Source organism: Desmodus rotundus, chromosome 2 (assembly GCF_022682495.2).
Source record: "Desmodus rotundus isolate HL8 chromosome 2, HLdesRot8A.1, whole genome shotgun sequence".
NCBI classification, from domain to species: domain Eukaryota; kingdom Metazoa; phylum Chordata; class Mammalia; order Chiroptera; family Phyllostomidae; genus Desmodus; species Desmodus rotundus.
The window spans coordinates 55,912,525-55,984,388 of NC_071388.1; the positions used below are offsets into that span (position 1 = coordinate 55,912,525).

General features: G+C 44.1%; 2 protein-coding genes across 2 annotated transcripts; one reads left to right on the top strand and one right to left on the bottom strand.

Moving 5' to 3' along the window:
• Window positions 1-12,275: 12,275 nt before the first annotated feature.
• Window positions 12,276-29,782, bottom strand: ZIC4 (Zic family member 4). Its single transcript, XM_024556312.3, is given in 8 exon segments — window positions 12,276-13,582; window positions 15,538-15,856; window positions 20,350-20,967; window positions 26,919-27,003; window positions 29,363-29,501; window positions 29,503-29,690; window positions 29,692-29,725; window positions 29,727-29,782. Coding segments are annotated over 8 exon segments (1,440 nt in total). The 3' UTR covers window positions 12,276-13,581.
• A 3,960-nt stretch (window positions 29,783-33,742) lies between these two features.
• ZIC1 (Zic family member 1) lies at window positions 33,743-38,355 on the top strand. The gene is made up of 3 exons (XM_024556288.4): window positions 33,743-35,434; window positions 36,862-37,025; window positions 37,701-38,355. The coding sequence occupies exons 1-3, from the start codon at window positions 34,453-34,455 to the stop codon at window positions 37,896-37,898; spliced, it is 1,344 nt and encodes a 447-aa protein (XP_024412056.1). The 5' UTR covers window positions 33,743-34,452; the 3' UTR covers window positions 37,899-38,355.
• Window positions 38,356-71,864: the final 33,509 nt, after the last annotated feature.

The following is a 71,864-nucleotide window of genomic DNA, read 5'->3' on the forward strand; positions in this document are numbered from 1 at the left end:
CTCCTTCGGGCAGCCCCTTCCCACCATCATAAATACCACTATGTCCCAAAGGATGCAAGGCTAAGGGAAGCAAAATGTCTGGTGGACCGGGAGTGGAGGGGGAGTAATGTACCAACATGGGTTGATAAAATTTGCAAGAGAGCTAATAAAATTACCTAATCTGCTGGTGGAGACATTGACATTACAACTTCCTGGACTCTTTGCCCTTTGTTTAGAATAACATGGTACCAAAGCCCCAGCTCACTTTTACCGTGGCTGGGGATGAATGTCAAAGATGTGCATTTGTTCCATGTGATTTCCTATTTGAATCTTAAGTCAAAGCTGATCGTTTGACCTCTGTGGATTGAACTAAATTCATCACCTATAATTTTATTTAAAAGCCCTATGGTTATCAATCATAATGAGAGCATGGGGAGCCAATATTTTTCAGGAAAATGTGTCAGCCTCACCAACGCCAGGCACTTATACCATCCTTTTCTGTCCAGGGCTAAGCAGGCACATACCTGGATTTCCCTCTGAGGATCCAGGGTCACTGCAGCGCCCAATCAATGGGTGGTGGCATTTTGGAAAACGAGTTCTTTCCTTGCCTAGGACTAGAGCTGGGTAAGATGATGCCCATCCCCTGATTTAGGCCAAGTCTAAATGAGCCCTCTGCCTTTGGACTAAAGAGGCAGAGGACATAAAATTCCACCTTTTGGACATAAAATTCCAAAACGTGAAATCCTGAGAGCTGCTCAGCCTTCTTCTTGACAGCGCTACTGTAAATCATGTTGAAATTACAGTGTATCTCAGCTGCACCTCTGTCAGAGTATCCACATTATTGCCTGAGAGAAAAATAAATGTAACAGCAGACTCATTAAAAAATTTAAGAAAGGTAAAATTTTCCAATGATATTTTAAACCCAACTCGACATTAATTCTTAAAACTAAGACAATTTCCTGGTTGAAGTCGATTTGTTCTTGTACCTGAAGCAGGTGATGTTTCTACAGAGACATCTGAATGACAGCAGGAGTGAAGGACAAATCTAATAAAGCCTAATAAAGCATGAGCGTCAAAATGTCATTAAACTTACAAAGATGAGACTCAAAATCACCAAAAAGGTAAATGTCTTCATTAGTCTGATCTCCAAAGACTGTCGAACATTTCATTAATTTATAATTTATGATTGTTTGACAAATATTGAAAAGTATGTAAATATGAGCAGGATAATGTCTTTTCTGCGGGAGATGAGGAAATGACCCAAACTGTACGTGCCTGCAAGATTACACACAGGACCCAGCTCTCTGTTATCAAACTGTGCCGCCCCTTTAGCCAACATATTGTGCAAGTGACAAGTGAAATAGTGCAGATAAACCAATGGTTTAAAACGTAATAAAGACAACAGCCATTTGCATTTTTTACATTTTATTACAAAGGTAATTTACTATGACACATTTCTGAATGTAATTTATGAAAACATGTTAAAGCAATTACATCATGTGTACAGCCCTCAGAGCTACAAAAATCAGATAAATAATAATATTATAGATCTTTAGAGAGTTTCGGTATTGAAAACATATAATAAAGAGAATCCTTTATTTCAAAAATGGATTGTACACAATAAAACAATGGAATTAAAATTTTAAATTAACAATAAAATCTTAAACAATAGCAAGCAAATGAATAATATTTTTTGTTGGAATTGCAAAATTAATTATTTATAATTACAATTTTTTTCCTCCTGAAGTCAATGTTAGGTACGAAGTATTAAAGGCTTCTTGGGAGGAAGATACAAGAAGAATGAATGTGTGTTTTGTCCTTCAAAACTTCTGGTTTCATTCCTTTTCTCCATGTCTCCTTCCTAAAGCACAGGACTGCACCAGCCTTGCAAAGTAAAAGAGAAATCCATTATCAGAAAGTCAATATTGCCTGAATGTATTATTCTTCAAGCATGTTTCTACACTAGCCTGCCAAGAGTTACCAAAATGGGAGAAAATTCCATGGGGAAAGAAGGAGAAAAGTTCACATAATAGGGCATGATATAAAAAAAGAGAGACATATGATTTCTCCTCCCATTTCCCCTGATGTTAATTTCTTTTATAATAACTTCATAAAGTATGATTAGATTAGACTCTTTAATTCAGCCTGCAACTATTCTTATCAACTCTCGGGGTGGACAAGAACTTTCCTTCTGTATTTATAGGTGCAATGCTTTGCAACTGCTTTGGCTTTAAAAGTCTATCATAAGGCATTCATGAAAAAAAAAAAAAAATGAAAAAAAAAAATGAAAAAAAAAATAAAAAAAAATAAGGCATTCATGAAATGGGCCCTTCTCCTACCTGTGAGGACACAACCTGGGTTTATTCCACAACCTGAAACTACCTGAAAGGACTTCTGTATGTTTGCTTGAAAGATCTTTTAGGGAGTGTTCAGACTTACAGACACAACTCCCCTCCCATCCCTATTAAATTTCTCCTGCCTATGAAAAAAGACCTTCAGCAGAATTCAAATCCGAATTTGTGGGCCACAGGGTGCATACAATAATTGCCCTGACATCTTCTCTCTCAGTTTGAGGTCCTAGTAGCCCCCAATAACTGGTCCCCAAAACTCCTCACTCTCCCCCAGTTCAAACACCCAACACCCCAAGTTGGATGCAGAGGTTCTGGGGCCTTTGAATTGAGCCCATAGAGTCTCTAGTCCAGCTACCAATAGTAGGTCATCGCAAACGTGGCCAACTTTCCCAGAGCAGTGGGCAAGTGAGCCCCGGACACAGTGACCAGTACTTCCGAAGTCCCTGCCCAAGAATCTTTGTTCAACCCTGCCTTCTGCTAGACACTTGGTGTCACAACCGACCTAAGGGTTGACACTCCTACCACTTTCCACGAAGCTAGCGCGGCTGCTCTCCCGCTAAAGGCCCCTCAGGTCAGCATTACTGGCTGACAAACAGGCAGTTCTCTGGGCTTTAGCTTCGGGGCTGATGGCTAACCCCTATCCAACCCCTTCGGCGGTGTGGGTCTCTCTTCCCCCCTGCTTTAGAGCAGATTCTCACTTTAACGCCAGGAATCGCCTCCACCACCGATCCCTACCCCAGAGAAGGCTAGGGCTTAGTGCTACTAGCCCCTGGCACTAGCCGGGCCTCAGCGTCTCCCGTTGCCTCCAGCGTTGGACTGGGCCAAGGAGGCGGGCTGTGAGTTAGTTTTAACCAGGGTTAAGTCAGTCCTCGGCTCCAGCCTTTGTCTCTGTTGGAATGTTTAGGGGCTGCATATGCTTTTGTGTTACAAACAGCAAGCAGGGTCCCCAGGAGTCCCTGACCCCGTGCCTTGCTGGGAAAACGGTTTCCCTGGACAACTGTGGCTGAGCCGGCCTCCAGGCGGTGGTCTAGCGCAGGCACGCTGCCATGCACCCCCACGGCAGTGCAGACACCAAGCGTCTCCCGCACTTAAAAGAAAGTTGGGAAAGAGAGAGGAAGAGAGGGGAAAACGAAAGAGAGAGAGAAGGAGGGAAGGAGGGAAGGAAGGAGAATGAGAAAGGTGCACTTGTACTGATGGTAAACTACCTAAACTCGTGGACTAGATGAAAGGGGAAATAAGAAAGAGCGGATTAATTAAAAGAGGGGAGGAGACTAAAAATAATACCTGCTGATGGATCAATTTCAATGGAAAAATAATCTAATAAATGAAACAATGAAAAAGTGCTGCACTGTTTCCTGTTAAGCTCTCCATACGTGGCCCTGTTTATATCTGCAAAGCTATGTTTTGATGACTTACAGTATATGCAAAACAAACTTTCCCGCGGTATTTTTTTCATTCTTCTCTGCTTGTCAAGCTTGTCTTTCCAAACAGTCAGATGAATTGAAAAAGAAGGCAAAAGAGAGGAGGAAAAAAGACTCCACTAGCATCACCACCCAAGAAATGATAAATAGCATCGCATAGCTAATCGCTGGAGGGCGCGTTTACCAATTCATAATCATTTATTCTTGGTGATGTATGGCTCTTACTCTTAAATCTGAAAAGCTTCTATTTGAAGGTATAAATAGCTTTTTTTTTTTCCTGCAGTAAACCTTCCTGCGTTAGCAGTGATTGATCTCATGTACAATTCGTCCCAGAGTGCTATTTTACAGGGGGAACACTAGCTTTTGGAGATTAACTGGGGAGTCTGTTACATATTAATGAAGCTGGGAGATATACTAACGTTTTGGTAATTTAGTTATTTGTGTCTATAGCTATCGTTGTTATTTTCTTTTAGACCCCTGCGGTTGTCATCCATCGAATTAAAAAGTGGTCCTTAGAATTATTTTTTTTTCCACTGGCAACTAAATGCCATTTAATGTGAAAAACAAATGTTGACTTCTCTCTTGAAGGAAGTGTGTTTCTTGGCAAGACATCAAAGTGTTTAAACTGTATTAGTGAGTTATGTTAGTTTTCTTACCCAGAACCTGCACTAAAGTAATAACTAACAGAAGAAAAAAGAAGTCTTAGACTGCCTCTATCTTAGAAAAAAATTACTTGATCTTCTAGGAGAAGAAAAGAAATTTAAAACTCTAAGATAAAAGTGTTTCTAGCAAGAAGTCCCCCCAAACATGATAATTAATATCCCACCAAATGAGACATCAAAGTCATTAATGCCTGTGTGTTCTTGGAGAATTTGAATGGATTGCAATCCTGAATACAAGCCACATTCTGCAAAGAGGTTGCTTCATAGCCCCGGATAAAATGGCACTAATTCTGTTTTCTTGTGGTATTTTTATTTTCTTCTTGAAATGCTTTGGCTCCCCACAAAGGATCTGAGGGATTGTCTGCTTGTCTGCAGACAGGAAGCCTCTCCAGATACCCCTCCTAATTCCCCAGGTGCTATGGAGGATGCAGGACCAATGTCGCTCCAGTGGTGGAGTGAGGAGAGGAGAAAAGCAGTCTTGAAATGCTGTTTTTAGAGAAGAGTGAGCATCAGCATCTGCTTTGTGTAAAAAAACGAGTGTATCACCCATTTCTAGTCCCACAGAACCCCAAACTGCCTGCTGAGTTCTGGAAAGGCCAGGAAGTGGAATAACACCCTGGAGAGACACATCTGCCCCTAGGTCCTGACCACATGGATCTTAGTCCCCTGGTGCTTCTGATAGCCTACCCCATGCCGGGTCCTACTCCCCTCCCCCAAACAGGAGTCCCTGGTACAGTTTCCTCCCACAGCCGTTTACCACCCTCCTCACAGAAGCCTGGGTCTGGATATCCATACTGGGGCCTCCTAGCCCTGTGTCTGCTGTGAGGGCAGCTTCAAGAAGCAACAAACTTTCCAGAGCCACGAAACACTGAAGCGTGATGGCGCCAGTTGGCTGGGGCGTGCCCCCTTTGTTTTGGGGGGGGCGATTTATGTTCTTTATAAATATGTGGTGGAAAAATAGAAAGAGCCTTGAAAACGTTGTTACAATGAAAAAGGGACAAATTAGAAGACATTTTCTGTGATCAAAGGCGGGAGGCAGAGCGCGCATGGGCATTCACAAAGCTTGACTTATTCACTCCCCTCTTTTGCAAGCCAGGGCAACAAGCGTGTCCCCCATTGACAAGGCACCCTATTCAGACTGCAGGTGCGAAGTGGGCCGGCGCGCTCGGCCACATTATGTCAAGGTTGTTGGAGATTAGTGTTCGGCCTTAATAACTAAAGCGCTTGATTTACATTGGAAAAAAAAGCCCCCTCAGCCGTGAAAACAAAATCGTTGAAAGCGTGATCATTGCGAGGGCGGCCGATATCCTAATACTGGCATTGTTCTCAGCTGGGCCCAGAGGCACCAGGCCTGCAGCAGGCCTCCTGCAGGCCTCCAGCGCAAGGACAAGGCCTGGGTTGCTGGCGGGGACCAGATCCCTAATCACCCACACACCCTGACCAGATTCTCAAAGAAAAGGTGATGGCTGGAAGTTTTACTGGGGCCTAACAAAGATAGAGGGGAGTCTTTCCTGAGAGTCCACATCTGGGATCCCAGACTTGGCAAAGCCTGGGATAGAAGAATTATGAAGGATCCAGACCCTCAGATAGGCCCAATGGTCTAGTGTCTTGGGGCTGGAGTGGCTCCAGCATTACTTTTCCTAGAGAGATTTGAAGTGTCCTGGGCAAGAACAAATTTACCCAGAGGTGATGGTTATTTGAGGGTAACTGGAGAGCTGAAGAAACATACAAAGCACCATGACACACCCACTGACTTGGGTTTCCTTGCCTCCAAGGAGGCGATCATGTTCGGACAAAATCTCTTGCTTCAAGAGGAGCCCATTTCAGAAAAGTTGCAGAACTATTTGTAGTCCCTGCCTTGCTTTCTCTGCACGTTCCCTGGTTTGTTTTTTGTTTTTTGTTTTTTGTTTTCCCAAGGTTGGAGGGAGGTCTACCTTGGCCTTGGTTCTGCTTCCCTCTGTGTGGGTATTTGAGGGCAGATTCCATTCCCCATAAACTATCCATGTCTTCCAGACAACATTCCTCCCCCCATGAGAAAAGATCCAGAGGATGAGAGATCTATAGTTGGGACGTAAAAACAGGCATATCAGTATGGATGTGAATCTATTCTAACTTGCAATATCTTTTGTGGAAGTTGAGCTACTTATGGCAATTTCTGTAAGATCTGTCCTAGAAGAAAAGGTTCAATGGGGACAAGGTGAGAAAGCTGTTAACTATTGTCTGGCCCTGAAAAGGTCCTAAGTCAACCCTTGGGAGATGACCTGTCAGAGGAAGGTATAAAGGCTTTATTCATGCCGTTGCTGCAATGTTCCCAGCTCTCACAAAAGTGTTTATATGATTCAATTTTCTTACCTCTTTTCTTAATTAAAAAGCTGAACCATTAGAATAGCACCTGCATCCTGTCCTGACAGTGCCTGCATACTAATTCCAGAGCCTTTACAATCAGTAATTATAACATAAAATCAGAGATTGAATAAAACAGGATTTTGCTTCCAAAGCCCTGCTAATCCCCTTTTAAAAGGGCCTGGTGAAATAATTCAAAACAGTATCCGGAAGTTGGATTACTGCTCCTTTCCCCCCCATCTTTTTACAATGAAATGATATTTCACACTTAAAGGAAGCTCTCTTTTTCCACAAGTTTTTATATTTTAATAAGAAAGTTAGCAGGGTTCTTTTGTCTTGTTTTGTTTTGTCTAATAGAAAGAATTTGACTATGGACTCTTTGCTTACTAAATGCAGTGGCAGAAAATGTAGGGGAAAATTTTATGGTATGCTTGAAACATATTTTCTCAGGTGAAAGTGAGTATAGTGTGATTCAGAATTGCTTATGTACATCATGTATCAGGTCACTCTCCTTGTTTCAGAGGAAATAAATAAGCAAAGCTTTCAGGGACAAACGCCTATTTTTTATAAATTAAAATATGCATATTTCAGGCAAAATACTTTTCACCGAGATGCTGGGTGTATTTTTTTTAACCCTTAATGAACACATTGATGAGCACAAAAGTAGAAGCCTCCACTTACACCTTCACTGAGGCTTTGCAGTGGCCCAAGCCAGGGACCTAGAGCTGTCTGCAGTTTCTTCTCAGTTCTGGCAAAGAATACTATCCTCATCTGGCTCATCTGATCTTGCATGGACCAGTCAGCAGTCACGGACAAGAAAAAACTACATCATTCTTCTGATATTCTGTATAAATCAACTGATAATATTCTTTTTCTTCCCCTGTCCTTCTTTTTGCCATTATTCTACAACTTTGCAGTACAATCAAAACCATGGAATTTTTCCTTCTGCAGACATTTTTCAAGCCTGCTGATTCACTGAGGTACAGAACCATGCACATCCCTCTTCTTGAGTTGAATTAATCAATGTTCTTGTCCTGTTTGTTGCCTCATACAGAGTCTACATTGTCTCTAAGGAAGCCAAAAATGCAGAACAAATTTCAAATCATCTTCTCTGGCCATATTTACATTTGATGAATTTTCACCCTGAGGTAACTTTTTTTCTTCATCTTTTTTTTTTCTATGCAGCTGTTTTGGATGTTTGCAAAGCCATTGGAAGATTCAGAGGCAACCCCAAAGCTCCCCTAAACTGTCCATTGAGTTTCTCTTCTTCTTGCATAGTTTTGGGATTCAAACTTGATAAACTTCCTAAAAATTAAATTCTCAAGCTTTTTCCTCATTGAAGATATTTCTGTAAAAAGGCAAGGTTGCCCCAAAGCCCAGACATAAAGTTGATGACAAATGAAACACGTTATTGTGGGATCCTCAGCCACTTGGTGACTAAGATGTTATTAATTTTCCCAGAATAAGGATTCAGTATCAGAAAACTATTACTATGAAACAGGTGCTGATGCCATCCTGGGAAGAATGTGCTTTTTATGTCACTTTTGCCCAAATGCTCTGTAGTTGATCAACCACCAACCCTCCTCCATACCTGGGTCTCGAAAAGCCCAACACTGGATTCACACTAACCATAGAAAATTATAATAAAAATAAACCAACACCTGTGCTGACCAAGCCATTCTATTTACTGTAGTGCTAGTCATGGGGTGGGAGTTGGGGGAACATGAAAATAACCAGGTTTCTCTACCTTCTTTCTGTACCCCAAAACACTTGATTCCCTCCGCTTTTTTCTTGAACTTTTAAAAAATAAATTGTCTCTGCTTCGGTGCCCTGCTGCACAGAGACCTGAAACTCTCCCAGAACATAAACTCACGAGGCTTCAGGACCCTCAGCCAGTCTCTGGGCTCCCTGGAGAAACACCCTGTTACAGAGCTGGAGGTCCCTGACAATGCCACATTTTCTACAAAGGCCTGAAGATCTTATTCAGGAAGACGGTAGGACACATGTCTACAAGATGGAATCATGTAAATAATGACAACAACAACAACAGCAAGCACTTGACATGTAGATTCTAAATGCTTCAAGGGTTATCTTATTTAACCCTCAAACAAACTTTTAAATTCTATTTCACTAGATAAGAAAACAAGCACGGGAATGTTTCACACTTATCCTGGGGCACAGAGTCATAGGTGGACAAGCCTGAGAAACTGGCCTCTAGCCAACGTCTTCCCACCATGCCAGCCTGCAGTTCTACCTGGAACTCTCTTATTCGAAGTAAGAAAGAGGAGAGGCCCAGCAGAAATCATTAGCAGGCTGAGATTTCCCCCAACCGCCCTCGGTGCTGCCGCTGCGGTGTGGGAGGTGTGTAACTTCCCCAGAGGACAAGGGAATTTGTCTCTGGGGTAAGGCTAGCCAGGGGCACTTGAGAACCAGTGAATTCAACCCTCTCCCAAAGGTTGTACCGTTCAAATCTCTGCCAAAAGCAATGGTTCAAAGAAGTCTGCGCTCTCCTGGCTGCAGGGGCGCTGAGGTGTCCCAGAGCACTTTCTTCTCCTTTCCCCCCTTATGCCTTGATGCCACCATCCCAGCTCTGACTAGAAAGGTTCGAAGGCAGACCTGTGCATCTCCAAGACCCGCACGGAGGCCCGGCAACTGCCTCCCCGCAGACTCTCTGTTCACCCCACTTCGGGAAACGGTCGGGGCCGCCACTCCCGGTCGCCCAGGCGGCCCTGGGCTGTGCTGGGCGGGATGGAGAGGGGAAGGTGGAAGGACTGGGATGTATCTCCCGGCGCGGCCCTGGGACTGGAGGCAGCCGGGCCGCGAAGCAAAGAGCCGAGTGGGAAGAGCCCTGGCCGGGAATCCCTACTTGCTCCCCACCACACCGATTCTGTCTGGGAAAGGGCCTCAGAGAGCGCGCTCTTGCAGAGGCCAAGTCGAGGACACCCGTGCAACTGGGGATACCCCCTCCAACTTGTTCCGCGGCCAGAGGAGGGGTCCCTTCAGCGACAGAGACCGAAGGGGGCGCTGACCCCAGCACTAATGTCCGGTGACCTCCTCCCTCGTGGCTCCCACCGACCCGAGGTGTCACGGCGGCCCCAGGGGCCTTCCCCTCGAGGCCGCTTTTTTCACACCCGCACGTCGCTCTTTCTCCTTTGCGCACTGGAGTCCCTCCCCCAACCTTGTCTTCAGCACCGCGGGCTTGGCGCTAGGAGCTGGGTCTCCAAGGTCCTCTAAAAGGACACCCAGCATTCCGACCCCGAAGTGGCCATCCTTGCCCGGAGCGCGGCGGAGCCCGCAGCCAGGCCGGCGGGAATGGACTTCTCACCAGTTGAACAGGGGCCCGCGGGCGCCCGGCTCCGCGCCTGCGCAGTGGGAGCGGGGAGCCAGGGTAGTAGGGGCCTCGAGGCTCCCTGGCCGCGGGGAGGTGGCGGAACCCGTTAGTGATTCTGGTGGTTCCGGAAAACCTGAGACCGTTTCTCCAACGGCAGGGTCAGAAAAGAGGGCCCCTGCCCCAGATGCTAAACCCCACTGAGGATCCCAATCAGAATCCAGGACAGGGTCGTGAGGGCTGTGGCTACACAGTGGGAGGGCTGGCCCTTCGCGGTTCTCTGGACGTCAGCTACTCCCCAATCCCCGAGCGAGTGGGGACCAGCCGGGACCCCGCAGCCAACCGTGCACGCCCCGCGTACCCCTCCGGGGATTAGGCAGGGATTGGAGCCAGCCTGCCTGTGTTTTTCTTTCCTTGTTTTTATTCCCGCCAACTGCTAGGCTTTTCTCCGGAAAGGCAGAGGTAGTTGGCGAGAGGGTGCCCTGGGAGGCAGCCTTTCCCGGAGGTCACTGAGAGCATTTTACCTTTTCTCTTTTCTGTAATGGAGATCGGCTGATGAGTGCCAATGGCACCGGGGTGAAAGTGGGGGTGAGAGAGGTCTACTCCGCGATGTCCACTTTGGTGGGACTCTCTGGCTTTCTGTCCTGGACAATTGGGCTTCGGAGATGTCCCTGTGACGCCGTGAGGGAAGGCAGGGAAGAGGACTGGACGCTGTGGGAGGGCCCCCCAATCTCCCCGGATGATGAAGCAATAGCAAGGCACTCAGATTCAAGAGACGAAGAAAAACATCACATTCTTTATTTCCAAAGAAAATAGCAAAATGGAGCTCCATGTACACAAAAGTCTTTGGAGGGAAAAACAATCACATTTTAATTTATTTTTACATATGTACAACAAGATTAAGCCACCACTTTCAACTGTGTTTTCATTTAACAATCACTTTCAGTCAAGTACTATATAACAACTTTTTTTGTTTCCAGTTAGTTCATAATTTAGGATGCTAAAGGGACAGAGGATAGATCACAAACAGCATGGGTAGAGAGGGCACTAAATAGTCTAAGGTTTCAGTCAGGTCTTTGCATGTGTGAGTTATGACTACGAAACATTTGCCTGTCTGCATAATTCACATTTACTGTAATCATTACATTTTCCCATAAATTAACAATATAAATAAACATATGGGGACCTCGAGTAAGAAACTAAAAATCAATATAAGATACAACATTTTGCTGCAACTATAATAACAGCATGGGTTACAGCTCAGGGAAACTTCTTTACAAATCATTTAGCACATGAAGCAGAAAGACCGGAACATCCTTGTTTATTTAAACCACCTCTAAAACCACATGAAGGAAGTTTGGGAAAAGCTGGACAGGGTGAAAGTTTCTTTCCTGCGCACAATATAACATGAAGAACTGCTCGTTATGTGGATAGGAGGGGGGGCATTTGCATGCATTCTGGGGTCACTATCTTGTAAACTGAACCTCCTGAACTCCAATTGCCAAGATTCTGAAGAAAACAGGAAATTATAAGTGTCTCTCTCCCTCAAGCCACTCTCCTTTCTATTAATGGCAGATAAAGCTTGCTGATTGCTGCTAGTGAGAAAAAACACAAAATGATTCTGTTTTTAGCAGAGATTGTCTTTTAAGGAGTAGGAAATATTAACAATAAATTGGGCAGCCTTAGGTTCCAAGGATCCTGGGCAAGAATATTGGGAGCTTGAGGAGTCCCCATAGGAGGCTCAGGTGACCTGACTTGGACTGATGGAGTGCAAGCCACAGCATAGAGAAGCCTGCGTGCATGTGTCAGAGACTTTGCAAAGGGCCCCTCAACATCTGCACACCTCCACAGGCCTTGGACCTTACGTCTCTGCATTACTTTTGTTTTCCCCTTAGTCCTAAAGTTATCAGTTAGTGTGCATGTCTTTTTTTTTTTAAGAAGTTTGATTTTTATCTCTTTAGAAACGGTTTGAAACTAACAGGGCAGACGGAGTTTGACAGAGAGGAGAACAAATCGCTGACAAAGAACCTTTTACGTTTCATCAACGTTGTTAGGACGACAAGCAGGAATGTCTCAGATAATAACTCCCACTTCAAAGATTTCTCAACTCAATAGAAAGCGGACCATCCTTTTTATTCAGCCACAAGGACTGGCACTAAAGAAGACTCCACTGTTTGATTTTTTTCTACCATGTTTATTTTTCCCCTATTCACTGGGGTACTTGGATAAAATAAACAACATGACAATTAAGGAAACATGGACTTCTAACTTTCCTGCTATCTTCCCTATTCCCTTGGCTTTGTGTTCTTGAGCTCGTGCCCAGGGCCAGCCCAGGCCTGAGGGGTACCATACACATCACTATAGAGAGAAGTAAGTTTGGGGGGGCCCCAAGAGACTTCTGGGATAGAGGAGATGAAGGGGCTGTGCTGGGGCCAAAGTGGAAATGTCCAAAAGCCACAGTCTGAACTTTCCAGACTTATCCAGGGTGGCTCTCTCACCCTGCAAGTCCCATTCAAGTTCATGCCTTCACCTTGTACAAGATGCAGAGAGGTGCTTTGCACAAAATGAGCTGGGGATGCTCATTTGTTCAGCTTCTGAGGTTGCCCTAAAGTTATTTGCTCCTGACCTTGCAGCCTCTTTGAGGAGCAGCCAAGGTATGTTGAGTCCGGCTCCTCCCTTTCCTGCAATCCTCCCTGGCACCAAAGTGCCCACCTACATTAACATGCAGGATGAACCCCTAAACATCGGTGAGGCAGGTCCTAAGGGGGAAGTATACACTGGAGAACGTAGTGACAGTATTAAATGGCGTGAAAGCAAAGGTCAGTGCGAATGTATCTTAATAGAGTGTCTGCAGTGAAGTGTGCCGCCTTTGAAGCGGCCGCTCCCCGCGCGCATTTCCATGGCGAGCCTACGCGGCATGCTGATGCACCGTCAAACTCACACTTTCAACCCCAAAACCCAACTCTTTGAACAACCCGAGCTTGATTAGACCTTTCTCCTTTTCTTTCCCTCTTACAAACCATTTCCTCGCCTTTAGAAACTCGCCATCAAACCCAAATGCGCCCTCTGATCACCGCAGAAAGCAGAAACAAAGGGGGCTGAGCGGCAATTCAAGCGCCCTTTTTCTTCCCTCACATTATTATCCATTTTTATTATGATCGGGAACAAGTGCCCATTCGCGTGGGTTTTGTTTACCGGAAATTAAATGAAAATGATTTAGTCCGCGTCAAACAAAAATATATACTTGTATACACAAGAAAAAAGGCCTGTTAGACGTAAATATTATGTCCTTAATGAAAAGCCTGGACGGGCTCCAGGCTCGGCCTTTCAGGATTTCAGTGCGACTTGCCCATTGCCATAGAAATCCTAACTTACCATGAAGATGCACCGTGGCGAAGAAACATTGCTTTGTGCGCGGGCCCTTTGATGTCGCAAGCGTGAGATGCGGGCTCTCAGCTGCGCTGGGCGAGATTACCTTGCGAGCAACGAGGTGGACATCTGTAACAAGCAAATGAAAAATTAAAGGTGATTAGTGACCGACCAAACATTTTAATATTATTTTATTATTTTGGATGGGGATGGAAGGAAAAGTAGGGATCTAGAAATAGAAGAGAAAGAAACGAATCCAATTTGGGCATGGGATAATTTTTAAACATCGTCGGAAGATGCAAATTTCCCAGGTGTCCTCTGCACATCCGCGGGGACCAAGGTTTGCTGCCCACCCAGCCCTTGACCAAGCAGTTGCTGAGCCCTATTGTAGTGGGGCAAAGAGGGGATTGTAGTCCCCCTTCCACAAGGACACTAAGCATGTGTTGGGAAGATTTTTGTTGTTTTTTTAAGGGATAATGAAAAAAATCCCACTACAGTTGCGACATTATTTATCTGATGGAACCGTGGGGCTGTTGGGCAGGAGTGATAATTGTCTAATGCATATGAAGAGGAGAGAGTAGAAAATCCAGCAGAGTGACCCGGCCAGGTCTGGTTTGCTGGGCTCAACTTGTAAAAGGAAGCTGTTTAGGGGCTCTCCCTATGGGAATATCATAACCCTATTTATATCCAGATTCCTAGGGGACTGGGACAGGTCTGCTCAAGATTTTTTTTCCCCCCTTCCTTTTCTTTCCTTATTTCTCTAAATCTCAAGAAGTATTTCTGGGAAGCTCCATCCTCCCCAAAGGTGGCAGACTGGAACATAGGCTCAAATTTTTCATTCTTGGCAACAACTGCAAAGGCTTTCATCTCCCCTGCCCCCAACATCTGGTTCTCTTTCTGGGGACTGAGTACCCAGCACATAAAATACACATAAAATCTAGACCCATTAGGTGTTTTCCTTTAAAACATTTATTATTGCAGTTCATCTCTTAACCCCCTTATTCACCCTTAAAAAAATAATAAGACCAACATTGTGCGATTTTTGACCATCACAGAATTGACGCGATTTATCCAGACACTGTGGACTAGGTCGGATCCCTTCGCAGTGGAGACCTCAGATCAGTGACGTCATTGGCACACTGCACTCCCACCCCCAGGCAGCCACAAGATTCCACAGGCGGAGAATGGACAAGGGTGGGAGGTGATGGGGAGGGTGATTGGTCTGGGGAAACCCCAGAGTCTTCAATCTTAAAGCCCCTCTAACACTCTTTTGTCTGTATTTCCACCTCCTGCCCCAAGTATGTAACGTATATACGAAGCTGGAGGACAAGTAGTCGGATGTATCTATACGCTTGGGCCAGCTCATGGGCAAAGGCATGGGAACCCAAGGGGTGATGCTGACGCATTCTTTTCTCCTTTACAGAAGTAATTGGAAATATTTGAATCTGCAACTTGTGTAGTTTTGTTTCAAAGGATAGCTGGGAGATGGGGAATTGTAAGGAAGCAAAAGAGGAAGGAAATAGGAGGTAAAATATAAGTGATCCGAACTTCGGAGGAGGCTCCAACTGGGAGCTGGGAAAGGAGTGGGGGCGTGGCAATCCCGGGGCCCGAGACTCAAGGAAAACAGTTCGCATTCTCTGAACCGACAAGGACTTTGTGGTCTTAGTTTTGCCACCTGAACTTTCCAAGATTGCACATAAACTCTCCTAATACATATTTTTCTTTCTGCCCGTCTTTATCCCAACACTAGTCATGACAGTTCCTGGGGGGGGGGTACTGGGTATAATTGTAGAACCATATTTAAAATGTAAATATGAGTACCATATTTACATTTTAAAACAATGGACATTTACCAGCATTTTCAATGAGCTCTATTAGTTGTGACCTTCCTTCCTTCCTTCCTCACCTTCTCTTCAAGCCTCAAGGACCGGGCCTGGACTAGCACTCAAGTGCGCAGAGCACCAATCACAGCAGCAGCCCTAACACTGGAGGCGGCGGCGGCAGCGGCAGAGCCAGGTGCTCGCGCATGGCTTGGGGACGCGGCGCGGGCAGTCGCCACTCGGCCAGCGCCGTGACACACGTACCATTCGCTCAGTTCCGCGCCACGGGCCGCCACCGCCGCCGAGGAGGCCACCGGGGGCTCACGGCCGAAGTCCGAGGAAGGAGACACCAAGGTGGACGGCGTGGCCGAGTCGAAGCCAGAGCTAGGAGGCGGCGGTGAGCGCCCGTGCACTTTCATGTGTTTACGAAGCGAGCTGGGGTGCGTGTAGCACTTGTCGCAGCCGCGCACTTTGCACGTGTACGGCTTGTCGCTCGTGTGCACGTGCGAGTGCTTCTTGCGGTCGCTGCTGTTGGCGAAGCGCCGCTCGCAGCCCTCGAACTCGCACCTGAAGGGCTTCTCCCCTGGTGGAGACAACGCAGAGACATTAGTGCGTGTGAGCCGCGGCCCTGCTCGGCCTCACAAACCTCCCCAGATTTCTCTTCCATTATGTGGAAGAACCAGTAAAGAACCAGTAAAGGTTTTCAGAAACCTTTGTGTTCGGCTCCCCAGGCCCGGCACCCCCTTCAAGGCTCGGAGGGCGCCTCCTGTGCGGCCTCCTGCGCGGCCTCCTGCAGGCCTCTCCCCCTCCCCCTCTCCTGCCTGGGTCTGGGGGAGGGTATGGAGGAGGAGCGAGAAAGACTCCATCTTAGTTGGGTTTTCACCCTGAAAATTTCTGATCTATTCCAGTTGTTTTCCTCCAGATTTTCTCCACTCGGAGGCAGAAGCTCGTCTGCCCGGAGAACAGAGTTGACTGAGGAGCTCTCATCTGCTCAATTTAAAGTTGTCCCAGCCAAACGTCTGTTTCCTGCCCGAGGGTCCACCCGACACATACCCTACTCCTAGCCCAACATTGTTTCCTAAAGTAGGTTTTGCATAAACGCCAAGGCGATGGGATAATTTAAAGATGCGCAGCCGATGCACAGGGCATGTACCTAATGTGGATTCTTGCTGTAGAAAAAGGTATTCTGAGCAATGATTCACTTCAGAGGCGATTTTTACAGGAAATGGAGCCCCCTCCCCCTTCCCTTCGACCCCCTGAGGGCAAACATTTAGCAGCATTCTTCAAATCTTGCCTGAACCGTCCGGGATCCCGCTACCTACGAGCGCCACGAATACTATTTTATTACGCTGCTCCAGCGGCCTCCTGGAGGAGCTACCGCGAGCAGCCAGCTCTCCCCGTCCCAACTGACTAAGAAACCTCTGAGTGGCCTCCCCAGACCACCACACCCGGGAGTCTCGCCCGCCTCAGTGGGGAGGCCGGCGCCGCAGCATCTGCCCGGGACGAGCGTGCTCCGCGGTGTATCACGCAACCGCATGAGCATGGCGGCTTCGGTGTGAGAGGGCTGCTGCGGTCAGGCCAGGCCGGTCCCCGAGGACCGGGGGCCGACGGACAACCGGGGTAGCCCCGCGAGGGACGCCACTCCTGGTGCGATGCTCTGTAGAGCCGCGGGAAGGCGCGAGCGCGCAGTAGGGTGGAAACACTGGCCGAGGACCGAGCTCCCATCTGGGAGCTCAGCGCCGGCTGGTTACGCAGGCGTGTGGGGGAGGAAAGAACCCCGAGAACCCGGGAGCCCCGGTCCGGGCTGGAGCTGCAGAAGTGGCGGGACGGAGGGGAGGAAGTGTCCAGGCACTTTAAACAACTGGATGTCGCCAGGCGCCTTGGGCAGAGGGAACCGCTACCGAGCTTCTGGCTGAGGAGAAAGAGGCGCAAGGCTGGAGTACTGTTGCCTTTGTGGTCGCTTCTACCGCGACTTCCAGGAAAGACACGAGCTCTGGGGACCGACAGGTTTGCACAAACAAAGCCCCTATTCCCGAGCCTCGCTGACGCTCAGGTTCAGCCTGAGGTTTGCGCACAACCCTCGCCTCTGCGCCGCAGAGGTTCGTGAGCCGGTCGCTGCGCCCTCCTCCTGCAGGACTATTTCTAGTGCAGCGGGGCGCTGAGCAGTGCTGGACCCTGCTATTTTTGGGACGCCGGTGCAGTTTTATTAAATAAATAAATAAATAAATAAATAAATAAGCAGTATAAACTAGTGTCTCTATTCGCCCCTCGTTTTCTTCCCTCTAACCCTGTTACTATCTGCCAAACTAAAAACTTTTCTTCCTCCTTTCTTCTTTTCTTTCTAAAAATCTTACAAGAACCGTGCAATTCAGGGCCTGCAAAAGAAAACAAGATTTGCTAAGAAAACAGAGGAGGATTGGAATTTAAGGTTGATTGTGCCCCGCACACTTATCCCATCTTGTGAGCGTCTTGTTCTACATTCACGTAAACCAGAAACAGTAATTTCGTCCCAGACGAGGAGTAGAGGAAAAAGGCCGGGCACTGAGGGTAATTCGGGCAGCCTGGAAGTTCCCAGACCCCTGGGAGGCCAAGTGAGGCTGCGCCCCAGCGCCCTCTCGGCCTCCCCCAGTGGCTGGAGGCGCCCGGGCCTCCGGGTCTGACACTAACCCCGGAACCTCCGCCCCCGGCACACCGCCCCCCGCCCGCTCCCTGCCGCCACGTCTGGGCTCCGAGCCCTGCGGGTGCGTGTGGAGAGGCCGGGTTAGTCCCGAGCCCTGCAGCGCGCCCCGCGCAGCCTGGTCTTGGGGTTGAGCGGTAAAAGGCCCCGAGTCTCCTCCCAGAAGCCGAACCCCTTCCCAGCCCCGAGCCGGTCCTGTCCGACCAAGTGCGGCGGCGGCGGGGCAACGCGCTGGCGCCATTTTCCCGCACTTGTGGCTGAGCCGAGTCGTCCCCGCGTCTCCGCCCCCGCGCCATCTCTTCTCTGCCTCGGACCCCTAGCCCTGCCTCTCTCTCTATCCGCTGCCTCGGTGGCGGGGTGAGGCCGCTGCAGCGCATGGCGCACGGGGAGGGCGCGGGGCAGCGGGGCCGGGCCAGAGCGCGCGGCGGCACCATTGTCCTGGGGCCGCTGCGACCGCCACGCGGTGAGCCTTTCCCGGCGCGTGCGGGGGGCGGCCGCCTCCGCAGCCGGGCCCGGGATTCAGATCCGGAATAATTTTAACTCCCGAGAAATCATCAGCTCCTCTTCGCCACTTCCGCGATTCGAGGAAATGAAACGCCATTAATATTTGAAAAGGCAATTATTTTCCTGTTGAATCAAGAACTGTCTTCATGAATAATTTGTAGTGAGGTCTATTGCCATTTGAGAAACATTTTCTTGGTTTTCTCCCCCCCACCTTTTCATTATTGGGGGGGGGGGCGTTGAGAGAAACGCCTGAGTAGACCAAGAGAGACTGTAGATTTTTTTTTTTTAACTGCAGCGATAATGAATCAGGACTGCCAGTGGAAAAGACGTACTTAAAATTCTGTCCTGAATAGAAGTAAACCTGAGCCAGCCTGGGCACACTGAACTTGCTTCTCTGCTGTAGGTCGATTGCACTAAGAATTTAACCATTTTCTGCTTCACGGACTTCAAACAGTAGGCCGGCAAAGAGCAGTACAAGTTTGTTTGTTTAAAACTCCCCTGTCATTAAAAATGAGTTCCTTCCCTGGCTCAGGACTGCGTGTCTACCTTTGCGGCGTGGAACGCCAGCTTGTAGAGAAACTGGCCTGTGGGCGGTGATCAGTTCCTCACCTCTTCCCGCCTCTCCCCTCCCCCCAGGAAACTTTGAGGTGGGGGCAGGAGGGGAAAATGCTCGAGAAGCGGAGGCATCCTGGAAACAGCTCCGGGAAACCATACGTTTCCAAACATGCTCGGAAATAAAGTGGGCGACTAAACGTGGACTTTGGTATGGCCCCCGCGTGTGCCAGGGTCCTGGCCACCGACCCTCCCCAAGATTGCAGGGTTTGTAGGAGAATGCGGGATTTAGCAAGCTTCTTTCCCAGGCATTGCCAGCCTGAGGGAGTTTTTTTGCTCTAATAATTACCAACAATTTTCACCAATAATAGAGGTGAGCTAAGCAGAGTCCAGGGAGTAGAAGTGGGGCATCAAGCTAGAACAACGGTCTCCTTACCCTGCCCCTTCACCCACCCCCGCTGGGGGGGAAAAAAACCTTAAAAAACCCACAAAAACAAACAAGAGAGGGGAGATGTTGCTTAAACTCGGGGAGGGAGGGAGCAAGAACATCCTAGGTAAGTAGAGTTCAAACATCTGGCTGCTAAACTAATTAATGTAACTTCGCAGTCTGTTCTGGGAAGTGTGAAAACTTTCTCCCTGCAATCGCATTAATTAGAGATGCTTCTGGCCAGAGAAGTTCACCGTTTCAGGCTCTTGCCCTGGCTCCTCTTTTTTCTGTTAACTAGAACTAACAGATGTGGTTGACACATGTCCCCATTTCACTTAACAGCTCGGTAAATGACATTTAGGGCGATGAGTCTCCTTGGATCTCTGTTAAAGCAGAAGGGAGGGTTTCTCAAACGTCCCAAGTGTCGAGTCATCGAGACTCCAAAACAGGGCCTGAGTCAGCCATGGACCCCAAATCCTAAAGAAGGCGAGTAGGGTCTGATGACCCTCAGTTCAGGTGGCCGTCAGGTTGTTAGGGTGGAGGAGTGCTTGCCAAAGAAACCAGGAAAAGTTAAATTGTTCCTATGTCTTTAAGACTTTTGGGAAACAGTGCTATTTTAAATACCTTAAAATCAAACTCAACCAGCAGCAAGCACACATTTGCACACCCAGAGACCCAAGCACGTTCACTCTCGATCCCCAGAGCAGAAATCCCGTATTATCCTCCTCACTCTCAGCTTTGGTAACTTCAGTGATTCTAACAGAAGGGCATAATTAATTTTTTTGAACTTGGCTCATGGAAACACCAAAATATCCCCCCTCTTCCCTGGTGGAACGTGAGGAAATCCAGCCCGAGGTCCCGGAAGAGGTTGCCTGCGTCCCCAGAGGATTCTCCTGAGATAGTACCGAATACTGACCTGTGTGAGTTCTTTTGTGTATTTTGAGATTTTCTGATCTAGCAAAGACCTTCCCACACCCCGGGAAAGGACAGGGGAAGGGCTTCTCGCCCGTATGCACGCGGATGTGATTTACAAGTTTGTATTTGGCTTTAAAGGGCTTGCCCTGGCGCGGACACTCCTCCCAGAAGCAGATGTGGTTGGCCTGCTCCGGGCCGCCGACGTGCTCCACTGTGACGTGCGTGACCAACTCGTGCATGGTGCTGAAAGTTTTGGAGCAGAGGAGCCGGGGCGCGGGGCCCTCCGCAGCCAGCCACTTGCAGATGAGCTCCTGTTTGATGGGCTGGCGCATGTAGCGGAAGAAGGCGCCGGGACCGTGGGGCGCGGCGAGGTTCACGGTCAGGTTCATGCTCCCGTAGCCGTGCAGGGCCGCGGCAGCGGCCAGGGCGTCGCTGCGGGCCACGGGTCCCGGCGCGAAGGGTTCGGGCCGCGAGTACATTTCTCCGGGGAGCCCCAGACGCAGGAGTCCGTTCAAAGTGCTGCTGGCGGAGGCCTGGGGAGGCTGTTCTTGAAGGCCAGGGAACACCGAGGGGCTGGAGGCGGCAGCAAGCTGGGGGCCATGGTGTCCGAAGCTACTACCTGTTGTCGAGACAAACAGCGAGAGTGAGAACGGGGAGCGTGAGCCGAGCGTTCCACCTGGACCCGGGGGGCAGGCCCAGCCCAGCCGCACCACGGCGCCTGCCTTCAGTGCGGAGACCTGGAGCCAGACAGCGGCGGCAGCAATCTGGGTAGACCGCGCGAGGCTGAGCGCCTCCGCAGAGGTTGGGCTGGGTGGCTGTTGGGTAGAGCCCCCTGCCGCTGCATGAACCTGAGAGGGATAGATGGTGGCGGCGCGGCAAGTGAAAAGGACAGTGGGGCGCGCAGCGCGGAGTCTGAGGACTGTTGGGAGTCCCTGGGCTCTGCTCCAGGGAGGTCCGTCCTGCTCGCCAAGCGCGCTTCGGCGACGAACTCCCTGGGGCGCTCGGGGTCCCAGCGCCCTGCGCCGTAGTGGGGCTGAGGGCAGTGGGGATGTTGTACGTGGTGGTGATAGTGCTGAAGCGCCTGGGCCATATATACTAATTTCAGCGCCCAGCTCCGCTGGGAGTGGGCGGCCTGCTGCATCCGGGCTCACACTCCCCGGAGCTCTCTACGTCGGCCAGTTCAGGCCACCATCACCTGACAGTGTGGAGGGGAAAGAACAACCACAAAAAACTTCTGCAAAGTTTCCGCCCCCCCCTCAAGTTTTGGATTGTGACTTCCCCCCAACCCCCTCTCTCGGTCTTTAAAGCCTACTTGAAACCCGTACACTACAGAGGCAGCAGCGGGGCGCGTGAGGACGTGAATGGAGATTCGGGCCGCTGCCGGGGCCCGCGGAGAGGAACAATCGCCTAGGTCGCCCATTGGCCTGCCGCCCGGCCCGACGTCAGCGATGACAGGTCTCGCCGCGCTCGGACACAAACGCGCGCGCGCACGCGCGTGTACACACACACACACACACGCACACGCACACGCACACACAACCCCTGCTCCTCCTCCGGCCTCGCCCCCCTTCGCCCCACAGCGGGTACTGCTTCTATTGCTCATGCGCTCTGACCCGAGCGCGGATGCTTTTCTCTCCTCCTGGGCCTCCTCCCCCTCCTCTCCCTAAAGCCGGGTGGATCTGTTGTTGGAAGTGAGCGGGTCTTGATTATGCCTCCATTCTCCACCACTTTGGGGAGGGGGTTTGCGCTGTACACCTCCTCGGGGCAGACCTAGTGCACCCAGCCTTGCCTGGGCTGATGGGAAGCACCGGGCCACCCAGCGCACAGGGAAGGTTTCGGCGGTTTTCCCCAGGAGTAAGGAGAAAACACCGCTGCAGAGTAGGCAGTCGGAAGCAAAAGAGCCCCTAGGCTAGTAGCCTTTGAGCCTAATTTTATTTTCTTCTAAGTATCTCTCTCTCTCCTTTCTCCCCCACCCCCCACCTCTTTCCCAAAGGCCAGAGCACACCACGCCTTCCAACTTGTATCCTTTCTTTTCCCCTCCCCCTTCCCACTCTTTTTATCTCGCTTAGCCTTGGCGGTGCTTCTTCCTAGTGCCTGGCGCTCTCACGGAGGTTTGAACCCAAGAATCCTGCCCTGACCAGAGCCAGGAGTGGGTCAGGAAGTGATGACCTGCAGAGCCTGACTTCAAACCCACACAGACCTCCAGATAGGAGCTAAGAATCCTTCCAGCCACAAATCACACTGACCCGTGGGCGGACTGGCCAAAGAAACAAAGGGGAGGGTAGCAAGAAGGAACATTTCCTAACTTCCTAGTCACTTTCTGTCAGGTCTTGAGCTCTGTAGACCCTTCCGCCAGAAGGAGCCTTTGGGAAAGGGGACCTAGGGGCCGCTTACACACTCAGCCCCTGCCACTTGTTGCCCGTGGCCGGAGTCTCTGCCTCCCTGCTGCTTGTTTTCAGGGCTCTAAGCAGAGTGGACGCCACGTTGCCCGACCTAGGCTGTAAACAGGGACTGAGGGTCCATGGCCTCCTGTGGCAGACACACTCCCTCCCTGGCTTCGGGTTCCACCGCCTAGGCTTAGGTGGTAGCAGGTGGGAAAAAAAGTTCAGTTCTGGCCCAGCCCTGTGTACCATAAAAGGGCGATGAGCAGTGAATCCTTTGTTTGTGCCCACCCGTTAGGGCCGGCTATATCGCCTGACAATTTGAAGGGCTGCTGGCCTTGACTCTTGCCTTTTTCTCCAGCCAAAAATGCCAACCTAAGTATTTGGGCTTCCCTGGTGGCTATTGAAAGCACCACAACTCAGAGAAAAGTTTTTTTTAAGAGAAGTTTTAATGATTGAGTAAAAGATCTTGAACCCTTAGCAAAGGTGAAAAGTTTGGACAAATTACAGGGAACTCTGACTCAGGGTTTATTGAGCTGCCCCACCCTTTGTCAGCAGCAAGGACTATTATACAGATCATGGTCAGTGAATAAACATTTCTTTTAGTTTTTAAAAATAATTAACTTATTTATAATGGCTGGCAGGTTCTTTGAGATTTTTTTCACCTAATGCATTATTCCTCTTTGGAGCGCATTTTGGTGAGTGATTAACTTCCCCAACTTCCCCTGGCTTTGACAAGTGCAGGTCTTTCTGCTCCTCCAGCCGGAAGAGCTTAAGCAATGCTACCCAATAGACGCTGGGTTAGCATTAAAAAAAAAAAAAAAGTTGAAGGAGAGCATTTCACAACCCAACCCTGGTCTGTTCTGGAAACCGAGGGCTTCCACAGCAGTGTTGAAACTAGACTTTGAGGATTTGTCTGCTTTCCTGGCTTTCACCCTCTCCCACACTCTCACTTTCTGGGATTCACCCCTCTACCTACAGGCCCCTCCTCTCTTTGGTCTCCTGCCCTGTTTTTTTTTTTTTTTCCCCCTCTAAGCCGGGTCAGGCGTGATCTCTATCTCTTGTGAGGTGTTCCTAATGTCAGTGAGTGGTTTCAAGGCTCCCCACTGCGCAGGTGTCTGTTGAATGATGCAGTTTTCTAGGCCAGTGGGGGCTGAACCCATGCAGGGCTCCAAAAATAACAAAGATCAAAACCAAAGACCTAAACGTGTGTGTTCCTCCCTGGGACCCTTTGGCCAGCTGTTTCTCCTAAGCATCCCTTAACACAGAGCTTAGTCATCTCCTCCTATAGCATCAGACTTCAGTGCAGGGCACATCTGCAGTAGTTCAGCAATTAAAATATTTTATTTCCCACCTGAACTTAGCTGATCTACAGCCTACTGTTTAGATGTTTGTCAAACTCACCATCCACTTTGACTTCCATCAAAAATCTGATTAACACAAATATGTATCTCTTAATATAAACACCGTGATCCCACCTGCATCAAAATCTTTGAATAACTGTACAGAACAAGGGTATTTAAGTCATTTTAGTCTGCATATCCTTTTGGGACCCTGGTGAATCTAGTGAATTTTGATATTACTGTGTTTGTTGCCCACATTTGTAATAGAATAAAATGATTACTTTCCATTAAAAGGTGGTGAAAATAAAGATGCTTTTTTTTTCTCATTAAAATTTGCAGACTCCTTGAATTCTAAGCATTGACTCTGTGAACTCCAGAGATAAGAAGCAGGGGTTTTATACACAGAAACTATTAGTACACTACATGCTCTCTCTTAATAACTTTACCTTGAAAAGCTTTGAACATGTGTATGGCTTTTTGTGCCAACAGCAAAAGGGCTGATACATCTGATTCAGCCAAACTCACCAACAGTTTCCTGGCCCCATGGAACTCCCTCCAAGATGCAGCCTTCTCTTGAAGCCCTGAAAACATCTGGACCCATCCTGGGTTGATGCTTCTTGAGTAGTCAGGGGTCAGTCAACCTGCAGGTCAGTAAGGTTGCCTGACCCTTGCAAGTTCCTTGGAGCCACAAGTTTCACTCCTTGGTTGGCTAAACATAGAATGGGATCAGACATTCTCCAGCAGGGACTTTTCCCAAGGGACAGAGATAGGTAGGAAAAAATTGATTTTACCCACTAATATTTATCAACAGGGAACTTTGGTTGATTACATAAGAGTCTTCAAGGCTTATCTTTGAAAGTAGCACCAAAGCAGTATCCAGCTAACCACAAGAGACAGGTGGGGCACCAATGCCAGGGAGGCATATTTTAGTTTTTAGAGACACTCCTTTTAGTTTCCCAGTGCTCAGGTAGCAAGGAGTTCAGGTTACATTGACTATTGATTGGGCAAGCTTAGTAGTATCCCCCTCAGTGGTGATCAGAATTTTTCTTTCAGAAAGTTATCTCATCACACTTACTCCCAATACCAAATGCTTGGCTGGAACATTCTTTTCCTAACAATTCTGGAGTTTATAGCATTATGTTCTCTACTTTTCTTCTTGATTTGCAGAAAAGAAGACATATTCTGCAGTCCAGAGATCTTTCAGCAGAGGTCAAAGAAGCTCTGGAGGCTTTCATGGGGACCTGTTTGAAGAACATTTCACCTACAGACCTTAAACATCCTCCCAGTGCCCAGAATGCCCTCACTACCCTTGTTTGTTCCAGCCAGACCAACGCAACAGCATAAACTAAACTGATTTTCTGGTCCTGTTGTATAGAAACATGACATTTGATGATGTTACCATCTGCCAGAGATCCTCACATCAGGGGTTCGAATGAGAAAAATACCTGACCTCTCCTTTGGAAAGGAAAGAAATGAGGGAAGTTTCAGATCCATAACTGGACTATTTTCAATTTTGTTCTTTTAAACAATATTAAATGATGATTATCTGTTTCAGATTATGCACAAACCATTCTATTAGCTGAGGGCCAGTGCACAGAGCCTGGCCACGCATAAACCTTGTTGTATGAATGTTCTGTATCTAGATCTGCAGTGAGTTGTTCAACCTTTTTTTCCTTATTTCTGACCAGGTTACCACCCAAAAACTAGGGCCAAATCTCTTCATAGGCTATTCACAGACAGACTTCAGGATTCTTACAGTGAGAGTTTGTCTCTATTCTTATGGGAAAATAATAACTTAAGCCCCTAGAAGCCACTGTATGTCCAGGCCCAGATTGTACAAAGAAGATGAGATCTATCAGAATTTTGAAGACATTCCTTCCCTTTGCTATGTAAGTTTGGGTTTCAGTCATCATTGATGCAACTGAATATGCAAGAAAATATACTTGGATAGAATTTAATTTTCAAACAATGGTTCTATAAAACATCTTTTAACAAAAGATTAAAAGCATGGCTAAAAGATCTTTCAGAACAGCATTGAAGAACTAAAATAACTGAATTTACATAATAGCCACATTTCTCTTGAGAATTCTGCCGCCAAATCATCCCAAAATAATAGAAGAGAGCCATTTCCTGAGTTGTCATTTAACTTTTGTTAAGAAGGTTGCTTTTCCTATCAACAAAGAAGCATCTTGGGGGCAACCGTCAGCTGGTGGTGTGGTTGAAATGAGGAAAACTATATGCCTGGAAGGGGAAACACCCAACCCTAAATCATATGCTTATTCTAAATGGAATATTAAATTAAATTGTTCACAATGAAGGCATTCCTGACCAAGCGGCTGTCAGTCACTCTCTGTTCAGACACCACATTGTGGGAATGTCATCACCACCACATTGCAGAAGGCTGGTGTCCCTGGTAAAGATGATGCATATCATGTAAACCCCATCACCAAGATCAAAGTCTGCTTCTTTCATGGAAGCCAATACATGTCAAACCTCATTCCAATCAAATCGTCTGGAAATGAATTCAAGATGAATATGTCATAGAATAATGTGACAGTGGAACTGCAGAAGGTCAGGGGTGGTTGTTTCAATGAGAGAGTCATCAAATATTAATTTTAGAATGTCCAGATGAGTAGGCATTGAGGGAGGTTAGATGCTGGTGGGACGTTGAGTAGCTGATTTGTGTGCAAAAGCATGAAACACCAAGGTGTTGTTCGAAGTTTCATCTGAACTCAAGAAACATCCCTAAACTCACAACCGACATAAGCAAAAGATAAAACAAAATTCCTACTTAAAAAAAAAAATAACTTCAGCAAAGCAAAATTCAAAAGAAGATTTTAACTTACTTGACTCTTTCAGAGCGTTTCGGTAAAGTCTTAATCGTTTCCTCATCACCAAAGAAGTCTTGTATCTCATTTTCTGACTTTGAGCCTGTTAGGGAATAAAAGAGGGTCAGTCACTAGTTTTATACATGAATAATTTTATACATGTTTGTATGACAAAATTTTGTGGCCTGCATGTGTGAGTGAAAGAAAGTGTTGGTTTGAAGACCCTTTCAGTCTTCCTTTGAACATTTTCAAATTTGGCAGTGAAAAAAAAAAAGAACTCTTCTGGAAACTTCTGGAAACTTCTCTTATTTATTGCAAAACTATGTATCATTGATGATAAAAAAATATTAAAGTCATCTCCCAATAAGATTTTTATCTGAAACACATTTACTGATCTCCCTTGCATGTAGAATTAAGCACCCTTTCAGTCAGTCAGTGTTCAAACATCTCTAACTTTTAGAATTTGAATTTATTTTATGAGAAGCTTTCTTTTTTTTTTTTTTTGCAGTTTATTGAGTTCAGTGAGATGTAAGGGGAAAGGCTGGGAGGTTAGCCGATTAAAAATTGTGTTGTAACTATTGAAACTGGGAGGAAAGGGATTTATTTGCAAATGTCTAGATCCTGTTCTACCTTGGTGGTGTGGAATCCCTCATATGGCTTCTTCCTCCAGAAGCCATCACTGCTTGATTTTTCAAAGTTAATATAAAATTCCCCAGATTAGGGTGGGAAAGTTATCATTTCTATCATCTGGTCCTGGCTGTCTCATTTCTTATTAAAGAGAGTCAGAAACAACCTGACCCCTCCCCCAAGATATTTCCATACTTTATCAGATTCACTTTGCTAATAGAACCACTGAGGCTTTGGCCATCTTAAAGCCTGAAACCCACCCCAGTGACCTCTGCATCTGTCAGGAGAGGAAAGGCATCAGAGCAGCAAAACAGAGGCAATCCACCCAGCTCCAGCCCTCAATTTGGCCTAGAAAGACAAACAGTCATTGAAAAGGTCTCAGGCTGGACAAACACAGCAAGCCCTCTGTCAATGAGGAAGTCTGCTTGTCTTGACACTCCAGCCCACAGAACAGGCAGTTGTTTAACTTGTTGAACCACAGGCTAAATCCAAGCGGGGCTCTGCTATCTCAAAGGCTTTCCACTTCTCTATGTTCAAAGATCTCTTTCTCTCTCTCTCAACCCCTCAAACCAGGCTTGAGCTAGCTTGGTGTTTTCACCCTTTCCTCTCCCTTCTTTTCTAGATCTAAGCCTGAGGGGTAGGGGCTGGGGTAGGAGTGTAGACTCACCGGTTCCCAGAGGGTTTTATTTATTTTTCAATTCTCTTTAACCAAAAAGCATTCATCCCCAAAGGTAATAAGCTTCTTCCCGCACAAATCAGGAGAGAAAGGAGGCTCAACTTTACATTCCTATAAAGAGTGGCATGCTGGGTGTCTTTGCTCTAAAATTTCCTCATGGTAGGCTATCTGGTGAGAAAAACATCCTGGTTGGTTGCAACTAATAGAATTTACTTTTTGCTTCTGAAGAAAATGGGTGTGAATTTCCCTGGAGAGTTCTGTCCACCCACAGTGCTGCCCAAGCCCTGCACTTAAGGGGCCTGTGTCACTTCTACTCCCAGGTCCTGCAGTCTTTTGTGCATTACAAACCCACAGGCATGCAAACAAGTGCTGCAGTGGCTGGAATTCAGGCAGGCAACTGGGGCCTTAAGCTTCTCTCTGCAACAGCTCCATCACCAGCCAGTGCAGGGAGCAGGAGTAAATATCTTCTCCTTTGGTTCGTACTTTGACCCTACTTAGCAAGCTACTTATCTCATTGAAGGAGGGGTGGGCGAATTGGGAACAGCCCCTGGGCCTCTAGACCTGATATCCCCATCATTCTAAGAATTTAAAAGCCTTGAAAATACTAGGCTTAATTAATTATCCCCCCAATGATTGCTCCTGACTTATCTTCTCACACCAGCCCCAGCCACTGTATCACCAGTCAGGAGCACAATCTGGAGACTTATTAGAATCTGCCTGCTTTTCCATACCTTGAGAGAAAGAATAGGTCCCAGCAAGCCCATGTAAATTAATCGTGATGGGGGAAAGCCAAGAAGGTAGTAGGCCAGTGGGTACATGCAAAGGCACAATTTGTCTTTGAGGAAACACAGAGGCTGCATGTTGTGGGTTTACTTTAGCATATATGGCTTATTCAAGGTCTGAGGTCACCTGCAGCCTGCTTTCCAAGCTAAGGAATCTAGTCCCCAAGCCTTCAATGCTGCTCCACACTGATTAACCTACAGGATCCCCCAAGAAGCAGCCATGCTCCCCTGTCCGCCACAGCTCAGTGGATGCCGGTGCAGAGCAGGTGCCCTTGTAGATGGCCTAGGAGCTCCAAAGCCAAAGCCAAAAGGGCTCCCCACCTTTGTCAGCTGCACCCCGCACCTCCCTGTCTCCCCTCTACCAGGCCCTCGAATACCAGAAACTTGGGATGCGAGGATGGGTCTTGTGGCGGCCTTTTCTTATTCTTCTGTTTCCTAGAGGGAAGATCTCAGGTTTCCTGAGCCCGAGGCTGAAGGCTAGGCGACTTCCCTGTGTCCACAGTAGAGTTTGTATCAGTCGCCTGAAGCACCAGCCTGAATATTTAACTATCCCTTGGAACCACCGCCCCCCACCCCAACCTGCCCAGGGCTAGATGGAGGAAGGGAAGGTGGTACCTCCCTGTGGATTGCTGTGCTGCCAGTGCAGTCGGAATTTTTCTCCCCAAGGGAGGAGAAATATGACATTGGAATCCAAAGGGGGGTTCCTGGCAGATGGTGCCAGCCAAGGTGCAACTTTCAACTCCCTTCTCCATTCCTAAGATCTCGCTAGGTCCCAACCGTCCCCATGGACCATTCATCAACCCTAGGCTTTCCACGTCAAGGCTTTGAGGTAGTCCTGGCTTTCACAGCCGGCCCCGTTCGGGCCTCTCTTTCCTTTAATTTACAGGGTCCCGCGTTGTCTAAGGCAATGCCCAGATTCATAGATGGCTGTGGCCTGCTCCCAGGAGAACTAGTCCTAGCCTTCGTTTGCACTGGTGAGAAAGAAAGCCAAGTCCCAAACCCACGGCAGGCGGCGCGCAGAGAGAGGATCTCAGCGGTCAGCGTCCTGAGGCAGGACCAGGAAGCGCGAGAGCAAGGATCCAGCCTCGCGGCTGACCCAGGCAGCATCCGCGGTCACGGTGGGGCGGAGAAGTTCCATCATCTTTCTGCCAGCCAGGCTAACTTGGCTTCTTTGACCCTGGGGAGGAGAAGCCGAGTTCCTCCTGCCATCCTCCCAGGGGCAAAGCAGAGAAGCTGCCTTCTCGGGCCCGGTTACTCGGCGCGAGGGAAGTTCAGGGCCACTACTCCCCTTCCTGTGCTCACGGTGGGACACCCAGGCAATTTACAAGGAGATGAGGTAGGGAGGGCGGACCGGCAACCAGCTGCTCTTGGTCTCCTTGCTAGAGGAAGCTCCATTCGTTCCTCTTGCCCCCCTCTCCTGGGGAGAAGAAATGGACTCATCCCCATCGCTGCCCCTAAGCAGAAGAGCCCCCTCCTCCCCTCCCTGTCAGTGGGGTGGGGCCAATATCCACGGTTGGGGGGCTAAAGAGGGAGGGGATTAGGGGGAAAAAGTCTAGATGGGCCTCGCCCCCAGTGGGGTTTGGGTGCCAATGGTCCCGATAAGGGAGCTTGTTAGCCAACTGCTGAGGGTACAAGTCCTGTCTGTCTGCCCCGTGGACTCACGCACTTACCTCGCTCCACCTGTTGCTGGGATCACCTCATTTCTGCACATCACTTTGGGGTGGCTGAGGGGGGACCACAAACCCCTCCAAGCCTCTCTTTTGTGGTTCCAGTGAGGCAGTCATCCTTCATTTCTCTTTTTCCAGCTTTCGGGAAGCAGTTAGGGAATGTATGATGAAGCAGAAATGAGCCGTCAGGATGATATTTTAATGGCTTATATGTCACGTTGGTGCATGTGGCTTTGAACTGGAGCCGCTTTGGTTTCCTGCAGAGAGCGCCGCAAATCCCACTTGATAACTTCTACAACCCACAACTTTTCCCCCCTCCCCACACATTCACTCTTACCCTGAATATTTGGACGCGTTTCCTAAAAATACTCTCTTGTCAACGTCCCCATTGGATTTTTCATGGAGTGGAGAGGAGAAGACTGACTTTTCTTTTTTGAAGAATTATTTTCTCCTCTCCCCCTCCCAATGGCTACCCTTCCCTGTCATGTTCCCTCCCTTGTTTTTTTTTTTTTTTTTTTTTGAGAGGGAGGAGAGGTGGGTTCAATATTTGTTCTCCCTAGTGAGAGCAGTACAGCCTCTAGAGAAAACTTCTTGCAGTTAAGGTTTTTATAACTGCATTGGAGCAAAGATCCAACCTCCCCTTGTAGGCAGTAGAAAACACTTTGTTCAAATAAAGATATATCCAAGCTACTCAAAGTGTATAATTTTTTTTTTAAACCACTCCTCAAGCCCAGACCCTTTTCTTTCATTCCGCATCCCTGGTCCAGTCAAATTTGGTGGGGAATGCGAGGCTGCTGCACTCAGACTTGTTGCTGGGAACAGAACATTTGATTTTTCTTTCTTTCTTTCTTTCTTCAATGTCTATTTCCCAGCACAAACGCAGATGCTCGCTCAGGTCCCTTCAGACATGGGGAAACCACCCCCGATACACAAGTCGAGTTTTGACCAGGGAGAGCCCAGTGAAGGGCAGCTCAGCGCGCCAACCCCAGGCAAAAATCTAGTGGATGAAAAGACCAGAAAACCAGAAAGGCTAGGAGCGGCCAGCACCGATCCTGCCTTCCTCCAGCCTGTGCAGCTAGCTAAGGCGGCCGACAGGGCAAAACAAATTCATTTTCATTTTCCTCTCTCCCCAACCACTGGTGAGTTTTCTAACTGGGCTGCCTGTGAAAGGATGAGTTGAGGTTCTTTGTCTGCGAAAAGAGTTTAGGGCTCCGATTCAGCTGCAAATAAGCCAAATGAAGTTAGAAACAAAGGGCAAATTGAAGGATTCCGACTCTTGGCTTTTTGTGTTTTCCTTACTAGAAAATAATTAGACCTAATGAATATGCAGACACTTGAGCTAAACCCTCAGCCCGGGCTGCTGGGTTTTAAACAGAGCTGCGGAGAAATGCAACCTTTATCCCCCAAACCCCCGCATCCGTGTGCATTTTTTGAAATGCATAAATGTTACTCGCCTTAATTGATTGAGTCACGGATTTTTTTCCCCTGCTTTTAAGTGCCATACTCTTCTACCTTTCAACAATCATTTTAATATATGGTCAATGGCTCTTTGTGGACGGGACAAAAAGCAACTACGCGCAGTTGTTGAATAGACTTTGCGCTGGGCAAAGACAGGTTAATCGAGGGCCGCATCGCGAAAACAAGCGAGTGTTGTATGTTTGCACTGAATCCAAATGTCTGCATTTTCCTAACTAAATCAAAGGGAGTGTTATTTCTTTTTCTGCTCACTCATCTGAAGGTAAGTAAATTTTCTCTGGCGATCAAAAGCCTGGTCGGCAACAAAGACCGCGCCCGCTTTTTCCACCGTCCTGGTGTGGCGAGTTGCGGAATTTCAATAACTGTGACAAGGGTGACTGATTTGTGAACTAAAAAAGGTTTGAATGTCACAAAATTTACATTGGTTCTATCTATCGGGGATTTAAATGCTAAAAAAGTATTCGGGGATTTCTAGGGAGCTTTGGACAGTCCTAAAGAACAATGGCGCGTTGGGAAATTTACAGTTTTACCTGAATGAAAGGGGCCCTGGTTGGGAACAGGAGCGCAGGAGGAGAGGGTCATCGGGGGCAGACGAGGGAGACTAGGGAAAAGGGAGAAAAGAGAAGAATAACACAGGAGAGGAAAAAAAGGAAAATCAGCAACAGTGTTTCCAATTTGCCATTTAAAAAATAAACACCCCAATAACCTGGAAAGTTAAGAGCTCTCCTGTACCTGTGCTTATTTGGGGTTGGGGGATAGGATGGACACAGGAAACCTGATTGATTTGATAAAAATAAGAAAATCAAGGCAACTGGTTATCCTGAGGAATTCCATTTCTAGAAAAGAGAGGGCGGAGTGTCCATGTGCTCCGAGATCTTAAATTATAAACAGGAGGGGGACAAGGCAAGAGGGAGGAAAACTTCAAAAGGAGCAAATAACAAAAGCCTCCTTTGCAGACCTTGGGGGGGGGGCGTGCGGAGAGGGGAGAATGAAAGAAAAGAAAGTTGCTGAATCGGGACATTCTGGAAGTGTCTTAGCTGTGTTTACCAACCCCATCCCCGCCTCCTGCACTCCTGGACGCCCGAAGTCGCTAACCGCTCCGCAAGAGCAGATTTGAGGAAGGACAAGATAGGTATGAGAGAGAGAGAGAAAGATAGAGAGAGAGGGAGAGAGAGGGGGAGGGGGAGAGAGAGAGGAGGAATGGGAGAGGAGGAGGAAGAGGGATAAGTAGAGAAAACATATGTGACTGCGAGAAGAAAAAGGAACGTGGCAAAAAAAAGAAATTTTTTTTTCATGAGAAGTGGGGGAAAATTTTTTTGGCCAAAAAAAAAAAAAAGTTGCTACTCCTGGCAGCCGGGCTTGTCAAAAGAGGATGTCAAGTGCTTTACAATACCTGGGATTGATGAGGCGGGCGGGCCAATGAACTGCGCGCGGCGCCTCGGCGCGCCCTCAGTTGGCGCGGCCGCAGCGGGCAGGGGGGAGTGAGGACGCACCAATGAGAGCCCTCGTCAGCAGCACGTGACACCTCCCCCTGCTCCCATTCATCAAGGGGGGGACGGTGTCTTCCTTTCAATTCATTTATCTGCAGGAATGATTGCTGCTATCAGTCTCGCGCTCACCGCCCGGCTGAGGAGGTGAAAGTTTCTCCCCAGGAAGATAAACCGCAAAAGACAATATTGTGCATGATTTGAGCCTTTTCTTTGGCTTTTTCTTTCTTTCTTTTTAGCTCCCCCCTTTTCATTATTATTATTTTATTATTATTTTTTTTTTGGCAAAAAAGCAGAGGGAAAAGAGGAGAGCGAAGGAGCGAGAGAGGCGAGCCTGAGAGAAAAGAGAGAGAAAAAGAACGAGGGGCTAGTGGAGAAGTGAGGAGGGGCGTACGGCGCGAGGCGGAGAGAGATCGAGCAGTTGCGGCTCCTGCGCTCACATTCCTCTATGCTACAAATCCGGGAGGAAGTTTTTTGGGGGGGCTGAGATGCTCCATGGTTTTCCCTGGGCAGCTTTGACGCGGGGTACTCTCGGCAAAGACTGAGCGGCGAGAAAGTGCAAGCCCGGCCGGCAGGGTCTGCTTGGCGGGCGCCAGAGCCCGCCTAGCTTGCGGCCCGCTGCCGTCCGGCTTCCCCGCGCTTGGCCAGGCGGGCTCCCCAGCGCGCAGCGCGGCTGCCTGCGGGCTAGGACTTCGCGAGGTGGGTCGACTCCTCCTCCCTCCTCTTCTTCTTCCTCCTCTTCCTCCGCCTCCCATTCCTCCTCCTCCTGATTTTCCGTTCTCGGCGGGCGAGGGTGGGGGGGGCGGGGGAGGCCGGGGCTCTCCCGGAGCAGCCACGATGCTCCTGGACGCCGGCCCCCAGTACCCTGCAATCGGCGTGACCACCTTTGGAGCATCCCGCCACCACTCCGCGGGCGACGTGTCCGAACGCGACGTAGGCCTGGGCATCAACCCGTTCGCCGACGGCATGGGAGCCTTCAAGCTCAACCCCAGCTCGCATGAGCTGGCTTCCGCCGGCCAGACGGCCTTCACGTCTCAGGCGCCCGGCTACGCGGCAGCCGCGGCCCTTGGCCATCACCACCACCCGGGCCACGTCGGCTCCTATTCGAGCGCAGCCTTTAACTCCACGCGGGATTTTCTGTTCCGCAACCGGGGCTTTGGCGACGCGGCGGCAGCAGCCAGCGCTCAGCACAGCCTATTCGCGGCTTCGGCCGGGGGTTTCGGGGGCCCACACAGCCACACGGACGCCGCGGGCCACCTCCTCTTCCCTGGCCTTCACGAGCAGGCGGCGGGCCACGCGTCGCCCAACGTGGTCAACGGGCAGATGAGGCTTGGCTTCTCGGGGGACATGTATCCGCGGCCCGAGCAGTACGGCCAGGTGACGAGCCCGCGTTCCGAGCACTATGCCGCGCCGCAGCTGCACGGCTATGGGCCCATGAACGTGAACATGGCCGCGCATCACGGCGCCGGCGCCTTCTTCCGTTACATGCGCCAACCCATCAAGCAGGAGCTTATCTGCAAGTGGATCGAGCCGGAGCAGCTGGCCAACCCCAAAAAGTCCTGCAACAAAACTTTCAGCACTATGCATGAGCTGGTCACACATGTCACCGTGGAGCACGTCGGCGGACCTGAGCAGAGTAACCACATCTGCTTCTGGGAGGAATGTCCACGGGAGGGCAAGCCCTTCAAAGCCAAATACAAACTGGTCAACCATATCCGCGTACACACGGGCGAGAAGCCCTTCCCCTGCCCCTTCCCAGGATGTGGAAAGGTCTTCGCGCGTTCAGAGAACTTAAAGATCCACAAAAGGACGCATACAGGTACGGAAACCTCTGTCCTTGACCCCCTCCCCCAGCCCCCCATGCTTCCCGGGCATGGGACCCGAAATCCAAAGTCAGCGGCCGGGGCGCACGAACCGGGCCTTGGTTGGGTCTGGGAGTCAGGTTCCAGCAGGCAGGCAGAGAAAGTTACGCTGGTTTTTAGTTTCGTGCTTGAAATTATGAAAAAGTATGAAAGGAGCGCACAGGGGGGATCCTGGAATATAGATTTTTTTAAAGGAGAAGTATAAAAGGCCGGGAGAGCAAAGAGACACACCCGGCTTTGCAGAGCCTTGGCGTTCGAGAAGCCGGGAGAGGTGGCTGGCTCCGCTCCCGGAGGCGCAGGCGGCGGCGGCGGCGGCGGCTCCCGCAGTTCCAGCTGCAGACAAATCTAAATCTAAACGTTTGCTTCCGGCCAATGTCCCCCTCTGTGCACCTTAGTGAAGTCTTTCCCAAAGGAAAGAACTAAGGAAATTGGAGGAGATCGGGTGAAGGGGCACAGAAAGAAACAAAAACAGAAAGACGGAAAGGAGGGAGGAAGTGGTGAAAACAAGTAAGTCGGACCAGAGGAGGCTTTTGGAGACTTGTGCATATTTAAATAGTCCAGTTTTAGTAGTGACCTGTTTGTGAGCAGTCTTGAGGAGTCGGGAGGGTCGGAGAAAGGCAACGAAGTCTTTTTTTGTCAATTAGATCCTATGAAATGATTTTCAAAACACCGAATCCCCTACATTGGCCTTTAGAATAGAAACTGGTCGGGAACAGTTAAAAGAAAAGTTGGCGGCGAGCTCATGACTGTAGTCGGGGTCGGGCCGGCCGTTCTGGGCCCATTGCTCCAACAACGCCGGGAATCAGGTCCGCTTCCCTATTCTGGTTTTCCCGGGTGATTTCTGACAGCCGCATTCGGAACTTTGGGTTTATCGTCGCAGTCAGGGAAGAATTTGCGGCGCTGGGCTCTCAGCCCAGATCACGTTATAAAAATGTGTGTGTAAAGTGTAGGGTGGGGGAGGCGAGGAGGGGGTGCGGAGCGTCAGAGAGGGGTTTGGGAGGAGGAGAGAAGAGCAAAACAGCAGGAGAATCAGCCCAGAATGTGAAAATTAGAAACCAAAAGCTAGGTATTGCCTCCTGAAGTCCTGTGGATAGCCACCAGCAGGAAAACCTGCTAGTGCTAGGGGATCTTTAAAAAAAAATTAAAAAAAAAAATCTAACAACAATAATAGCAGCAACAATAATAAAAATATGGACTTGATTGGATTAGTAGTTTAAATGATTAAGGTATTTATAAATCCACTGCATATATGTGACTTTACTGAAGACCCGGGTGTTTGAGCTTGCAACCTTTTCAAATTTTTTCATTGGTTTACATTAAAAAAAAAATGCAACCACGGGTCTTGTTCTAATCAGTCCTGTCTCTTTTTCACTTTTCACGCCAGGGGAGAAGCCCTTCAAGTGCGAGTTCGAGGGCTGCGACCGACGTTTTGCCAATAGCAGCGACCGCAAGAAGCACATGCACGTGCACACCAGCGACAAGCCCTATCTCTGCAAGATGTGCGATAAGTCCTACACGCACCCCAGCTCGCTGCGCAAACACATGAAGGTAATCGCCCAGCTCCTGCCACCCTCCTTCGAGCCAGGAGCCCATTCTGCTCTTCGGCCGGGCCCCGCGGCGAGTGGCAGCCGGGAGGCGGCAGGAGCCGGTGGAGGCTGGAAGGCATGGGTTCCACGCTGCTGTGTGGGGCTGGGCAGAGAGGGCGGGGGCTAGAAAAGAGGGTGGGAGGACCCCAGACCGTTCTAAATGTTTTATTTAGTAAGAAAAGTGAACAGTCGATCGGAGGCCGCGACTGAATTTGAATCTGGCCCAGCTCGGGGAGCCGGGGCTGCGCCAGCTGGAGGACGCGGCCCGAATGTGCCGCCCTCGTGGCTGGCAGCGTTGGCAGAAGAGTTGGGGGCTTGCCCGCAGATCTGAGCGAGCAAAGTAGCGGCTGCGTGGTGGGGTGCGGGGACATCTGGGGCTCTAGCCTCAAATTTAGTCGTCTGCGTCTCAGGTTTGGTTTTCTTTGGGGAGCCCCCGGGGCACTGTCGCTCTCTGGAGAACCGCCTCTGCAGGCCCGAGGCGGGACAAGCGAGCCCAGGTCCAGTCCCGCTGGAGAGGCCTCCGCGGAGGTCCGGGGGATGCAGGCTCCCCGGAGAGGCGGCTCATCGTCTTCACCCGCTCTAGGCGGCGGCTGCCCCGTGTCTTTATCGCCTTAAAAACTCGCCTTTATCCCCGCAGGTGCACGAATCCTCCTCGCAGGGCTCGCAGCCTTCGCCGGCCGCCAGCTCTGGCTACGAGTCCTCCACGCCGCCCACCATCGTGTCTCCCTCCACAGACAACCCGACCACCAGCTCCCTGTCGCCCTCCTCGTCCGCGGTCCACCACACAGCAGGCCACAGTGCGCTCTCTTCCAATTTTAATGAATGGTACGTTTAAAATCAGAAACAAAACGCCGATTAAAACCCTATTTAAGAGACTGAACACACGTATGCAAAATATTACTGAAAGAACCCTGCGAATCAAAACAGCTCCCCCATCCCGCAATACTGTTTTTTTGAACCTGCCAGTAGACCCAGGACCGAGTCAGAGAGAAAGCACCAGACCTTTGATTTCCCCTCCTTTTTCCTTTTTTCCCCTTTTGGCATTGGCTTGGTAGCCACAGGGCGGGGTGGGGGTCGGGAAGAAGGCGGCCGCCTGACCAAATGCTGCCAACCCGGGTAGGCCAGTTTCTCATCAGAATTGGAACAGGCTCTCTGGGCTTCGGCTTTCTTTTTTTTTCTTCTTGGCATTCTTGTAAATACAGAATTATTAGCTTAAAACTGTACTGTTGGAATCTGTAAATAGTTGTATCTCAGTTGGAACGGGCGGGTGGGATCGTGGCGTTGTGGTCTTTGCATTGGGGGGGAGGGGCCGGGAGGGCGGGGTTGGGGGAAGGGTGGGCGGCCAAAAGCCAACTGTTTGTACTGAATGGCAAGAATGTTCTAGTAAATGTGTACCAAAATGTGAATTACTTTGTACGATTACAGTCTCCACGTCGACCTAACAGAGTATTATTGGTATTAATGTGCTTTTTTTTTTTTTTTTTTGTATAAAGTGCAAACATTTCGTCCCAAAGTCTAAGTACTTTAGTGCAGTAAAATGTTGTTTCACGTTCTGTCAAGATTTCGTATAGTAGGAGCCTGGATCTGCGTGTCAAAACTGTTCCATTTGTTTATGTAAAGTGATATTAAAAAAGATATAAACTATAACTGTCAGTTGCTTTTGGCAAAAGATACAACCACATAATGTATATAATTCCTAGTTTCCATATTTATCCGCATGTAAAGGGCCGGTTTATTCATGTTACAGCTATTCAATATTTATGGCTAGAAGAACTCGTTATGTACACTTTAGTTTCCAGAACTGTTTGGTAACCTTTCGTACCTTATTAAAGATTCTTAAATCTCAGTGATTGTGGTAGGAATTTCTTCTTCACTCCCCCTCTCCTCGCCACCCCAGCAACCTGCTGCCTCTTCTGCCAGCCTTAGTAGTCCTTGGGAAAAGCTCTCCAGTCTCCCTTGCCTTCCCTTTCTGTCATCGCAGGTTGTGTAAACGTGATAAATGGACGCTACCCTGCTGGCTCTCCGAGAGGGTGTAATTAGTATTTATATCAAAATTTATGAAACAAATTTTAGGCCGCAGTATAATTTAAATGACCTTTGCAGACGCAGAATAACAACCATAAAAATAACAGAAATAGATTGCACAGGCGACATCAATATTAATGTAGACGAATTGTCAGAAGCTCAGGGCTCACTCTGTAGTGTTGCAAATGAACTTGCGGCGGAGGGTTCCACTGCCCCCAAATTAAATTCCCCAGGCTGAAACCAAGTTGCAGATTTACAATATCATATTTTAAATTGCTGTCTTCAATTAAGCCGTTTATGGCTATAACTAATTTTCAGGATGTCAATGCATGCTTTTCCAGGCCTTCCTTCTTTGTACAAAAGTAAATGTCCTTAAAGCGGTTTACTGATATTTCTTTAAATGTGATGCTAATTTAAATTAATTACTTTCTATGATATGTTATTATTACTATAATTTTACTGCTGTTATTAGTTCTCACCAAAATACATCTAGGGAAGAGGATTATTTTATGTAATTTTATTATCTTTCTATCTCTTTTATTTATTTCTCATTTACTTAAGAAATTCGTTCCATTGGCTGGCATTGATACAGTAAATTTGTAAATGAGGAGACAATATAAAAAATCTAAATTACTTGTGCTTAATGACTGTAGCGGAACGCCTTTTCTCTAAATCAGATTGTCTTTCTTGCAGTTTAGTTTGATAGATTTGCAAGCTTTGCTGCTCCCTCTAAGTTAGCTGTGCTGGTAGGAATGGGAGCTTCTTTGTCTCTGGTTGTAGCTTGCATGATCGCCCCATTAGGCAGACAACGTAGATGGAGATTACAAATCAGGGCCTTGGCTGTTGTCAGAGCAGGAGTCAGATATGGACCTCACTGTGGACGAGGAAGAATCTGGATCTGCTTCTTTAATAACACTACGTGAGTTTAGGCAGTGACTCTGAGGAGAAAAGCAAGTGGGAAAACCCCACAAAAGTATGATAACCCCTTAAGATCTTCACATCTATTTAAAAGTGACAATTTTTAAGTGTACACAAAACCAAAACGTTAAAGTCTCTTTACAAATTATTTGTTGACTTGTTATTTCATCTTTCTATTTGTTATTTGTCACATTTAGCCTACAAAGTTTAGGTGGCTGAGGGGACTTGGTGAATTTCTGTAGCTCATTAAAAACTGGAAATGGTAGTGTTTAACTTTTAAAAAGTGTTATTGTGATTATAAAAGTAAACATCTACCTTTCCTGAAAAGAGCGCCACCTTGCAAGGTTTTGCCAGATTTAAGAAGGTTGAACACCTAAGCAGGAATTGCTGCTCACTCCCAAAATTTGTGGGACCCCAAACTGTCAGTGTAGCATTTGAAGTGACTAGACATTAGACCAATGATTATCAAAAATAGAAAGAGAAATAAAGACAGTTTGTCTCTCTAGGAAAGAAAGATAAACACCTCGATTAATAATCTGTCCCCTTTCCATTAGAAATCAGAATTCTGGGAGCATGATATGAGGATGACAATAATAATAACCATAACAACAACAATAGTACTTTTGTAACTTTGTTAGCGTATTTAGAAAGATAGTAAATGAGTGCATTTTTTCTAAATGTAGTTTACTTCAAATTTGAAAATATGAATGTCTCATTGATGTACCCAGTGCCTTTTTAATTTTAATGTCATAGTATAATGATTAAAATCATACTATGATATATGATTTAAGTAGGATATTTTAAAGATAAATTTTAGGGGTAAATATATTCTTCAAAAATACTTCATATTTTAAACATATTTTTAAGACTTTGAGGGCCAAATAATTTTTTAAAAGCATTTGAGAAGTACTGTGTGTGTGTGTGTTTGTGAATAATCACACTCACAGAAAAGGAACTTTTATAGTAGAAGCCAATATTTATGCCAGCCCGCTTTATGCATTCTCTTCTGTAACACCCACCACAAAGAAAAAGTCATTAATGATGTAGGTCGCCTAAAATCATGCTTCAAACTTCAATGTAGTCTATTATTTTTGCTGGTACCTTTAATGTCTGCTTCTTTAGATGTATTCTTCATACTTTTCTTCATGGGCTATTAGGTTCTGAAATACATGAATGTGAACAGCAAAATATATTGTTAGACCCTATTTAGCAGAAGCTGAAGATGCTGCAAATGACTGGTTTCTGTGTGTAGCTGTGGATTTTGATTTAGGAAGAAAGCCGTCCTGGTTCATATTTTGACTGCATTGTTTTCTGGGTACTGTCAAATGATTAGAGGAGCTAACAAGTTATTAAAAAGTTATATTGTGTCAACAAAAAATGCCTGAGTACAAGCAATCATATTCGAGAAATGAAGAGAGATGAGTTGTCATATGTGTGTACATTTATAGAGTTAGCATATAAATATACAAGCACCATTTATATGGAGGCTAAGTAATTTTCAAACATTTCAGACCCTTTGTTTTGTTCTTCAAAAGCTACCCCCAACTGCTTTAAGCATTTGCAGCTGATGATTTTGATTTTTTAAAGTCAAGCATTCAAGTTAACCTTTAAGAAGCAAACCACCTCCAAAAGAAAGATGTAACCTTTCAATTGCCCCATATGCTTATCCTTTTTTTTTTTTTTTTTTTTTGCTTTAGCTGACAATGAAAATAGCACTAACCTTCTTTACTGATGGGCCTGGCATTTAGATGTTTTTATTTGTTGATTGTGAAGTTTTCCCAGAACTTTTAAAGGGCTGGCAACAGAACCATACCCTTCACATACCTTGCCCAGCCCCGAAACCTTCTAGACATTCCCTTTTTGAGGCCAAGATATTATCAGTGTCCTGGACCCCTTGTGAGTCAGTGCTGGCAGTGTTGGTACCTGGGCACATTGCCTTCCAGGAAGCAGTTTAGAGAAGGCTCAGATCCTTAAAAACATCATCAGCTTATGATAGGTTGAAAACTAACCATACGTGGTTTGACACACTCAAAATGAAGGTACTGAGCATGTACGTTGGATTATTTGTGAACTAGATATGAAGCTATCAGATTTTAGACATTTCTTACTTATATTTCTTTCCCAACTTGAAATTACACATTTATCTTCTCTTTAGGCACAGAATTCTCACTTCCTCCTAGCATCAAGTATAGATCCTAGAATATGTGTTCATATTAGGGGAAAAAAGTGTTGCTTTCATTAAGATGGTTGCAGCTGATATTCTCTGGTTTTAGACTTCTTGGAAATAGAGTGACAATGGAAAGATGTGTCCCTTCTATGCTCGTCAAGCCACTAAAGGTTCATATTATTTATGGTGTTCTCTTTATCAGCGTGTTACAACTTATCTCACCCTTAGTAAAATGTACCCATTTAAATTGGTTAGATAGAAATAATAATACTTTTGGGGGGTAACTATAAAGTAATCTATTGTGGGGGGTCAAGAAATAAGACTGTTAACTTCCTGTAAGATATCACAATTGAGCCTTTTCCTCAAAGTTTATTGCAAATATAATGGCATAATATACACAAAATATGGGCAATGTTTTCCATTAATCTATGCAAGGCTGCTTCGCTCCAGAGTCTGTCTGAGCAAGAGGAAACATGATAAGGCTAAGGCAGGGGCTATTTTTACCATGCATGCCGAATTCTGGCATTAGTTCCTAACATTTATTTCCACTTTAGAGCAAGGAGCTAAAATAGTATAAAGTTTCCAATTGATGCTATACTGGAGATGGGCTTTTCTAGAACAAGAAATCAGATTTAGCAATCTAGAATGGAAATTACATTGGCAATGAGGATGCTAGAGACTTAAGACTGTCAACAATGTTTTGACTGCCTCTGATGGTTTGCAGGGCATCTCTGCTAGCATCTACAGAATTCACCGGCTGTGAAACTTACACAGTGACATTTTCACCTACAGCATACACAGGAATCAACTATTAAGTGTGAATATAAACATATGGGAATCACATCTTTTTTAAAAAAAAAACACCCCAAATTTCGAAGGCAAGCGACCTTAGCAAACATATATAAAATGTATGTCTTTTGTGTAACAATTCTCATTAAGCTACAGAAAACAGGAGTATCTAAAAAGGGTGAGAGAAGTTCACATCTTGTGTCCTTTAAAAAAAAATTTTATCCGGGAAAATCCTGGCCTCTGGAAAAGAAAACTTAAAAGTTGTGGGGGCAGGTAAAACCACGAGAAAGGGTAGGGGCTGGTGAGGCTGTAAGTTAAGGGAGGCTTTTGTCCTGGAGAGTTTCTTGAAAACATATAAACTCAGGCTTTGGGTGTGGGTGTGGTAGGGGGAATAGCAAGACTTCCCTAGCGCACCTCCACAGAAGGCCGGATGGTCAGCTTTGGAGAAGCCCTTTGCGCCGCCGCTGAGCTCGGCGGAGAGCTGCCAAGTCCCCGCTACCCGCTGGAGCTGCAGCCGGGAGGGCAGTGCGCATGCGCGGTCCGCGACCCGCGGCTCCACGCGCTTATAAATATTCATATGGCGCCCCCGGCCCACGGGTGGCAGAGGGAACAGCTCGGAGGCTCTGGCCTGTGAAAGCCGCTGGTCCTGCTGCCAAAATAGTGTGGCGACGAAGCTGCACGTGTTTCTTTTCAAACCGCGCTGGTTTAAGTGACTTCACAAGGCCGGGCAGACAGCATGGGCTGGAAAAATTTGCGGCTCCCGCCGTCGGAATCGCGAGCCCGAAGGGCCCGCCCGGCTCCCCCATTCCAAGAGCCGCGGGCTCCGAGGTGCGAGAGCCTCAGTCGACCACGAGTCAAGGCACCGAAAAGTCCTCTTCCTCCTGTACCCTTCGAAGTTGGAAATGGCACTGTGGCTGTTCTTATATCCCTTAGCTCCTTGGAGAGGACTTCTCCTCCCACTCACCTGGCACCTAGACAGAGCCCCAGCCTGAGGTGTGTGTAAGGGGGGGTGGCACGCTAGGGGCTTCCCTAAGGTCCACCCTCCTTCTTTGCACAGACCCAGGCCTGAGTGTCCACCTGTCTTTGTTTCTCATCTGTGTATCATCTACCTATTATCTGCCCATCCTTCTACCTATTTATCCACTCACGAATCCAACCATCCATCCATCTCTCTCTCTTTCACTCCTTTTACTTTCTCTCCGGGTTCCTCTTCCTGTCTCTGGCTGTGTCCCAGGCTTCTCTAGGGGGTTCACTTGACCCTTCCCAAATAATACTTGTCAGCTCTCATGCTTGTGAACTGGTGTCAGTCTGTCAAGCTCAAACGTACTTATGTGGTGCAACCATGATGACTGGTGGAGGAAGGGTCCTGGCCCAGAAACCTAGGTAACATGGGGATTGGAGGGGTTCAGGTGCCAAGGCTTTTGCCTTCTCCTGGTGATATTTTTTGGGGGGTGGTTCTGCACATTGCAAGATATTTTGTGGCCAATGTGCTGACATTTCCAGAACAGTGTATAATCTGTATGATGGGATTATCAACACTTCTAAACAAAGGGTAGAAATAGTGGAGTGTCCCTGGGTAATTCTAGCTTTGCCTTTGGGTATTTTAGTCAAAATCCTAGGGACGAAGGCATCAGAAAATGGCTGCGGACAAGTTCCAGTCCCCCTGTGGACATTATTTTCAGCGGAATGAATAGACCCATTCCCTGGTGCCCACCCTCTTGTTCTCCCCATTGCCAACAGGAGAGGCCTTGTGTCACTGCCCAGGTCGCACTGCAGTTTAGCCCAGGGCCGGCTCCAACCTGGCCGGTTTCAAGGGCCAGAGCATCATTTCACCTGACAGCCACCACCTGTCAAGTCTTCAACTTGGAACCGGAGGGTAAGGCAGAGGGCTTTTAGAACCGTGCCTGCCAGAACAAAGCTTTTCCTCCTGCACATCCTCTGAGTTTCAGAGCTCAATAACACGAGAATGGTCCCAGAAGACCCGTCGTTGGGACCTGGGCTCAGGGAAGCTTGGCAGAAGCTCCTCATCCCCACTCCCTTGGACTGGCCTGAAAGGGGAAGGGAACACAAGCGTTCTCTTGTCCAGGGTACACAGATCGCAGGGCGCAGAATCCTTCCATACACCAAATCCCTGCCAGAAGGGCCACCCCTCGGGAAATCCCTTCCCAATTTAGGTCCTTTTGTGTTTGAATATGTTGAGGGGGTTGCGATCTAGACTCTAGGGACTCCATGCTAATGACGAAGACAAGAGTCGGGCTCGCTCCGGGCAGAAAGAACCAACCCAGCCTGGGTTCCTGCGTTCTTTTCCAAAAGGCCAAGGCCCCAAGAACCCTTTTCTTTTGGCGAGGGGTTTGAGGAAAGGGAGGGGCGGGGGCGGGGGCGAGAGCAGGCGGGGGTCTGCAAGCCAGCGGCCCTGGCCGCCAGTATCCGAACAGGCGGTGAGGTTGCCCTCTCCCGGACCAAAGAGTGGGGACGCGGGTTCCCGGCTTCCCCCTCCGCCCCCGCGCCCCTGGGAATGGCGCCGGAGCCCCGAGGCTGGGAGGCTCCGGCTGGATGGCGGCGAAGGGGGCTCCGGGGCCTCCCTCCTTAGGCCAGGCCAAGTTTAGTCTGCGGAGGCGACAGCTCCGGGCGCAGGCCCGGGCCAAGGGAAGAAGGACCCCCAAACCAGACAGGCACTTTCCTTCTCCCCACTAGCGCCTTAGTCCCTGCCCCAATTGCGTGTTTCCAGTAGGACTGATTCTCTTCCCGGCCTCTCTCTGCTGCCATCCTTGCCAGAAACCTAGACCCCAGAAGTGGTAAGTCATTCTCTCCCCACCCCGCCCAGCCACCTTCCCAGCCAGCTCGGCCGGCGACTGCGTGCGCGCGCGTGGCCCGAAGCACGCGCCGAGAAGTTGGGCTGATGGGGAGCAGCCACACCAGTCTGGCCTGTGAGGCTGGTGTGCATGAACACCAAGGACCCCAAGGTAGTCAGAAATGTTGCCGGGCTCTTCAGTGAGGCGGAAGCGCGAAGGGTCCAGCCTCGCTCTTCTGGACCCTCTTTGTCCCTGTGGACACCAAAGTTGCCTTTTAAGAATAAGCTTTCAGTTGGTCTCTAAAATGTGTGTGTGTGTGTGTGTGTGTGTGTGTGTGTGTGTGTGTGTGTGTGTCGGGGAGGGGGGGAGGTTGTGGTGGGGAGAATTGTCCCTGTCCCCGAGTAGTTTTTAATCCCTAAGGTCTCCCACAAAGTTTACTGTTTTCATTTCAACTCTGTGAAGTTATTAATTATGGTTGTTATTACTATTTTAAGTGAAGATTTCTAAGAGCCACAGCTTCTGAAGTATTTGTGCTTCTTGAGGACATTTCGACAATTACTTTGTCTACTAACTCCCTCCTCACTGTAAAAAAATAAACTTAATTTTTCAGTAGTTTCCTTAGGACACATCGTTTACATGTCCCTAATGTGAAGAAAGAAGGAAAGAAAACAACCTTGGCGTTCCTTGTGGAAACTCTGTGTGCTCCATTATAGAAATGCGAAAGATGGATTAGTGTGAGGGGAGTGGGAGGCCGGGCGCTGGAAGAGCGCTTTTGAACCGTGCTGCCCTGTTGCACAGGGCTGACCTTTGGCTGACACGGCCGCGGAGCAAGCCGTTCCTTAACGAGGATTTGATACATTAGACATTTGAGCTGGGCGTGTAAACCCACGCTCTGAATCTAGATTTCGCTCAAATTAGTGTACTAGGAAATGATCTTTTTAAATCCCGAGGCTTAACCAAGTGTCAGGAGGGCCAATCCCCACCTGAAAAGGCCAGTGAAGGACACCGGGTAAAAGGCACATTGCTAGCTCCTTCACAAACAAACAAAATAAAATAAAAATCTTCTTTGGATAATTCCTGAAATCCTCCAAGTTGCCACTTCGAAGCCACGTTATCAATAAGGCTAATCATCTTGTTCTAATTAATTCTGTTGTGTTAATTCCTGATGCCAGACAGGGATGTGAGGACAGTGTCGCAGTGTAGCAGTACTGTTTCTGTGAATATATGTACATATATATGCGTGCATGTGTGTATGTGTAATGTATATACACACACATGCACGCATGTATGTTCTGTTTTACTTGCTGGAGATACTGGAGGGTGACAATTTATTTATATCGGCCTGGCAGTGGGGCATATACAGAGGGGAGCATCACTAAAACTAAAGCCGGCTCAAAGTTGACCTCTCTGGATTTAATTTGGCTCGACTTGTCTCCAGACTTTGGAGCCCGGAAAGGGAGGGCAGGTGGACCTCAGGAACCCTGGCCTGGTGCTCCCGGCTGAACCTGCAGCTCCTTGGCCTCGCAGACTAGGCTGGAACTGGGAATGTAGCTGCAGCCACGGAATCAGAGGCCACTGGAAGGGTGCGGCGGCTCCCGCGGTATTTACTGACTGACCCTGGAAAGGTGTCATTTTATTTAAGTTGACATTAAAGCTCTAACTTAAAACACACACACACACACAGACCCCTACAAACCGCCTTTCTTCTCTTTCGCCCAGTAACTGAACCCGCTAACTGCTCTCCGTTGAAGAGGGGTAGAAATTCGCTCCCGCTCGAGTTCTCAGCCACACTTAGAGTGCAAAGGGGAGGACGAAGCGAAGTCAAGTTCGTGGTCTGTGCCCGGCAGACCCACCGCCGCCGACTTCCTTCCGCTTCCGTACTGGAGAGCGGAGCGCAGCGGCAGTGGTGGTTTTGTGCCTGTGAGTGCTGGGTTACCCTCGGGTTTTGCCAGAGCTGCCCAGGGGCTGCTCCTGGGACCCAAATTTATCCCAGGCGAAATGCAACAGGAAACAGTTTTTGCCCTCAAATCTTTGCTCAAGGAGACTCCACCTCCACTCTCCATTGTGCTCTAAGTGTAGATGAAAAGATGCAAAGTTACACGAGAACGGCACCTACTATCATGGGAAAAGCTGAAAACTAAGGATTCTAGGGGAGAGAAATAAAGTCTCCAGGAGCCTAGGTTGGGAAAATGCAGACAGGACCCAGGAGAGCTACAGGATTTGTTTCACGCCGGGTTCTGTGGACTCCGTCCCACGCCCAGGCCCACCGCTCGCCAAGCGCGGTCCCCGACCCTAGGGACAAGGGCAAGTACGCGGGTTGAACACTTTTCTGAAAGACAGCGGCCCGGGCCGCCTTTGGAAACATCACACCTTTCCATAATCTTGAGAACTTCCTCGCCTTGAAATATTTGCAAAAGCTGCTCTAAGGGTGCGGAGGAGAGTGGGGAAAGGAGGAAAAGGTTGGGAGAGGAAGGAGGGAGGAAAGACCGTGGCGATACGGAGTTCATTTTCCCCAGGGGCGGGCCCCAGCACCCCTCCCCCACTTGGCGTTCTCCCGCGACCGCTGTACCGGGAAGGAACTCCCCAGAATCACCAACTTCCAAGTTCTGTCAAGGTGAGGTAGGTGCGGTGGATCTGTTTCTATCTAGAGTCCACTTTTTGGAGCCAGTGGAGACAATACAACGTTGATTCTTAAACGAGTGGAGGGAAGAAAGAGCTCACCGCTTGCAGACTTACCCTGAATTTCTTTGGTCCTCTTCTCTAGACCCCCACCCTTGCCTAGCCCCCGGAACTACACTTGGGTTTGGACCTTCAGACATGGTCCCAAGTCTGGGGTGGTCGCGAGTTCATCGGAGCCGAAAATGCGGTGGTTCTGAGACTGGACTTTTCGGTGGGCGTGGAGGAAGCCCCTGACTCTCCTTCTGGGGTCTCACCCAGCCCTGTCCCGGGATCCCTCCCTTAGCCCCCACTGTCCAGGTCCAGGCCACCGGGGGATGCTTGGAGGACCTGACAGAAGCGGGGTGGGGGCGGCTGATGTCAGGTGCTCAGGGTGGCGAGGACCCACAAGGCATGAGGCACGGGCATCATTAATTATTAGGCACTAAATGCCTAAAAGAAAGCTCAGCTATTCAGATTCAGGTGGGAGCTAGTAAATTATATATATATATATATATTATATATATATATATATAATATATATAAATAATATATAATATATATATATATATTTTTTCAGTGGGGAGGAGGGAAAAAAAAAGAATCAACGGAATGGGAAACCGCGATTCCATTTCTCAAAGCACAGTTACTAACTTCACACCCTCCTGCGTCCAGCTTACCCTCCTGGGCCCACTCATTTGTAGGTCTGGGCTTCTCACTTTGCACATGATTTGGGGGATTCTTGGTGGAAGTGTCAATATTTGTTCATGTGGGATCTTCAAATCACTATAACTTCCCTGTAGATTCAAGCTTGAGGGAGCTTAATCATCTCCATCAACCGAGGGGGATGGGCATTGCTTTATAAAGCTAGATCTAGTGTGTTCATGTCGCCCTTTCTGTTTGGTCAGATCCTAAGCCTGAGATCTGATATTATTATTATTGTTGAGTAGAAAGGAAGGGGGGGGGAAACCTGTGTACACTGATAGGGACAAAATAAATGAACAGTGCAATCTGGTGTCAGGAACAAAACCTTTATTTGTAAAATCAAAAGTAGCTTTCCTTTTTTCTTTTGTTTTAAAGGGAATTATGTTTATATATGGCTTAAAATAGAATTTTAAGCATCAATAACTTCTTCAAAACCACAACAGTTCTTGGTTCTAGCTGTAATACATTTTCAAACTCCTTTCTCTGAGTATCACTGGAGTAAATACAGGGCACAGCAAGGTCATTTTGAGGAGAATTGTCTCCTGGGCTCTTCTCTGCAAAAGGAAAAAAAAATCATGCCATATATCACAGAATTCCACAAGTATTAGTGAAGTGACTTTCTAGAAAAAAAAAACCCAGTGTTAAATTAGAATTAAACTAAAACCCCACCCAAATTAAGGAAATTTTTATGTAAGTGGAAATGATAATCCTCAAATTCAAGCACTGAATTTTATCATTTATTATGAACAATTTTCCTTGAAATTCCTTAAGTGAATCCTCCATTTGGAAGATCCTCTACATAAAAATAAAACTCACATGTATCACAGCATATAGTCCATAAATAGCAGCTCTCAAAAATATGAAATGTTCTTCATATATATGAATGTAAAATGTAGTTGTCAATACCCACAGGGTAGGAAAAATCCCATCTCTAGTCATATCTGAAGGATTTAGAAACATCATAAAAAGTACATTAAAAGGCAGATAATTTGTTTAGTGTTTCACATACAGAAAAACAACCAATTGAACTTTAATTTTTTCTTTTGGAACTTTTACAGTCCTGTAGGCAGCTTTTGATTCAGACCTGCAATGGAGACAATTTTATTCTGAAATTAGTAATTTATTTTTAACCAATAATTATATGATAAGCAATTAACAAATATATATTGATTCCTCAGAAGTGTGTAATAATTATTTTGTAAGATATGAGTAAAAATGGAGCTCATTTTTATACAAAGTATAAATATATTTGTAGTATTGAAATATGTATGAAGGTGAATTGAAAATTTAAAAGGTCAGACTAATAAATATATAAAATTCTACAAATATGCACCAATAAAAATTTCTAGGAGTGTGTTAAAAGTATTAAATAAAGAGCTAACTATACACAAAGGAAATTGAAAAAGAACCTCATTTGTGGTAACTAAAAACAAAGAAACAAGGTACAGGATCCAAAACTGTTTTTTTTTCTTTGATAATTATTATCTATTTTGTAGCTTATAATATCTACACTTATTTAAAACCTCCGAAATGTGTGTTAATTACAATAACAAATATTTGGAGTTGAGGACAACAGTTAATCAATATTCAACAACTTTAGGGCCGTTTTTCTATTTTATGTACTACTTTTATTATATACTATAAATTGTTACAGATGGCTCTGATATTTTTGGTACACCAGGGTAAAATTTATGGGTCTAAGACATATTTCACACTATGTTTATAATGCTATGGCAAAGAAGAGTCTCAGGATATTTATTAGATTAAAAAAGTTAGCTAATATTACTACAGTTTCTGAATCAATAAATATTTACATAATTAGGGCAATAATTAAACAGAAGTGTCAGACTTCAAGGTCATTATGTGTGTATATATATGTTCAAATAAGTGACTTGTTAAATTTGGACAGTATTCTGTGGAGGTTATGTGATTCTTGGTATCGTCTCAGTCATAGTTTCATTTGCTGACCTGATAAAGTCAGTTGATACCTTTGGCTCTTGATTTTTCATTTGTTAACATCAGTGCCCTTGACAAGATGCTCACTGAAGTTTTATATAGTTCTCAAAGCAGTGATTTCATTTACTCTTGTCTATAGAAGAAAATCAAAACCTTTGAAGGTAAAATTTTATTTGTGAAAAGTTAAATCAGGGAAATCTACTTAACTGATTTGGCTATAAATGCAATTGACTAATAATTTCTATTGTGAAATCTCATTTTAAGGTTTTTCATTTGTGAGAGTTCTGCTTCAGAAATATGCATTCATGGAACAAGGGAGGATACAGGAAACCTATCTATCTTAGTTTGAAAAAGAAATAAAATACAATTTGATTGTTTCGTTTATGTGAATTATAAAGAATATTTTTATAAACTGGGAGCAGAAAGTGCATGAGATGGAAACACCATTAAATTCAATCGTTTAAGTGCATGCACTTGGGAAGTGTGAACTTTGAGTTCTGGTCACAGGTGAATAGATATAAAATATATTTGCTTTATGTATTAGTTCACTGACAGCTACACAAATCTCACTATGTAAAGTAACAAAAATAAGAAAAAACCCACAATTCTTCTATGTTCTCTCATTGCTGGATCAGTGTGAAGATCTGAATGTAGAGCCTCTCACTCAATCTACAGGTTCTGCAGCTGTTGCTTTTTACTTACCTATCCAGTGCTTGCATTTGAGTGGACTGATTAATTAATTAACTCAACAAATACATAAGACAAATATGGTCATTGTTATGGAGACTATGGTATTTCAAAAGTGAATTCCAAATGCTGTCTTTCCTCCAGAAATATAAAAGGAGAGACACATACAATTCAATAAAATATAAGGTAAAATATGGTATTGGTCATAAAAGAGGCAGAAACACAATTTAGAGAATGTTTATCTTTTTGATTCTTTTAAGAAAATGTTGAATGTCAATTGTTGATTTAGAAAATCAAGACAAAATATCCTATCACAAACTTTTCCTTCTTTTTCCTTCCTGCTTTCCTTTCCTCCTTTCCTTTCCCCTAAATGCCTTCTTTTTCTCTTCTTCTCTCGCTTGCTTTGGAACCTAAGGCTATATGAAATTTTCAAAAAAACTTTCTCAGGGTGATGGCAGTGGTGTGAGCTGGCTGCCTGAATCCTTGCTAGGCCTTTGTCATTTGGGGGCAGTTTTGTCCGAACGCCCACCTGCAGTTAGCTAGCTGGGCTCTCAGGGGCCGGCTTAAACTCTGTAAATTCTGGGCCTTGGCGTTGGTCAGAACTTTTCAGCAACCTGGGCATCGATTTTTATGCCCTGGTTGCTGAAAAGGCCTAACTTTATGGTTGAAGTGGGCCAGACTATCCAGAGACCGAGTTCTGACAACTCCAGGCTAGAAAGATGACAGTGATTGTTCAGCAGGACTTTCATAGTTTGCAGAACTGTCCAGGATTCCCCACTCTTCTACTTCTTGTTTGATCTAAATACAGAGTCCCTTGTCACTAACAAGTAAGTCTTTTTTCTTGTTTTTATTATGGTTCATTTGTTTACTTTTATTCAGTTTCAAAAATATTTACTATAAGATTATCAGCATACCATTTTTGTGTGTGTGTGTGTGTGTGTAAATTTTTAATCTGTTCTGAAATAGTAAGCTGTGTTTTTCTTTTCCCTGAAGCTAACTTGCTTTTCTGGTAGTATTTTCTAAGGGAACTTTATATCCTTATAACGTTTGATAGTCATCCCATGAAATCAAGGAATAATTCATGTCCTCTGAAACGGGTTGCATTCAGAAGCTCTAAATAGAATTCACCTGTAACTAATGAGAGAGGTAGAAATAACTGACCAGTTTATATATTATTCAGGTTCCTGTATGCTCTTTGTTGTTCTTTGGATCAATTGGAAAGTGATGCAAAGTGACCAGTCTGATTAGTACTTGCTGCTGTTTGGATGAGTCGATTCAGACAGGAGCAGTTGCAAAGTGTGTTTGAGGACTTTGTTTTGTCATTTTCATGTGATTCCTATTTTCTTTATTAAAAGTTTCCATTCTAAACAATTTCAAACATTTACAAAAGTAGAGAATAATATAATAAACTCCAGCACTTAATTTCAACATTTATCAACTTTTAGACAATTCAGTTTTATCTATACTTTCACTCACTGTTCTCTCCCAAGATTATTTTGAAGCAAATCCTAAACGTCATATCATTTAATATGTAAATATTTATTATTTAACTAATATATAGTTAATGTTCGCTACAAAGCAGAATGGCTTTTTTCAAGACAATTAGTGTACTTTTCTGAAACACTGCCTAGTTTGAGCTTTTAGGTTGCTGTTCTCAATCCTTTAACAGTTTTGCTTCTAATACCAGAGCCTTTATTAGCCACTGGAATCAAGAAGCTCTGTAGTTCTCAAGAGGAAAAGAATAATTCAGTTGATTACCATCACAATCAATAAAGATAGAAGTTTCAAGTGGGAAATCTCACAATTCTCAGAGCACAGTAGTCATAATGGAATCAGAATAATTCACTCAAAAGTTTCTGAGTTTGGAAAAATGTGATGACTAAGAATTCCTTTTATGAAAAAAAAATCACATGATCTTATGCTTATATAAAAAATCATTGCACTTCCAAAACTGTCACTAAAACACACTGAATTTCAGGTTCATACCACCCAAGGAAATCCCCCAATTATTGCTAAGATAACAAATATGAAAACATGCACTGTGTGATTTAAATGTATGTTTTCTTATCTAATTAAGTTATATGATGCCATAATTTTTTTAAAAAAAGAGTACTGATCATTTAGAGATCAGTGCCAAACTATGATTTATTGTTGAGATGATATATGTCTGTAATTTGCTCCAATTAACCTTTGAGGGGGTGAGTAAGTGAAAGAAGAATGAAAATTGTTATTGCTGGACCATGGGTAGTTGGGGTTCATGATAATGTTATACTTCTGTATATATTTTTAGAAATTTTCTTAACAAAATTATAAAAATGACTGGAAAATTCCCATTGAAGTGTCGGTCTATCCATGTATCTATCATCAGAGAAGTCAGAAGGCAGAGTGAAAATGGACTTTAAAATTAAAAAGATAGACATTTATTTCCTTCATCTTGGACAACCTATGTATGCACTTGGGAAAGCCAATGAACTTCTCTCAACTTCGGTTTTCACATGTACAAAAATATTCCCTCTTTTTTAAATAAACCAGATACTATTTTCCCAGATACTATTAGATATTTGATATCAATTCCTATCACCTCACAAGCAAAAAATGTTGCTTAATAATTAAAACTTGTAATTACTTGCCATTTAATTGTTCTGATATCTATACAGAAAGATCCAGTTATTATGTTCTACTTGTAGTTGTTCTGTGCATTGATTATGATGATAGAACCTCTCTCAGGATGTGGGGAAAGTAATGATGGCTTTAGATTTTTAAAGATATATTTATTTATTTATTTATTTTTAGAGAGAGAGGGAGAGAAACAGCAATGTGTGGTTGCCTCTCATGTGCCCCCTACTGGAGACCCAGCCCACAACCTAGGCATGTGCTATGACTGGGAATTAAACCAGGGACCTTTTGGTTTGCAAGCTGGTGCTATATCCACTGAGCCACACCAGCCAGGACAGATTTTTAAGTAGGGTAATGCTCGGTCTTCCACTTTCCTGGTGGCAGATATAGACTCTTGGAGGTTCAGTGTTAACTACTGACTCATTGTTTTTTCTTCCATAACGCATCTGCCCTTCAGAGTTCATTTCTGGGCTATTCCTACTGGAGGTAGAAAACAAACCAGTATCCTCAGCTGTAATTCATTATGGAACTTGAAACTGAATCATGATTTCCAGACTAGGGGTTTCATAGAGACCTCTATTTTTAGCTTATTTTACCCTTCCCCATCTTCTAACCAGATTTGGAATATTAGGAATGAAAATAAATAAATCCTTCAAAGTGACAAAATTATCTTCTGTCCAGTCTGTCTTGCCCACAGATTGGAATTCTGTCTTAGTTTTCTTCCTTTCTTTATTTTTCCCCAAATTTCCCCTAGGTACAAAGCAGACTGTACCATGACATTAGGACATTAGAAACACTCTAGGTTTTCCCCAACCCTCAGACTAGACCTGGGTCTGTACTTCTTCTGACAGCACTCAGCATTGATGGCTTTTGTTATCACTGCGCTGTGCTTGTGGTCACAGACCTCTCTGGGACCAAACCATACCTGAACATGTCAAACTTTGGAAGCTGTCAATTGAACTCACTGTCCATCCCAGCCCAACCTGTGCAGTGAAGTCAGCTCTCTAGCCCCGTGTTTTTCAGAGGACTTCTACCAGAGTTATTTTATTTGTAAATATTTGTATTCCCAGGCTTCACTTTAAGTCTAATAAATCAGAATGTCCAGGTTAGGGTATTGATCAGGAATCTGTATTTTATCATAGTAAAGTTTAAAAATCACTGGATAAAGCCATAGACTGTGCCAAAGTTTTCTTTTTTTCCTCCTGCTATATTACTGTGATTTAAAAAAAGTTATTTTTTTTCATTATGGTTCACATTCAACATTATTTTATATTAGTTTCAGATGTACAGCATGGTGGATAGACCTGTTGCTGTGATTTTAAACTGCCTGATGCCTACACGTTCCAGAGTCTAGACTTTTACAGAGATTCAGAAAAACAAACAACATTCAACACTATCAACAACAAAAACACAGGACCGGTTCTCAGCAAGCAAGTCTGGTTGTCTTAAACATACAAAGGGGGACCCCCAAACACCTGGAATTATCTTCTGGGGGGCAAGCCCCTGGTAGTACAGGCTTCCCCTGCTAGAGGTGTGTGTTAGGAACCCTTCTGTACCAGCGTAACTGCTGGCATTGTTGTGAGACACTGCCTTCGGCTTCAGTGAGTTTTTTTTGAAGACTCTTTCAGCGTGTCTGCTTACTTCATGATGGGTGATTTACTAGCACATTTGCCCACACCACGCTGAGTGTTCAGCAGTTTTGACCAAAAATTGCATGAACCCCATGCCCCACCCTTTCTATTCACCCAATCTTGCCCACAGAGACTTTTTGTTTGTTTGTCTCCCCAGATGAAAAAAGTCCTCAGAGGAAAACATTTTACTGAGGTGTAAGAGGTGAAACAGAAAATGGCAGAAGCACTAAAAGGCATCAAAATCGACGAGTTCAAAAACTATTTTGATCAGTGGGAAAAATGTCTCGATAGGTGTATTGCATCAAATGGAGAATATTTTGAAGGTGACAAGCTTAAACATGTAAGAATAAATACACATTCTTTTAACAAATAAATTCAGGGTTTTTTGGGGTCCAGCAAATGACCTGCACATTCAAAGAACATGAAGGTGTTCTGTGAATCTGAAGGACAATGAACAAGGGGAAGAAGAAGAGTAAGGTCAGAGATTAAGAGATGCTGGGAGTTGCAACACTAATTATTCAGGTTCTTGTTAACAACTTTAAGGCCTCTGGCTTTAACCCTCTGTGAGGTAGAAGACATTGTAAGGCTTTGAACAAAGCAACGTGATCCGCCATACAATGTTTTAGGTGGGTCATTGTAGTTTCTGTACTGAGACTAGTCTGAAGGAGGCTGGCAGCAGTCAGATGTTAGGAGGCTGTTGCTATGATTCAGACAAGAGATCACAGTGACTTGGACAAAGAACTAGGAGAAAAAGTAGTTAGTAGTCAAGATCTCAATTGATTCTGAGGGTTGATTCAACAGAGATTTCTTCTGGCTCAGATGTCAATGTGAGTAAAAGAGAGAAATCAAGGTGACAATAACTTTGACCTTGAAGAGGTCAATTGGAGGAATGAAGTTTTCATTGACTGAGGTAAAGAAGATTGTGGAAGGGGAAATTTTTTAGGGTATGTGTAGGTCTGTGATAATTAGGAAATCAGTTTTGGGAATATTAAATTAGAGATGGCTTTAGATGTTTTCATGAAGTTGTTGAGCAGACAGTTGTATTTGAGTTATTATCATAGTGATAAAATTTAAAGCTCTGAGACTAAAATAGAACAACTAGAAGTTACTGTAAAGATAGTAGAGAAGAGGTACAAAGAGGGACCCCCAGAATAGAATTTATTAAAAATTGTGTATTTACTCTTACATGATTAAACCTCAGTCAGCTTCAAAGTGTTCTCCATTTGATACAATACACCTATCGAGACATTTTTCCCACTGATCAAAACAGTTATTGAACTCGTCAATTTTGGTGCCTTTTAGTGCTTCTGCCATTTTTTGTTTCTCCTCTTCCACCTCAGCAAAATGTTTTCCTTTGAGGACTTTTTTCATCTAGTGAAACAAATAAAGTCACTTGGGGCAACATAGGGTGAATAGGGAGGGTGAGGCATTGGGGTCATGCCATTTTTTGGTAAAAAACTGCTGAACAGTGTGGTGTGGGCAGGTGTGCTCGTAAATCACCCATCATGAAGTGGGAAAATGCATTGAAAGAAAAAAAACTCACTGAGGCCGAAGGCAGTGTCTCACAACAATGCCAGCAGTTCCACTGATACAGAAGGGTTCCTAACACACACCCCTAGCGGGGGAATCCTGTACTACAAGGGGTCTGCCCTCCAGAAGATAATTCCTTTTTTCAGGGGATGGGTGCTCCCTTGTATAAGATCCAAGCCTTGGACACTCCCATGTTTAAAGGTCATGGAGACAAGGAAGAAGAACCTGCAAAGACAACAGAGAAGCAACAAGTGAGAAAGGAGGAAATTCAGGAGAGGGTTGTGTCCAGAAGTCAAGTGAAGAAAATGTTATAAGAAGGAAGGAGTGATCAGCTGTGTCAAATATTGATGACAGAACAAGTCAGATGAGGACAGAAAAGTGGTTATTTAATTCAATAATGAGGTTATCAATGATTTGATATGAGCAGTCAGGAAGTTGTGATGGTAGAGATAAAGATCTCTTTGGAATGAGTTTGAGGAAGACAAAAACAGGAAAGGAATTGCAGTTAAATCATTCCATGATTTAAGGAATGAATAAAATGATAACATTATGTATTCTGCAATGTTTTTATGGAGCAGTACGTGCTAGGCAGTCCCACTATTTTTTATAGCTCTGGCCCATATCTCTTAATCATTGCCCAGTTTTAACTTATGTGAATGACCACAAGATGTTTAAGATGATTCTCTAAATAGTTATTACCTCTTCTGTTTTAGTACCAAGAACATCAATCGTTCCCACTCCAAAACACTAATGTAGATGAAATGTTCAGTGGAAATCCAAAGGTTGTGAAAGAGACCAAAACATTTTGAGTTGTCTATGTGGACATCACTCAGGCTGTGGTGGAGATTTCATAGTGGAAACCAGTGGGAAATAAAGTCTCTGAAAGTGGTTTCTGATAACTCTCTTCTTTTGCTTAGGACCAACACTAAGCAGGCAAACAATTATTTGCCTCACACGAGATACCAGTTCAGTCAACAGATAATGTTGCCAGGAATATTTTTTCAAAATATGTTTGCCTCTAGAAGTTGGTTATGAAGCCAACTATAACTCTCCATGTCCTTTGTGCTGAAGGGTGACAGTTTGTTTATGAGGCTTATAATTAATGGAGATTTTGCTAACAATAACATACCCAGTGATGTTCCTGGCTTGTTGAAAGAAATTGGGTGGGTAGCAGTCATTGGGCTGGGGCCTTTAAATGTGCATTTGGCCAGTGGACTGCAGATTAGCTATTGTCTTTTTTAATAAGAGAATTTATGGAAGCCCTAGTGATATAGTTCAGGATACATTACTTTGGGAAATGTGAAATGATCTGAAGTATAGAAAAACTGCAGAGTAATTTTCTAAATAGAATTAGCTGCTTTTGTTGGGCCTATTCTAAGGTCTGTAAATCTTCATGAATTTCCATATTAATTGTCTGGCTTTGTTGATTTCTATTTTCTATTGTTTATAAAATGACAGTGTCTGCAGCCAACTTCACTTTTACTGTTCTGGTGAAGAGAGTTTGACCTAGTACAAAGGTTGAATAGTCAAGTATCTGTAGGAGGCAAACAAGGAACCCAGAGAAGCAGCCCAGTCTCAGAAATCACTGGGGAGAGGTCAATGACTGAGATGGGCCAAAGGGAGAATATTCTGCTCCAGTCAATTGTTGCCACATGAGAAAATCTGCCTACTCTTAATACTCCAAGTTTTTCAAAAGAAGCAGGGAATCTGAATTTTAACATGACCTCTTTCAGTTTGGAAATATTGGGAACAAAATCAAAGTTTTAAGAAAAGCCCAATGCAGTCCAAAGCAAACACATCTGGGGGCTGGATCCAACCTCAGGCCACCAGTTTGTGAATTCTGGCCCAGAAGGGTCAGTGGTTATTGCAATGATTTGGGGCTGGTTCTTCACAGAGACGTAAAATATATCTGGTTGCTAATGATCTAAATGTTCTCAATTAGCTCTGTCCATTTCCTGTTTTTGTAACAAATCTTAAATCACATTAGACTTGTATTTGAAACCTGCTGGTTAAAAGTGGAGAGACCATATAACTTGGACTTCCCGGGAAAGCACTGGCTTAGGCCTGGAGCAGTTATAGTTATTAATAATGCTACCTTTCATTCCCAACATATCCCAGTTTGGACAAATTCCATAAACACCTTAATTAGGCCTCTCTATTGTCCCCACTACCCATTTTTCAGTTATTGTTCATTTGTTTTTAACTTATTTCTTTTTAAGAAAGCTATCTGAGAACATGTTAAATATATAAAAAAATGGGACAAACATCACTATAAACCTCTATGTAACCATCATCCAATTTCAGCAACTATCCACTAATGGCCACTCATGTTTCCCCCATACCCTCCCATATTCTCCATTCCTTTATTATTTTGAAGAGAATTCCAGATTTCATATAATTTCTTTCATCTATAATTTCTTATGACTTTTAAGTTGATATTATCCCAATACCAGTCTATCAGTAAATATTTAATTTTAACAAATTTTCCTTCAAATTGTTCTTACTTTTTTCCAATAACTTGACTTTTCTTTCTTTCCCCACTGTCTACCATGAGTCTGTCCTTTTGTTCCTGAATACTAGTACTAGTACTAGTACTGAATATCATGGATAATCATTAGCATTTCTCAACAACTTTTCAAGAGTCATTAAATATTTGTTGTTGCTTAGGGAAATAACATATATTTTTGTCTAAAAGTTATTATTCTATTTATTATTACCTCTATTACTATTATTATATTAAAATTCATTTTTTCTAGCCCTTCAACTGCCTCCATCTTTTCAAATGTTGATTTGCCCATTGGTTTGCCCCTTGAATAATTCTTGGTGAATTTCTCTGATTTCTCTTGTCTATTGTGGACTAATCCTGGGGCCTAGTTTCAAGGTTCATTTTATATTTCTGTTGGAAAATGTGTATTCTGGTAACTGTGTCCTTTGACAACTTCATAAATTGCAAATGATCAGAGAGAGAGCAGGCATAACTGTTAAACTTTGGTAATTTTATTAAAGACTCAAAATATTTTTATTATGTTAAAATTTTCTTCATAATTTAAATTTTTGGATTAACACCTATGGATGCACATTATATAATACATACATGAATAATTTTATAATACAAATAATTGATTCATCAAATAAGCTGATTTTGTTAGCTTGTGTTTTATGTATTTGGGAACCTTGAGTGAAACATATTACATTTATATTCCTTCTTATTTCATTTGGTGTTTTATTTATATTTTTATTTCTTATTTTTTTCAATAACATCTAAGATTTTTTCTTCAATTGAGTCTTACCTTGTTTTTTTCTTTCCTTATACATTGGTAATCTTCATCTGCATCTTTTCCCATCATGTAGTCTTCATTCAGATCCAACTTCAACATTTTCTAGATACATATACTTTTTACAGATTAAAGCTGAAGACTAGACTACCCATATTAAGCCCAACTAAATGATTCAATGTATTCTCTTATTTATTTATTTATTCATTTATATTTATTTAATTAAATTTATTAGGGAAGACATTGAATAAATGTATTCTTAATAAACATATATCTCTCATCCTAGATTGAAAGCTCCTGGAGACCAGAATTTCAATTTTTTATATTTTCTTATCAGTGTATCAACATAGAGTTTTAGAATGGTGGACTCTCCAAATATTTGTTGACTTAAAATCTAGAAAGCAAAAAAACCATGTTTATTACATGTTTCATGTCCTTGCTGACCATAATATTAATAATTACATATGTAAGTGATATGGTCTTATGAATTGTAAATATTTAAAACATTAGCAACATTAATTGAGTTCTAAATAAAGTATAGAAAAATTTTAGCCAGGCTACAGAACAAATATTCCAAAAATTTATGTAAAACAACAAAGGGCCTTGAATACCCTCAGCAATCTTGAGAAAGAAGGACAAACTTAGAGATATCACAATAACTGATATTGATATCAAACAATACTACAAGTCCATTATTATTAAAATAGTGTTGGGAATAGTGTTGTAGTGTTGGGAAAATTGGACAGGTACATTAAAAAAAAAACTAAACGAGTAACTTTTATCAAAATAGATAAAGGACTTAAATGCAAGTCACAAGACCATTAAAATCCTAAAAGAAAACATAGACAGTAAAATTTCAGATATTTTTGCTAATATATTTCGTAAGTCAGGGGGAACAAAGGAAATAATAAACAAATAGTACTATATCAAATTAAAAAGCTTCTGCACAGCAAAAGAAACCACCAACAAAATGAAAAGGGAACCCACTGTATGGGAGAACATATTTGCCAGTGATACATCCAATAAAGAGGTAATTGCCATAATATACAGAGAACTTATATTACAACACCAGGAAGATGAACAATACAGTTTTTTAAAAAATGGGCAAAAGACCTGAATATACACTTTTCCAAAGAGGACATATGAATGGCCGACAGATATATGAAAAAATGCTCCACATCACTAATCATCAGAGAGATGCAAATTAAAACCACAATGAGATATCACCTTACACCTGTCAGAATGGCTACCATCAATAAATCAATAAACAGCAAGTGCTGGGGAGGATGTGGGGAAGAGGGAACCCTGGTGAACTGTTGATGGGAATGTAGAATAATGCAGCCACTGAAGGAAAACAGTGTGGAGTTTCCTCAAAAAAATTAAGAATGAAACTACCTTTTGACCCAGTGATTTCACTTCTGAGAATATATCCTCAGAATTCCATAACATTAATTCAAAAGAATATATAGACCTCTATGTTCTTGGTTATATACAATAGCCAAGATCTGGAAATAGCCAAAGTGTCCATCAGTAGATGAGAGATAAAAAAAAGCTGTGATATATTTATACAACGGAGTACTATTTGACTGTAAAAAAGAAGGGACTCTTACATTTGTGACAGCATGAATGGACCTGGAGATTATTGTGCTAAATGAAATAAGCCAGACAGTGAAAGACAAATACCATGGGACCTCACTTACATGGGGAATCAAATGAACAAAATAAACTGGTAAACAAAATAGAAACCGAGACATGGCTACATGGAACAGATTGACATTTATCAAAGGGAAGGCAGGCAGGGGGACTTGATGAAAGAAGAACACTAGCCAAAGAACATATATGCATGACCCATAGACATAAACAACAGTGTGGAGAAGGCCTGAGAGAAGGGTTTAGGTAGAGGTGGGCAAAAGGGGAGGATGGGGACATATATAATAGCACAAACAATAAAAATAAAGAAAAAAGTTTTAGCCACAATTTCCCCCTTTATTGTATCAAACTTCTTTGATTAATCTATTTTCCTTCCAAACTGGTACTTAACTATAAGGGCAAATAATTTCTACACAGTTACAATTATTGACATATTTTGTTTTAAAAATCAACTTTATTTTAAAGAATAAATTACATACAGTGAAATGAACCTATTTTTCGTGTACATTTTGGAAAAGTTTCAAAAATTTTTGATAAATTTGTATACCTATATAGCAACCCTTACAACCAAGATATAAAAGGCATTTCATCATTCCATCCCACTCAACTACTTTTTTTTGCAGCCCAGGATCCAGGCAAAACCTGATGAATTCTGTGTTAGTATAGGTTAATTAGCTTTGCCTTTTCTTGAGTTTTATATCACTGCAAACATAAGGTATGTGTGGTTTTTTTTTTGTATGTGGTTTTATATGCTCAGCATAATGTTGCTGCTTATATCAGTAATTCATTCCTTTGTAGTGCTGTGCAGCATCCAATTGTATGGATACACAACAATTTGTTTCTCTGTACACTTGTTGAAAGACATTACAGTTGATCCCAGTTTTAGGATTTTATGAATAAAGCTACTATGACTATTCAGGTACAACAAGTCTTTGTTGGATAGATACATGTTTCATTTCCTTTGGGTAAATACTTAGGATTTGAACTGTTGGTTAATGTCATAAATATAGGTTTGATTTTGTATAAACTATAAAAGTATATACCATTTTAATTTTCTGTCAGAAATATAAGAGACTACTAGACTACATCCTCATATGAACATAATTATTTTTATATTTTATTTTATTTTTAATATAATTTTATAATTCATTTTGGCCTTCATTGTTAATCTTTATATTTTGAAAACAATATACATTTAATTGGAAAGGTGTTAGAAGGTAAAATAATTATTCTTTTTCTAGTTATTGCTACAAGTGTCCATAGCCTAACTGTACCTACATATATTTTATGGCCAGGACTGGCCCAAAGTAAAATTTGAAAATAGGTAAATATTTTGCTTTTAAATTTCTTCTTTTCCCTTGAACTCTATCCCTGCTTTCTGCACCTCTGTTCCTTAATGGCCTGCCATTGATAAGTCATATTTTTTTTCTTTTTTTAAAATTTTTAAAATTTTATTTATTTTTATTGTTACTCAATTACAGTTGTATGCCTTTTCTCCCCTTCCCTCCACCCCATCCCAGCTGAACCCACCTCCCTCCCCCACCTCCACCATCCCCCCTGATTTTGTCCATGTGTCCTTTATAATAGTTCCTGCAATCCCCTCTTCCCACTGTCCCCACCCCACTCCCCCCTGGCCACTGCTAGACTGTTCCCAACCTCAATGTCTCTGGTTGTATTTTGTTTGCTTTTTTCTTCTATTGATTATGTTCCAGTTAAGGGTGAGATCATATGGTATTTGTCCCTCACCGCCTGGCTTATTTCACTTAGCATAATGCTCTCCAGTTCCATCCATGCTGGATAAGTCATATTTCTACCTCAGTTTTGTCATCATTTTTTAAAAAGATTTATAGGGGGAAGGGAAGGAGGGAGGGAGAGAAACATTAAGGTATGGTTGCCTCTCACATGCCCCCTACTGGGGACTTAGCCCCCAACCCAGGCAGGTGCCCTGACTGGGAATCAACCCTCGACCCTTTGGTTTGCAGACTGGTGTTCAATCCACTGAGCTGCACCAGCCAGGGCTGTCATCATTTTTGAGACAAGGCTTTTTTATACCCTAGAATCCTGATTTTATGTTTTATACGCTAATGCCTTTAGTGGTAGTGATTTTCAGTGAAACAGATAAATACTCCCTAACTATGTGTTGTTTGAAGACATCCCTTCTATTGATAAAGTTAGCTCTGAAAATGCTTTTGGTTATTTCTAGGTTTTCTGTAACTTTTGCAGGTGTCCAATTTCTATTGTGCAAAGAGGATATAAAAGGACAAAGCAGTGTGTGTATAAGTGTGTATGTAAGTGTGGTATGATACCTGTATGGAAATATTCCATCCATTGTTAAAATAACTGGAATAGTTTACATGACATTGATGTAACCTGGCAGCCAAAGATGGTGGACTGAAATGCACAAATGTGAACAACAATGACTTTACTGTACTAGTCAATGGGGGCTGTGGACGAAGTTGAGTGAGCATGTGTACTGTGTGGTCATCACATTCAAAATGACTGAGCAAGTAGAGCAACACATTTGCATCAAATTTTGCCTTAAAGCCTGACCATTCCACCACAGAAACTATTTGGATGATTTTGAAGGGTGCAGCTATGGTCAACTGGTGACTGGCAGCTGCATCATGAAAATGCTCCTGTTCCTGCATCACATCTAGTGCAGAATTTTATGGCAAAACATCCCATTCCCCAGGTGACTAAGTCCCCCTACAGCTCAGATTTGGTGCCCTGTGACTTCTGACTTTTCCCAAAACTACAATCACCTTTGAGTGGGATGTGATTTCAGACCGTTGGTGAAATTCAGGAAAATACGACGGGGCAGTTGATGGCAATTTGGAGAACTGAGTGAGGTCCCAAAGTGCCTACTTTGAAGGGGACTGAGGTGTCATTGTCCTATGTGCATGTTTCTTCTGTCTTGTATCTTCTACAATAAATGTCTCTATTTTTCATGTTAAATGGCTGCATAGATCGTGTATGTGTGTGTTTACCAACATGTGTGTTATTGCCCTGGAAAGAAGGGATCCTTGTAGTATTCTGGTATAGGATGAGTTGGGGAGACTTTCCTACTTTTTGAAATTTTCTAAATTATCTAGTCCTTATATATTCCCTCCTTTTCCTGGCTGGGGATAAAGTATGAGCTTGAAGTGCTTCCCTGCCAGGGTGACCTTTCATTTTCTGAAGTGGCTTGAATTAGATACCGTAGTCCTCAAACACTCAATCATAATTCTTAGTCACAGGCTAGGTCACAGCCAAGCAGTCAACCTCATATTCAAATTCAACCCATTAGTACCAATCCAGTCTGTGTATTTTGTTTTTGTTAGCAATGTTGTGTTGAGACAGTGCAGAATTTAGGCTGTTTAAAAAAATTAATCTCTCCTCCACAAGTTTTTGACTGTGGAATAACTAGAGAGGGATGGACTTTGGAGTCATATAGACTCATCTCTGTGTCTGTTTTTCCTTCCTTCCTTCCTTCCTTCCTTCCTCCCTTCCTTCCTTCCTCCCTCCCTCCCTTCTTCCCTCCCTCTCTCTCCCCCTCTCTCTTTCTCTTTCCTTCCTTTCATTCACATTTGTTTGTTTATTATTGAAAAGAAAATAAAAGCATGATAAAATTCAAACAATTTAAGAAAGTATGTAAGGGAAAGCAATTACACAGTTCCTCTTTCTCAGGTCTTTTACACTCCTTTCCCAAAGTCAGCCACAGCTGGCATTGTGTTACATATTTTTCCATAAACTCTTATTCATTATCAAACATGTATTTGTATTTATACCCTTTAATTTATATCCTTTTATGAAGCTTTGATCTATCTTTATTACTTTCGCTTAAAATATGTCTTAAATATTGTTCTAGAACAGCACATACAGACCCACCTCATTCTTTTTAAACACTGTGGTTGTCAGCATAGTGTTCTATTGTGTGGGAGTATATATTTTATTGAACCAACCTCCTATGGAGGGACCTTAAGTTATTTCCTGTTAAATTATTTTTGTTATTGAAGATGATGTTACAGTGAGCATTCATAAAGATCTATGATGCTAGTTATTGTGTCTAAGAATTTAAATTTTGATCATTATTACCAAATTGCCCTTCAGTGAACTTGTGTCATCCTACCTTCCCCCTAATAGCAAGTGCCACGAGACTGCCTGGTTTCAGACTGTATGCTATGAAAGGTTCCTATCTTTGCCTACAAATTAGGATTTCTTTCAGTTAATAAGAAACAATCTCTTTTCCTTTCTCCACTTCCCTGCCACCTTTAATTTTCTGTTTTATCATAGGAAAAGATAATGAAGGTGATAATTTATTAGGAATAACCATAAATTCCAAATATTGACTACATAATCACATAGTGATTATACGGGAGAAAGGTGTTTCTCTGGGCCTACATTCAGTTTCCATACTTCAGTTCCTCTTTGTTTTAACTTTGCCCACATGCTGGTGCACGGCAGTGTTAATTGGACATTCTACTTTTGGAATCTCATGTAGATTATACCTCCAACTCATTTACTATAAAATTAGAAAAAAAATGAAGACACTGAACACAGCTATTATAGTTGCTGTGAATAATCTGAGTTAAATGTAAATGCAGAAACAATATAGAAAAACTACTATTAAGTAAATCTTTCCCTCCTCAATGGAATAAAATACAAATTTACAATGTTAAGTATATTCACCCTCTATCAACTTAAAAATTGTGAGATTGAAATATGAATATGTCAGGTACTTAAATACCAATTTATTTTTAATGTACTTTATTAAAATATCACTATGCATATTTTAAATTTAAAACTCTACACTATGTAGATGTAGAGCTAAAATCCCCACTTATTGTCCAGTGAATGGGAGGGAAATTGGATTTGTCATGAAACTGATTGATATCTCTGAAGTGTTTTGTTTCCGGTGACTGGCACTGCCGAGTTACAACCATCTATCATCTAACAGGTAATTAGTCGGATTTCTCATCATGAGCCTTCAATCCTGCTGTTTTATTATTGAAATACCACAAACCAGTAGGCAATTTGAATGCAGATAAAGTTCTCTGTCATGGTCGCTGTAAGGACAAAGACAAGGTTTTGCAATTCAGCAGTAGTGAGTTTGAATAAAAGTCACTGAAATGTAATTTTGGGTCTTACAAAAAATAAATATAAAAAATTTACTTTGATACTCCATTTATCGTCTAAAGTGACAACCAATAAATTTGCTTTTACAAAGCACCCTAATGTTTTAAAATGAACTTAATTTTTCAAGTAGAAAGTTAAAGTGGAACAACACTGATATTATAAAAAAAATAATACAAATGAACTAAGTCTTGAAATAGCTCTCATCCTTTTTCCAAAATATTTTGAGACAGTGGATAAAAGTAATCTGTAATTAACAGTAAGTAATAATATGAAAAGTTTACTCTTTTTTTCAGTTGCATTTTTTCATAAGAAAGTTTAGAAGTTAAAGTAATCAGAATCTCAAAAGATGAAATCTTTGGTCACTGTTTCATGTGCTTTGTATTAAACAAGACACCAAGACACTTTTGGGGACTTCTGTGGTTTATGTATTTGAGGCAAATGATTGATAATTAAATATAATTTTCTTGACTGAATTCAAAACCATTTATTATGTTTCAGAAAAATGGTCATCAAAATAGTTCAGCTTTCCAAAATGTCACAGGACACCACAGTCACTATTTCTTAATGATGTATAAATAGAATGTCTCCTCTGTCAAACTTTTTGATGTAGCAATAAATATTGGGTTGCCCAAAAAGTTTGTTTAGTTTTTTCAGTAAAATAAAATACACATTTTTCATTTTCACCAATAGTTTTATTGATTTGGATATTTTGAGTATGTCATCCATCTCCTGTCTGCTATAACATCGATTGTTCTCAATTAATATCTTGATTTGATTGCTATCAATTTCAACTGCTCTACCTTATCGTGAAGCATCATCCAATGAAAAACCACCAGCACTAAACTTTGCAAACTACTTCTGACACATTTGATCAGTCACAGCACCTTTTCCATATACTGTGCAAATCTTTTTTTGTGTTTCAGTTGTGTTTCTACCTTTCTTGAAATAATAAAGCATAATATGCTAAAAATGTTGTGTGTTTTCTTCCATCTTCAATATTAAAATGGCCAAACAAAAATTTACCAGTTTTTATATATTTTCTTTTAAATGCACACTGATAAGACAGCTGTCATAATACAATCTTACAAAATTGTTTCAAATGAAGTTAAAGACAACTAAGTGCAACTAAAGCCATTTCATGGGAAAAACCAAATGAATTTTTTGACCAACCCAATATTTACATGCTTTCTCAAACCTTAATAATAATTATCTGTACTCAGCAAAGTATTATATATATACCATATACACATTAACATTAACAGATTAAGAAAATTTTTAAATTTAATCTTTATTGTATATATTTCCATTACCATTTAGTCCCCTTATACCCTCCTTCCTACCAGCAATCACCACACTTAGAAAACATTCTATGTGCACTTGAAAAGTATGTATATTCTCCTGCTTTGGGGTGAAATGCTCTGAAAATATCAATTAAATCCATTGATATAGTGTGTCATTTAAAGTTGTTGTCTCCTTGTTGATTTTCTGTCTGAAGATTTATCCACTGAAGTCAATGGGGTGTTAAATTCCCCAATTATGACTGTATTTCTATGACCCCTTTTATGCCCATCAAGATTTGCTTTCCATATTTAGGTGCTCCTATTTTGGGTGCACAAATGTTTACTAGGGTTATATCCTCTTGTTGGAATGTTCCCTTTATCATTATGTAGTGTCCTTCTTTGTGTCTTACTACAAGCCTTGGTTTTAAAGCCTATTTTGTCAAATACAGGTACTGCTACCCAGCTTTTTTTTTCTTTTCCATTTTCATGAAATATCTTTTTCTATCCCTTTACTTTTAGTTTGTGTGTATATTTTGATCTGAGATGGGTCTTTTGGAGACAGTGTATATATGGATCTTGTTTTCTTATCTATTCAGGTACCCTCTATCTTTTGGTTGGAGCATTTAAGCCATTTATACTTATAGTTATGATTATTGATAGTTATTGATAGTTACGTATGTAGTACCATTTTATTGTTAGACTGATTTCCTCTGTTGTTTCTTTTTCTCCTTTTCTTCCTCCTCTCCTTCTTCTTCTTCTTCTTCTTTTTCTCCCTTCTTCTTCCTTCTTCCTTCTTCCTTCTCCTCCTCCGCTTCCTCCTCCTCCTCCTCCTTCTTCTTAACAAGCCCTGTAACATTTGTTGCAGTACTGGTTTGTTGTTAACAAAATTTTTACCTGTTTCTTGTCTGGGAAGCTCCTTATTTCTCCTTCAGTTTTAAATGATAAACCTGCTGGGTAAAGTAGCCTTGTTTGTAGGTCTTTGGTTTTTATCCCATTGAATATTTCACACCATTCCCTTCTGTCCTGAACTGTTTCTGTTGAGTGATTAGATACCAGTCTAATTTGAGCTTCCTTGTAGATAACTACCAGCTTCTCCCTGTGGCTTTTAGGATTCTCTCCTTGTCTTTAAACCTTGTCATTTTAATTATATGTCTCGCTTTAGGCCTTTTTAGTTCCAACTTGTTTGGGACTCTCTGAGCTTACTGAACTTATGCATCTTTTTCTTTCATCAGATTAAGGAAGTACTCCATCATTATTTCTTCAAACAGGTTCTTGATCCCTTGCTTTCTCTCTTCTCCTTCTGTGATTGCCATGATGCAGATGTTGTTATGCTTCATGTTGTCCCAAATGTTTCTTAAACTCTTCACATTTTTTTAAATTCTTTTTTCTTTTTGCTGCTCTGTCTGGGTGCTTTTTCCTACCTTATCTTCCAAAACACTGATTTGACCCTCTGCTTCATCTAACCTGCTCTTTATTCCTTCCAGCGTATTATTTATTTCAGATATTGCATTCGTTATTTCTGACTGGTTCTTTTTTATGGTTTCTATGACTTTTCATGCTGTTGAGTATTCTTATAACCATTACTCTAAACTTTTTATCTGATAAATTGCTTGCCTCCATTTCATCTATTTTTTCTAGAGAATTGTCTTGTTCTTTCATGTGGAGTCTGTTTCGTTGTTTTTCCATTTTTGCTGCTTCTTTGTATTTTCTGGCTTACTTGTTAAATTAATCAACCAAAAAAACCCCCGATTAGTCACTAATCTGATCAAGCTGCAATCGGCAGCCTGACTTAAGCACCACAGTGTGAGGCAGAGTAATTCCTGTAGCAGGGCTATCACTTAAGCCTCAGGCTGATGCCAGTTTGAGAGGAGTGCTCACATGAGAAAGACGGCTTCTGCAGATGGGAAATAACTCAGTACAGGGATCCTGGTAACTGTTCCTTCAGTTTTCTCCCCAGAGCCAGAAGCCCCAGACTGTCCTCAAGCATCTCTAGTCTACACTGCCCTCCCTCTGCCAGAGCCCAGGTTAAGTGGCTGCATATGAAGTTTTGTGTGTTGATCTTTTAAGAGGCTCTCTGTGTCTCCAGCCCTTTTTTCTGGTCAGACAGAAACCCTCTTGCTTTTCACAGCTGGATGTTATCTAGGTTCCTTTTCAGCACTGATGCTATAGGCTGCGAGCCCAGGTTGGGGTTTAGACCCCACATTTCTCTAGAGGAACACTCTAGCCACTGAAATAGCTCTCCAGAAGTTCAGCTGCTGCCTGTGGGAGCCCAGTCATCCCTCTCACACCTCCTCCACACTGCCTACAAGTCTTGTGTTCAAGTGGTTTCTTCTGCCTGTCCTTGCTTATAATGCTTCTTTTCAGCTGGTCTTCAGTTGGTTTTTCAGGAGGATTTCTCTACAATTTAGTTTTAATTCCAGATTGGTCCTGGGAGTAGGTTAGTATAGCTTTCACTTCTCTGCCATCTTGGATCTGAGTCACGCAATGTTTTAATGTTACATAGTCATGTCTTCTGGTAAGTAATAAATTTTTCCAGAAAGAAAGATTTTTCATAATTGACTTTAATTTTGAAAACATAAACTAAACTCTAGTATTGTATGAGGGTTAAACCCATAATTTACATTATATGTGTGTGTATATATAAATATATAAATACATATATTATATATAAATATAAATATAAATATATATATAAATAAAATCTCCTCACCAGAGGACATTTTTTCATTGCTTTTAGAGAGAGAGGAAGAGGGAGAGGGAAGGAGATAGAGAAACATCAATGCAAGAGAAAAACATCAGTTGGTTGCCTCTCGTATAAGTGCCCTGCCCACCTGCCCGGGGATTGAACCTACAACCTAGGTATGTGTCCTGACCAGGAATTGCATCCACACCTTTTGGCTACAGAATGACAGTCTAACAAACTGAGCCACACCAGCCATGGTGAGAGTGATTAAAATGTTAAATAAGCAATTTTGTTAAGTAGATAAATAGAATCTTACATATACTATTG

Excerpts from the sequence above, each read along its gene's own strand:
- ZIC1 (XM_024556288.4), top strand. The coding sequence starts at position 34,453 with ATGCTCCTGGACGCCGGCCCCCAGTACCCTGCAATCGGCGTGACCACC. Across the intron at positions 35,435-36,861 it reads CCACAAAAGGACGCATACAG|GGGAGAAGCCCTTCAAGTGC; the intron begins GTACGGAAACCT and ends TTTTCACGCCAG. Across the intron at positions 37,026-37,700 it reads CGCTGCGCAAACACATGAAG|GTGCACGAATCCTCCTCGCA; the intron begins GTAATCGCCCAG and ends TTATCCCCGCAG.